Source organism: Contarinia nasturtii, unplaced genomic scaffold, assembly GCF_009176525.2.
Source record: "Contarinia nasturtii isolate CC-2019 unplaced genomic scaffold, AAFC_CNas_1.1 Cnas_scaffold_285, whole genome shotgun sequence".
In the NCBI taxonomy this organism is placed as follows: domain Eukaryota; kingdom Metazoa; phylum Arthropoda; class Insecta; order Diptera; family Cecidomyiidae; genus Contarinia; species Contarinia nasturtii.
The window spans coordinates 6334891-6406979 of NW_022197640.1; the positions used below are offsets into that span (position 1 = coordinate 6334891).

Here is a 72089-nt window from a genome sequence, read left to right on the forward strand (position 1 = left end):
TTTTTTATGCCATTTATCGTAGTATGCTTTACAAATTTCAAATACGGTATGCATGGGATTTTTTCCCTTCTTTTAACAACAGTAGCTTTTCGAAGAATTCCAAACAATCAACGTCAATATGGTATTTGTAATTGTTGTCATCGAATCGTTGTCATTTTCATTTCAACGACGACGACGACGAATAAAAACGAAACAAAAAAACTCCAACAAATCGCTAAAACGGGTAATTTTCACTTGTTGAGATAAATTGACCAGATGATCAATCCATAAGAACACACCGACAGAAGACTAAAATATAGGTACAATACACACGTGTAAAATATCCATATAATCGTATGAACAAGAATAATATAATCGAAATATATGGTATTACATTACACAAATGTAGTTTATATATTATCGCATAATAAATTATCAGCAATTAAATAACCGAACACACGATAGTACGAAAATAAAGAGCACATTTTTATGAAGAGACCACACATTTATAATGGACACTTTGATTTATATCGTTCATTCAATTTGCTTAAATGTACTGTTTTTAGTCTCTGTTCGTTTTTTTTTTTGGACAACAAAACCCATAATGCTTACAGTAATCAAAATCGATAAAGCATGAACGAACAACTTTTTTTCATATATATAGATTGAATTGCCGCTTTGGCTCCAATGCCAATGCTTATGATCTCAATTGAACGCACTTTGGAATGCCTCAAATCAATCTACTTCAGAATTGTTGAGCTTCGCATAGTTTTTCATTGGATTGTGTGTTTGTGTTTGTTTTGCGCGGACGCTTGTTGTTGCATTTTTCTTAGCGCAAAATTGGTATGTTTGGCTGTCTATCTGTAATCAATCGATTGGTCAAAATAGCTTCAAGCATGCCACATGATCATGTTCGAAATGTGTGCGTGGTAGGCATTGCCTACTCAATCAATGTATGTGATTAAAAGCGATATTAGATTTGGGATCATCGTTTTGTATAAACATGAGCATTGATATTGTTTCTGATTAGAATTTTGTACACTTATGAATGAACGATTATCCATCATAACAGAATGTGATTCGCATGTTATTTATTGGCGTTGATGCAGGGTTTTGTATACCTTTTGATCATTAAGCATGTTTCACTAGTGCTGTTGTTGTTTTTTTTTGCTTCGAAACTGTCCGATTTAGTTTTTTCTTCAAACGAAATCAAATGTCATTCAGTACACGGTGCTGTGACTACTAATAATATTAAATAAATCTAAAAATAATGCGTCCGATTTGATACAATCCAAATCATTTAGATTGAGTGCATTTTGCTATGATTAGATTTTATTATTCACTTACTTAAGTCCCGTTTCGAAACTTTTTTTTTTATTCACTGGTCACATGCAAGTTAAAAACAGCTTGTTTTCGTTACATTCGATATATATTTCCATTTGATATTTCCACTGTTTTTTTTTTTGTTTTTGTTCACTGATTTAATTTACTTCCATCACTTGTGATGTAGAGTGTATAATAATCTATTGTGACAAAAAAAAAGTGTTTCGTTCCTTTTTTATTTGATGTTTGAATATACGTCGTTTTTATATTATAATTTAACGTCTCTCAGTTTCGATGTCATTTGCCAAAAACGCTTAAAATCGTTGAACATCGATCATATTTTGTTTGTTTCAATTTCTTTGCGCACACATTACGCGATTTCAATTCGCTTGAATAGAACGATTTTCGTATTTTTACACTGCACATTTACATGAAAAATGTTTATTCGCATGGTATTCAGTCAATGATCAAAAATGAACTGATTTAAATCGCGCTGATTTTGCTGAATTGGAATTTTCATCGCCACACATATTTTCAAACGTGTGCACGCTAATAAAGTTTATAAAATGCTTACATTAGTTGAACAGAAAGACACATACAAACCGGCCGAAGGCGATAGACAACGAAAAGGAAAGAGAAGTAACGAACACAGTTCAGCACAGAGAGAAGATGAAGAAAAATAAAAATTTCAACGACGAAGAAGAGAAACAAAAAAATAACACACACATGGTGACTGTATGTTGGCGTGTTTTTTTTTTTTTTTTTTTTTTGTTAATAAGTTGCACGTTTTGTTGATGATGGAAATGATGATGAGAGTTGTGTAAATTTGAATAAATTTCAAATGCAAAAAGAAATATCGATGGATTTTGGATTTTTGTTTTTTGTAAAAAAAGATATCGCTCTAGCTAGTCGATTTTTCGCGCTTGTGATGTGTTATAGTAGCGTGTTGTTTGTGTGGTTGTGGGTTTGATTCGTATGCGCAGTTAGCCTATCAGTTGAATTACACTGATTAAATTTGTAATTTCACTGTTACTCTCTTAGATAGTGAAAAGTATTTTCATCTGTCTCCTTTGCGTTCTCCAAAGCTGACCCTTTATTCGATTTGCGACAGCGCGCACAAATAAGTACTATTTACCGGCGGATAGCAGAAAAAAACACAACTGTACGATTACACACGCATTATAGAGATAATAGTGCTCTTATTTATTTATTTTTTTTCTCTACCTAGCGCCAAATGCAATTGTGTTAATGAACAGAAGGAGAAAGGGAAAGAGACAGAGCTAGCGCCAGAGAGAGAGAGAGAGGGAAATAGAGAGGGGGAGATAGAAAGAGAACGCGGTTATTTGTTCATGTGAATTCGAATATATATATATTTTTGTATTTGGTGTGTTCATCAGTTTCGGTGTGGAGCACACTTTATTTGTACCTAAGTTATTACCTTAAATGACAGCGATGGCGCAAACGAAAATATTTTATGATATACGCACCCGTTTGTATGCAATTCATATAAAACATTGTTGTAATGCACGAGTTTTTTTTTGTGAGTGTGTGTGTGTGTGTGTCATTGTATTGTTGCTGTTGTTAACAGAAGGTCAATGCATAAATAGATCAAAACCAGCACAGCATGTCATAAATCAAAATCAAATAATACACACCATTTGACTACACCGACTCGAATTTTAAACGTAAGAAATTCAATCAACAATCTCTGTATTATCTAATGACGCATTTTTTTAGCATATTTGATAATACGGGCCCATACGCGTGTTTGCGTTTGTTTTAAAAACCAAAAATCATTTGTTAAAGAGTTGTTGACGTAATCTTTTTTGTCTTTTTATCAATGAATTGATATCAATATGATATTCAAATGTATAGGTATGTACGTAAATTGTGGAACGTTTTTTTGATGGTTATTCTTAGTTTCTATGACATCAAAAGAAAAATCACTAAATCAACACTAATCACATGGTGAAATTGATTCACTCATTGCACATGTAGCTAAATAACATTTTCATCCATCATATCATGAATTTTGTTTTGCTAGAAATAGAGAGCTATAGTTACACTGACGTCAGTTCATTAGATTAGCTACTATAAGATGTCAAGTTATTCTAATTTACCTGAAACCCATATTTCATAACCTGTCGCGACGCAGTTTTGTTGCTGCTTTTTGTATTTCTCTTTGTGCCGTTTATCGATCTTCAATTTATTTACAACTCTGTGCCAATATTGTGTACCTCATACACTTTTATGAGATTGAAAGAGTACAATATTCCAGATTAAACAAACCATTACTCATAGAGCACGGCGAATAAAAGTATCATTTTCAATTAGTATATTTTGATTAGGCGCCAAACACCATTTATTTCATACAATTCGATCGCATTTGTGACACCTGATTTTTGTTGCTTTTATTTTCTATTCATATCTGTTCAATTGAAATTTTTCGTTGAACCATTTATTATTTGTTGAGAAATAGATATAAATTTCATCTGCATTTCTGTTGATTGAAAATAGTTGCGCACTTAAAAAAAAAAAAAAAAAAAAAAAAATATTTAAAAAACGGATGATTTTAAAATAATTTTCAATACATTTTTACCACTGCAAAATTCTAAAAAACTGTTACGTCACCATTTTAAAAAAACACTTGAATTAATATAACTCGTCATCATCACACTTCATATTTTGAAGAGAAAATGAATCTTTATTCAGCCATCGGTGTAATAAGGTGAAAGGATCTCTTATCAATTGTAAATGTTAAAATTCATAACGTCAACGAATTTAAATTAATTCTACTTATCTATTATCTCTCACATCTTTATCATTCTATCCAGTATAAAAAGAAATTAATATCGTATTTTTTCAAAATTTACTCAACATTCACTAAAATATGATTTAAGTAATTTTTTTGTTCATGAACAAAAAAAATTCGGTTGGGAATCACATCAAAAATGTACACTTTGTATCAATAGCGGAACATACAGTCGTTGACACAAAATCATTCTTGATTTGAAATGCTAAGCTTGAATTAAAAAAAAAGCGGTGTTCAAAACAAACATATAAAATGCATGTATGATTTTAGTAGGGAAAAAAAGTTATTTCGGCTAGTTGATAACACACATTCTTTGAATCGCACTGACTCTGGTGTAATGTGCACTGTTTGCTGTGTCAATTTTTTTTTGTAGTCGTTTCGAATTTTGTTTTCATATCACTTTCGTTCTTTCACTGTATCAAGTCTTTGACACTTTGCTATACATCGTAAGCATGTGCGATTAAGACGTGCAAATCAAAGTTCAGCATCGCTTCAATGCAAATCGAATCTTTATGCATGTACCATAACAATGGCAGTTTTGTTTATTTTTAATTTCTCTCTCTTTCTCTTTCGACTAAAAGAGAAGAATAGAGCAATAAATAAAAGCAAGAAGCTAATTATTTTCCCATTTAACATCTAAAATGAGACATTTCAAACACGTTTTATTTCAAATGTATTCATTTTTATTTTTAATATTAATTTGTCATCTAACATTGATAAACTTATTGTTATTATTACTACTAATATTATTAAATGTTCCGTTGTTTTCTTTCACCTTCAGTGATGTCAACAAATATGCTTTTTGTTTTGATAAAATTATTTTTTTTTTATTTTTTTTTTTTTTTTTGAATATCAACAGATTGAAAAAGGTCTCTGTTAATCGTGCTTCATTTATTCGACCAGATAATTTGTAATGCATTTTTTTTATTGAAGTAGATTCCTCATTTTTTTGGGAGAGTTTTTTTTTTCTTTCCAAGAAGAAACGTTCAATCCAATCGATATATTAATAATAATGTTCAATTAACATCGTATAAACATTTGGAAACATTTTGATTTGAATCTATTTGGTATAATTCTTGGATACTGGTGGTCTCAATCATATAGTTTATAATTAACAGATACATTTTACAATTTGTTGAATGAATTAATTTGCACTGTATTTTATATTTTATTTTTATTGGTTTTTTTTGTTGCAATTAATTTTTTTTTCTTTCACTCTTTAGCATCTAGTGTCATTTTTGTCGTTATTGGCTGAAATAGTTTTTTTTTTTTTTTTTTTAAAATTTCAATCAAAAAATGTAGTATTTATTCATCACTAACTCAGCCATATGTGACGAATGTCAAATAAAAAAAAAAATTGTATTAATAATTTATCTTAAACTTCCGAAAAATTCTGAAATTACTTGTGTTGCCCATTTCTCAAACATAACAGACTTTTCGGTTCCTTGACAATTTTATCGTTCGTTTCACAATGTGATTTTGGATTGTATACCATATAGCAACGGCATCACATTCCTTTTCATATATTGATGTCCGTTTCTTTTACATTTCCATTTCAGATGTGTGCTTCAACTATTAAGTAATTCTATTTGATTTGAATTAGATCTTTATTTATAGTACGTATTAATGTGTGTGTTTTTTTAATGTTTAGCCTAAAATGTTGTCTCCACTTTTTATATTTACGTTCTATGTTGCCATCATCAACATTTCATTCATTAATTTTATTTTAGTTTTTCAATTATTTTTCTAACATGCTCATTCTCTCTCTCACTATCTCTCCCTCTTTCGGCTCGCTTCTATCTGCTGGAAAAGTGCAGAATACCTTCAAGTGCAAATGTATAAAATGTTTGCATCACATGTTTGAATTGGAATCCCTGAATTAAATAAGAAAAATAAGGACAACTGATAAACTGTTTTGCAAATTAGAACCGAAGCGAATAATATTTAAACTAAGCACAAAACAGAAGCAATTCGGATTATTCAATTAATAATGGACCACAACAAATAATCACTAAGCACATCATAAAATTATTCAACTAAAACAGTCTTATTTAGGCGTAGTAATAAGAAAACGATTCAAAACAAATTATGATTTTTTATCAGAAATGAAAACGTCCTAGTCCTACTGAAATGCTTATTTTCACACGTCAGAGAAACGCGCGCGTGTGTGTTCGATTCTTCTTCTTTTTTTTACTCGATTATACAAAGCTATTGTAATTTTTATTGGCGGTTGCGGTGGAAAGTGAAGAGAGAAAAAAAATACAAACTCAATTTCTTTTTAGATCATGTAAGTATTTACAAAATAGAGCTACTGAAATTGTTTGTTTTTGTTTCATTGTATTGAAATGATAATTTGAAGATGCTTTGGGTCGCACATTTCATTTTTCTCTAGCATCTTTTTTATTATGTTAGAATTATTGCAATATATATATAGTTTCTCAGCGATGAATCTTCACCATTTTATCTCATTCACTGTCAATTTATGACTCAATCATCCTTCTCTTATTCGTTTACAGATTATTTAATTTGAATAGTGCACAAGATAAATAGATTTCATATATATATATATACATACATAGTGTGTGTGTGTGTGTGTGTCAGTAAATTCATTCTCAAATACAAATACTAAGAAAATGTCTACACTTTTTGCTTAATAAATTCTTTTACTAAATTTTTATTTGTTTAAAATCGGTTTAAAAAAAAAATAGAGACAAAAAGCATTGATTTAATGTTCCAATGAATATAAGAATGATATTTGAATGATTGTATGAAATCATAAAATAATTATGTTTAAAAAAAATCGTAAGAAAAAAAATTACACTATAAACCCGAATGCAAATCTTCTTTGAACTTCCCTGATAGAAAAGCAAAATTAACTACACGGTAAATTCTGATAATGATAAAAATTAAAAAAAAAAAATATGAATAATTTCTGAAACTTGTTTTTGTGTTTCAGAGTTGTCGTGTAGTGAAATCTACTATGATTTGTGATGAATTATGTCTTGATTTAATGTTTTTTTTTTTTGTATTTTTTTTCACGCGAGATCAAAGCAGAATGAAAGAAAAAAAAACATTAATTGATACTAACAATTAAACAAATCTAATTTATACTGTAAGCGTCACTAAACATGCATGACGCGAATCAAACTCAAATGTCACATAGTTCCCTTTCTGTATAGTTTATTTCTGATCCTATTCGATAATATTTGTTTGTTTGTCGAAATGGTTCTAAATCCAAGTATATCCCTATCATGATTGAAATTGTATATTATTGCATACATCTATGTGACTTTTCTTGTTTGTTCAATCCTACAATAAGTGCTATGTTAAGTTTCAAAACTTGTCAATGGTTAATAATTAATTGATCAAATGTCTCTTCCTCTTTGGAGAGCAATCCGTATTATGAACATCATTTTTTTTTTGCTATTTTAATTTTTATTTTGTTTAATTGTATCGGTTATTGATTCAAGACGAGACTAATGGACGTGACACAGTTGGAACAACGCGATTTGATCTGTCTTCGACCATTGGGCTGCTGGCACTTGCACCGCTTGATGTAGTGGTCGGTGTTATTTTGCTCGGTGTACACGGTGGTGATGATGTCGATGGGCTGGCCGATTGTGCATTAACTCGATTCGCAAACAAAACACCTTCATATTGCACACCATTTAATTCCATTGAAACAACTAATTGTTGTTCACCAGATTCCGAACCTGTGTCAATGGTGTGAAAAAGAAATGAATAAAATCAAATGTTGACCAATGTGTGATGAGTATGATTGTAACCGATTTCGATAACAATAACTTACCTCGGCTAAACAATTTGAATTGCATGCCAGATAGAAGTGCCAATGGGCTGCAGGCATTGAGGAGATCATTGCTGCCGTTATTATTTGTACCATTTCGATGATTTGGTGGTGAGGCAGACATGTGCCGGCGAGTTGATGTGTGATTTTGATTATCATGAAAACTCAATAATCCATTTCGATGTTCATGGCCATGGTCACGTTCCATCGAACGATTGCGATGACGATTTGGTGACGACGGTGATACGGAACGGCGACGATGCTCATGATTGTAATGGTTGTGCGGTGAATCGCGTTGCGACTGTAATTGTGTGTGTAATTGATGTAGTGCAGCTTTCTTTGATGGCATTACATAATCCTCACGATCATAATCAGTTCCAGCTTCTCTTTCACGCTTAATCACATGTGTTGGTGATTCGGTTAAATTTAATGCCTCTCTGTAAACACAAAAAAAATATTACAATTTTGATTATAGAACAAAAAGAACATCGGTTGAATCAAATCAGTATTGGTTAAAATGTGATACGTACCTTTGTGGTTCATTAGTGGGTGGACTAGTTGTGTTATTTGACGTTGGTGGGCTTGTATTGTTGTTGTACATTGACCAAAGTGCAACACGAGACATTTCTAATGCACTCAATGTATCGGATCGAATGCATTCCGGACTTTGTGGACCTTTTTGAATGGAAATCATTTTACATAAATAAAAAATTATTTTAACTGATAAAAAAAAAGATAAAAATTAAAAAAGAAAAACACTTACGGGTCACATCTTTTGATTGAATCAATTTTATGTATTCAAGCATACGTTGCTCCATTTCAGTCATTTGATTTGGAATCAAGCCCATTTGTTGATTCTGTAGCAAACGATGATGTGGATTCTGTGATACCAATGATAATGGAGACATTTGCGGTAGACCACCGGGCAATGGTGAACGTTGTACCTGTTGCTGCACCAAAGGTCAAATTAAAATTAATACTTTTCATTCAAAATGTCATTTTTATTTTCGAAAACAATTTATTTACCAATTGCTGAAGCTGTCCTTGCATTTGAGAATCAAATTGTCCATAACTGGAACGTCTTCCTTCACGACGATTTCCATCGATGGCTGCTTGAAGTTCAGCCGGAGTACTTAAATTCTTCTTTTCACATTCATATGGATACAAATATTTCATGTACCTATTAGAAAATGAAAATATGATATACATGGTGATTTATGAAATTATCTATTATTAAATAAAAATAACAAAGACAATATTTCTTTCTCTAAAACAAGCTTCTTGCCACTTCAACTATACCAGCAACGATTCAGTGTTTCATCTTTGGTTAATGTAAGAAATCACCATTTGCGGTTAAATACAAAGTACAGTGAGTATTTTGTTATTTAGTGACATTTAGATCAACAAAACCGATATTTTTCTTCGATATGTTGGCTGATTGGCAAACACATAACAAAGCCACTAATAATCAACATTTATGCTATTTTAAAATGCATTTTAGATGAATTGCGGTAATTTTATGCTAATATTTATGTTGTTTATTTAGAATTATTATTACATTCGAAACGATGGTTGCCGCTCTAATTCTTCCATTAATTTCATTGAAAAGGAACACTTTGCATTTGTCGAAGTTTGCATGACACAATGAACAAAGGCAAAATAGGTGAGACTTTATTTCAAAATATGATGCATTCATACCAATATTTTTAAATATCATCATAGTATTTTGATGCGCCTTCAAAAGTGTCTGCATGAAATTTTTCATATTATCGAATTACGTTTGCTACCATCGATGCTCAGTAATAAAGAATAGTTTACATACGACGTATACATTCAAATGTTTTTAAAAAATACAATGGTGTTTACACGTGAAAATGTCCACAAAAACATAAGAATCTGATGAAAAAAAAAGCCAAAGAAAAAGTTGTGCGCATATAAAAGAATATGCAACAGCAAAAGCGTATAATTTATTCAAAATAAATAATGGAGTACATGGTATATGTTTGCAGGAAACTTTTCTGGATACAATGGTATTCCATGCCGGGTTTTTTCCTTCTTATGTTTGTGTTCATTTTGTTCGATTTTGCTTTGATGGAGCGTCCGAATAAAATGGCTCGCAAAATCGATTTGTGGACTGAAAACAGTAAACCCCGAAAGGATTGTTCGAAAAAGTAAAGCTTAAATTTACAATCGGATCATTTATAGATATGCGCACCTTTTTAAACACTTTATTGCTGCAGCATTTTTATTATTGACATTTATTTGCATCGTAATTCATTAAGAGGTCGGCATATAACATCATACATGCCGTCTCGCGAATAACTCACAATATTGACATTTGTGTTGTGTGTGTATGTGTTTGTGTTTGTGTGCCGTTCACCAATCGATTGAAAGACGTGCATTTGATGGATTTTTACATGAATGCGATACAAATACATAAGCAATGCACAAACAATAAACGATTAGATGCATTTCTCTTCGTACGGATGCACTCATCCATGTCGAACAAATAACATCGCCATGAAAAAAAAAATGGTTATATAGTATGCACATGTGGCCGCGACCATTCTTTCTTTCTCTTTTGCTCATCGTCATTTCAGTGCGCGTTTGGCCAATAATTTTCTTCACTTTTTCCCCCTCTCGCCTCCGTGGCAGTTGCGGTTTTTTCTTTCCTTCATTTAAATGGAGATGATCGGCTTTGTTCCGCTTTTGTTGCACAACATTGATACATGTTTTTTTTTTACTTTAATTGCTTTGTTGTACATACTGTTTATTTGATTTGGATTTTATTTGTACCGTACCTTTCGATTGCTTGAAAACACAACTCAGATACATGCACTCAACGCATTGGAAAACAGTGGAAATCCGCCCCTTCCGAACAAAACACTTATACTTATTTATTACCACCAATAAAATTTCATAGAAATATGCAACAATGTAATGCTTTTAATACGATTTGGGCGGCATTGGGGATGCAAACAAATTCACAGTTTGTGGAATTCTTGAAAGTTTTAAAATGGCAAATTCCGAAAATCAAATTACACATTAAAACGCAACGCGAACATTCAAATTTGATTACGGCCACATTCATATTCACATTCACAACGAATACGAGTTCGGTATTATCTTTTGAAGATATGTGTTGAATTATGACAGGTGTTAAAAAAAAGCAAAATTCATTGAATGTAATATATAATACCGGCACACACATATTTTCCTCAGTCGATATTTAAACGATAATAATAATGAAATTAAAAGCGATAAAACGTCAAATTACGAATTGGGTGAGGTTTTTAATGATGAAAACCATTTGAACAATAGGCAAATGTGCAATCATGACATGTTTTTCATTCTTGAGTAGGCGACCGAAAATGAATTGCTTTCAATTTGCTAAACAACATTGAAATGTTCACCGAAAATAAAGCGCTCTTTCAAATATTGTTGCGATGATATATTTTCATTTTCTCTTGCCCGATTTTATATTTTATTCAATTCGAAAAATTTGCGGCCGATGAGATGATTTGCCCGATGAAGAAACAGAAATTTACGCTCTTAACATGCATAATCACATTAATATTTAATGGGTGCATTTGAGCGTTTGGTGTTTTTTTTTCTCACCTTGTTTGATTTACAATTTTAATTCACTTTGCCGAACAACTTTTCAAGTGAGAGAGACAGAGACAGAGAGGTCACAGAAATGGGATTGTTTATGACAAATACAAAGAGTGGTGACATTGTTTGCTAAACATGGATTGCTCATAAATGATTACGGATGATCCTCATTTGGATGAGGTAAATTAGTATTATGATATTTATGTGAAATGTTTTTGATTGTATAGTTTATCCGGTCGTTTGAAGTGAAAACGAAGAATTCTTTGATTTAAACCGACTTGAAAATTGGCGTGATTGTGAAATTATCATAAATTATGATAATCAGTTCAATTAAATTGATGCGATCATTTTAATATAAAATCGTTGCATATTTCCCATTACAACGCCTTATTTATATCAAAGCCAGCAAATGCAAATGAAATAATACATTTTTTTTTCTTTGCCTTTACACGCAAATGACAAAATAAATTTATAAGAATGAGCAAAAAACAACAACAACAAGTCGAAACAAATTACAAATACTTACTGTGTTCGAAGAGTAAATGCTGCGCTTGTGATGCTTGATGGTAAGTGCAAACCTTTGATAATTTCTTGCCATAATTTCTTGTTGATAACATCAACTAAACCGCCTCGGGCTATCACCAAGTTGTATAGTTCATATAAATCCAGTACAGATTTGGCCATGATTGGCAACCGATTGATGGGAGTACCTAGAACAAAGAGTGGGATAGAAAAAAAAAATACCATCGATATATTAAAACAGTTGTTAAACAGTGTCACGCAATTTGTTCAATTTTTCGATGCACACTGAAATGTGCCAAACGGCTGCAAATGCAATAATAAAATGACAAGTGAAAAAAAAACGCAAATAATGACTTGAAAAAAAAACGCAAGCAATGGATTGAAAAAATAAAAAGTGTGTGAATCATTTAAATGTTGTTAATGTGGATTGTGATGTGTGGTTTTGTTGCCGTGCATATCATATCGCATCAACAACTACTGAGACATACACAAATGCGACAGTTCCTATGAAATGATGTCGATAAATAATAAAAAAGGGAAATGAGAAATGCATTGACAACACACAGCACACACACAGATAGAGAGAGAGGGAGAGAGACACACTCTCGTATATTGTACACGCAAAATGGAATTATTGTGTTGGCTTCGCAAAAACCAAACCGTATGGCATATTGCTTGCTCAATGATGGCAATTTCAGGACTATTTTTAAACCGAGTACTTTTTTATTGGTATGTGTGTTTTAATTGCATTTCGAATGTGCTCTTAAGTTTTCAAGATTTGATGAGATGAGATCGCGTAAGATCGCTATGAATGACGAACAAAACATGGTCGCGGCGACGAGACCAATAATGTTCACGCGGGTTGTGCGGTTTGCACATAACGCGCATAATATTCATTTTTATATATTTTCATCATTGGTTTATATAGGCATTTCTATCCAAATTTAACGATTTTATTAGGTTTATTTATATTATTGAGTCCGTATAACTGTGAAATTTGTTCCCGATGCATTCAACTCCTTCTTTACGCAATGAAATTACCATTTTTATAGAACTATTTTCGAAATATCTCGGGTTAATTGCTTACATAAAAACACGGTGCTTGACTTTTTTTTGTTTTATTTCGTCGGTTTGTTGTGGCATTTTATGGAAGTACACTTGAAACTATTCACTTATTTGACAAAATATGGAGTGCTCAATCGTCAGTTCCAATGACGAATCATCAGTGCGATGATAAATGCATGGATATTTTTCTTTCTTTTTTTTTTTAATAGAAAGGTATTTCGTATTATTGGTATCCATTGTTCGAACAATGAGAGAAATGAGCGAGAGAATGTAGATAGATTGGGCTGCAAATTATTTATATGTGTTTTTATATTTTATGATGTGTGTTTATTTGTTGTCGACATTTAAGCAAAAGAGAAGAGAGAGAGAGAAATCGAAATTAATTTCTCTAATTTCTTGACATAAGAGCTTAATGTAATTTTTTTTTATTCCGGAGGTGGATCGAACACAACACCAATAAATTAAAGTCATTTGAATCTCTCTGTATATCTCTCGGTTTTCGTTTTGGATTTTATTCGATATTTTTAGCGTCAATTTGTTTCCACGTAATAAAGCAAGGGGGCAAAACAACATGATCAAACACCAACAAAAACAATAAAACCGTTTGCGACAACATAGTTTCACTCAGCAAATGATTTACTGTGTCAGCGACAGTCTTTTGCGTTCGATGCGACTTAATTTGATGGCTATATTTCGGAAGCGCTTCACGTTGGGACCATTTTAATAGACTTTGACATTATTTCAGTGCTATCTGGTAAAATATGAGAGAAAAAAAAATATATGTCGATCTTATTTTTTAATTCTTTCTTTATGTCAAAATGATTTTCGCCTCACACATATTTTATTCGATGCTTTATGTGTTAACCTGTTTTTATTTGAATTTTTATATCACACAATTTGTCACTAATGGGGATCAGAAACTTTCATCGTATTTATCATAGGCCAAACGAAGTGGCAACAAATCAAGCAAAACGTTATTTATAATTTTTGAAAATGAGCCTGAATTTATCGCGCAATCATTTAAATCATTCCACGGATGGTTGGCAAACGATGCGTGAGGCACATCAAAATGACAAATAATCGCCGGAACACACACACACACGGAGAGAGAGAAAGTTTGAGAGTAGAAAAGGAGCGAGAAAAAAAATGAAGAGATAAAGGAAAAACCACGACTCGGGAATTTTTCACATGATAAATTCATTGTATTCGCTTTTTTTCTTCAATTTGTTTCGAATTTTATTCGCGACTTTCGTTCTTGATGATTAATTTTGTCTTGGTTTTGGATGTTCGCACAATGTGTTCTTTTTTTCTTTCTTGTCGTTCACTTTCTCACATTTGATTTATATGGCGGATGAAATGTGGAATTATCTGCGTTCCACATTGATTTATTTTTTGTGTATATTTCAAAATGAAAATATTTCGAATGAGTTCGTGATGAATTGAATCGAGATATCAGGCGAACGCATATCATTTTTTCCACCATCATCACTTGTGTGCTCTTCATTTAATTATTTGCTCTCATGTTAAATCTCTCCCGATACAGATTTGTTGCTCCGAATAGCAATGCAGAAAAATCGACACTTATAAGCCGATTTTGAAATATTCAAAGCCACTAAGCTCATCTAACTATGGTTTTCATTGTGTGGTTCTGTGTCTATTTTCATTTTGATATCTATTGAAACTCAGCACGATACAAATGACCGGTGTATCAAATACTGGATTACCCGTTGATTACACAGATATTAAAACAAAACGCAGATGAAAATCTCATGCTGTATTATCTTGCCATTTCAATCGCTTTTTCCGATAGTTAGACAATTTTCTTTCACCATTTTCCGAATATGTTGAACGTATATTTGATCCGACTATAAACATCTAATAAACAAATTGATTATTGTAAGCCGTTAAGTAAGATCCATGTCTAAATAGATATTTTTAATGAAAAAGTGGCGGCGAAAAAAATGTTCACTCCTCTCCACACGCATCGAATGCGGAAGAATATATTCCATATGATCGGGCTAGATTTTCATTTCAATCGAACGGAAGTTGCGGAAATAAATCAGATTTCAAGTTGATGAACATGAAACAGATTTGTTTTTCCCTTTTCAATCAACCGAATTCCACTGTTGTTTTACTTATGCAATTAATTGATTGTTATGTTAATGTCAAAATGTACATAACATGCTCGCAATTGGCATGATTTCATTTTATGTTTGATTCACGAATCTAACTCTTTTTTAATGTGGTTTTAATTTATTGCCAGTGAAGAAACATACGATTCTCGTAATTGAAAAAAAAACTGGCGCGTAATTCAATGGACAATGAGCATCAGCTCATTCTCACCACTAGAATCCGTTTGAATGCTGTTCTTTTTTTTTTCTTCAAAATTTCAACGACGTTTGCAGGTACATATCATTGAAATTAAAACGATAAATCTCAATGAATTTAATGACTGATGCATTCCTTTGAATTAAACAGCCAAATAATTAAACATCTTTGATCAAATCCAAAGAGCCAAAATTCAACAGACAATGTAGTCATGTTTCGTTTGAAGATGATATTAATCGATTTTAGTGTTTGCCAAAAGCAAATATCGTCATAAAAATTCACGGACGAGAACGTCGAGTTCGACGAGGCAAAAAAAAGCGCGATCGCTCACATACAAATATGAATAATAAAAGTGCACGTGCTTAATACATTTTATTTTTGTCTCTAGACTAATCGATTACACTCTCACTTAATAGTTATCATTCATGCCGGAGCATTATTTCATGCAATTATTAGAATTGAATGTTCGAAACAAATGTCGCCGAAAACAAAACGAATAACAACAAGAAAAAAAGAATACTTTCGACGCAAAAACTCAACTGTCAATAATTTGAGATTCATGCATGGCATTAAATGGTGTGCATGTGGTTGATTCACACATTCAATTTGAATTCGGACAATGTACGAATATTTCATATATTTTGTCTAGATTTGTTGTGATTTTGTTGCAGTTGTGGTAATCGAAATGAGCAAATAAACAAGAAATATCTATTAAATCGCGTGCATAAAATCGCATTTTTACTGTTTGTCATCGAGGCAAAAAGAATGAATAACGAAGAGCAAAAAAAAACACACAAAAGCTCGTAAAAAACAAACGGTGAATTCAAATCGAAAATAAAAATGTAGAGAGAGGGAGAGAGAGAGTGACAGAAAAAAACGGTATTGCATTTAATTGACATATTTCCTTGCAACACATCATCGGCTCGACTCGATTTCATTATATGTGTGCATTTGCCAACGAACGGTCATAAAATTGTAATTAAAGACGAAAATCACAAATTTATGTATGAACACTCTCTCAGCCTGTCGGCTGCAATCTTATTTCAAGACACCGGGGTATTTGTTTGCGCGTTTGGTTGGCTGGGTGTGCCCAATCGAAAACAAAGGACACACTAACAATACCGTCACTGAAATAAAAAGCAGCGCATTGAAATTTAATAATTCGTATTATTATTAAATACAAATCGGCTTTGAATGAAACGCAAAATGTTAAATGATTGATATTTCCATGTAATTAATCTCAAAACGTGTAGCCCATTGCTTTGTAAATTGTGTTGTTCAGGGAAAGCGCTTCAATCGCAAAGAAAGACGAGAAAAAAAAACTATAGAAGAACGATGTCATGTGTATGTGATGTATGACATCATGTTTTTCTGCATTTCTACAATTCTGTGTAACATAAATATATGTGTACTAGTTTCATTTTTTTTTCTTCACAGTTAAATTGTTCATTTGGTTTGAAACGTCGAGACAAAAAAAAATGTTCCGATTATTGTATTCCAATGGACGGTTTGAATCAACGGCTCATATTGAAAAACCATAATTATCAAATCTAAATTAAGAAATCAATCGCCAAGATTTTGGGCTGTACACTCAAAAACGACAGCCGATTGGTACATTACCGCAAACGTTCGTCAATTTAAATGGAAAGTATGGTGTCAAAAAAAAGATAAAAGTGAAAAACGAAAAAAAAAATTGAAAATGTGTCGGAAAACATTTTTGGATCAATGCGCTCATGATATTCGACATGAATTGAAACAAAAAAAGGGAAGAAGATGTGTTGATCATTAGAACAAAATCAGAAAGGTGTCGGTTGCGATGTCATGAAATGCGACAAACGAAACAATTCAATCGAACCAAAACGAGAAAGAAAATGAACAAAATCGAATAGAAAATACACATTGGCACTGAATTTTTGTGAAGCCAAATGTGTAATCGAAAAAAAAAAAACAAAAACGATGCCATCAATTCGGGTATGGCTCACCCAAAATAAAGAGGCAAATCACTCAAGTTGCGGCAGCGGCACAGCAATAGGAGACGATTAATTATCGAAATATTATATTTATTTTAAGCACTGTCCAATCGTCGAATAGATGAAGACACATCCATTCGCAAGGAGGAAAACACGCGACATTCCTTTCATACTTGAATAGACACAATAATGAAAACAACCAAACACCAACATCCGACTTAACGGCTGATGACTTTCGATTCCTCCCGACAAACAAAAAATCACACAAAAGAGAACAACACACACACACACGAAAAAAAAAACAAATCAGCTCACTGATTCGGCATTATGGCATATGAAACGTTATCAACTCGCACACAAAATGATTGAGTACTTTTTGAAAAGTCAACCGCATCACACCGTTTTATTCATTGTGGAAATTTTCATAATGTCAAAAACATTGACGGCTACGAGAGAAAAATACTTCATGTTGTAATCATCTCTTTTGTTTTCATTTGCTCATTAACTACCACCAAAAATTCTAATCTAAATTTAACGATAGATTTCTTGTTTGTTAATTTCTCTTCGGTATGTTTTTTGTTCCCTCGCTATTTCAACATTTGATCCATGATTTTTCTCGTATGTCAACTCGACTCCTACTATTTTCGTCGTGCATTTCATTCGACTACGATTTCATTTTCATACATCAACTGAATCGATGTATATTTTCGGTGCGCCGATCGTTTCCGTCGATCGAAAAATAATTACGATGGCGTGTAGGATCAACGCAAATACACACATCGCGCGCACATCGTGCAACTTATGTGGCTGTTAACAGCATTGAAATCATCACACACACACACAAATATATATATGAAAGATTCCTTTGAATGAAAACGGAACAAATCGATCCGAGCTCTATTGAATACAGTAGCAATGAATTTCGTAGCAGGAGAAGTAACACAACAACAACATCAAAATAATGACATGAACGAAAAAACCATGAGTCATTTTTGTTAACATAGATGTCAATCAATTTGAAAGAAATTGAAATAGTTTTGTGTGGCAGCATACAAGTGTAAAGTGTGTACGTAGAAAAAAAATATACGATGAAAAGCCCGTTGAAGATAAAACAAAAAAAAATTGAGAAAGAGAGAGAGAGAGATAAAGAGAAATATCAGTTTTCGTTTTTGAAATTTTAACCAAGCAGCCATCGACAAATGGGGTAAAAAGCAACCGAAACACAATTTGAATTCGAACCCACATACGGATGGCATACAATCACATTGTGACCACTCATTCATATCAATACAACTTGAATATAGACTCTGCGCAGTTTATAATTATCGTAATGTCTATGAGAACAGATTGGTTTCATTTTCGTCACCATTTTACGTTGGTCCACAACGCCGTGCATTTTTTATTCATATTTTTATTCATTGAACTTTCATTTGGTGAACAAAATATCATTGGACCATGGCCATTGTCATTCGCTTTGTCGTGATTGTTCATGATCTTTTTTTTATATAAATCCTTCGACTGTTTTCAACTTTTTTACAATAAATTGAATTGAACATTTGATTGTAAATAAAATTAATGTTTTGAGGGTAGTGTAATCGTATACATGAGAAATTCATTTGCATTGCGATTATTTTGAAAATGCGCAAGTGATAGATATGGTATGAACATGAGAATTTTATCATGTGAAATGACAGCCGCAAACGGAAAATCTTTATACGCCATTTAAGTCTCGTTCGATTGATGTGCTTTGATTTTCTGTGTGCTCCTTGTTTGTTGTAATCGTCATCATGCGACGGGCACGTATATATATATATATCCGAGATAAAGGCGCGAGCATACACATTTTTCGCGTTTGCCATATTTTGTGTCATGAGCAATGTTTGCGTCTGACATTTGTGGTACACGTAAACATTAATTATACACTCATCATTATTTTGTTCATTTTTCCTGATTATTTCCATCTCGCTTACTTTTACCTAGAATTGGCTGGCATCAACTTCGAAACACAACAACATGTGTTAATCATCAAATGTCAAACGGAAATATACTGCATTGAATTAATCATAAAGTGACACAATATCTAATGGCTTTGGCTATTAATAAAAATCCAAAATAGAAAAATCAACCAAATCAACGCCAATATCTGTTCATTTGATTTTCTCTAAATCTATTTTTCTTTCGTTGTTTTCTTGTCGTTGGTTTTTTCCTTTCTTTTCTTCTTCCTCTTCTTTTTCACAGTCTCTTTCAAATGCCGTTTATTTATTCATTTTTCGTTTCATTTCATATTTTTTACATCGAGTACATAGTTGAGACTTTGTGGTGTGTCAGATGGGCTCAATTGTGATTTATGGAAATCAAGAATCATATTCAATTGTATATCGACAGCACGGATCAATCTCATACATTTTTATTGTGTAGGCAGAAGTCAGTTTTCGTTTAACATCTTCACGCTAAAGTGTCTATTGGCTGAACGATCAAGAAATTATGTACAATTCAACGTAAAAAATTATTGAAATGAGTGACGATTGGAAATTTATTCTTTAATCTTCCAATCAATTTGTTATGTAATTTATTCTGCTTTTATTCAATCAATGGGCAATTGAAACATTCGATTAACACTTTTGAGAGTCTTATTTGGAAGTGCGTGCGATCGACCGTGATCTATTTTCTACTATTTTTTTCGAAAATGTAAACCTAATCAATGTAAACGTAATCAAATTTAATGAAAATTATCAATTGGAAGCATTAGGTTAAGATATTCAGCGATCGTATTGATGCATTTTCAAAATGTTCTTCCGAATCTTTGTGCTCATAATCTACAATTCAATAAATAAAAATATCAATTATTCTTTTAAATAGATTCGAGAGGAAGAATGAATGAAAGAGCGAATGATCATTTTGACCAATCTATTCGTATGTTATTTCCTTGATATTGATAAAATCTTACATACATATTTTGATATTTTCGGTCGAGAACAAACGAATAAAATACACATTTTTCACATTTGATCTCTATTGATCCCAGAGACCTTTACATATTCTCTTCACGTCGAACACAACGACGTCGAATGTGAAAAAAAAAATAGACGGCATTTTACTGAATTACTGATTTCAATGCTTACAATAGCACATGAAAAAAATGACATCGAACCAAAATTGGAATGTAATGAATTTGAGCATCGAAAGGGGAAAAAATGCGAATCCGTTTTCAAGCTGTCATATTATTATTATAATTTAGCATAACTTACCTCGTCTTTGCATGAAATGGAACAGATCATCTAAGAACTCCTTGCGCTTTGGTTCATCGCTGATTTCATACAACTGAAAAGAGAAAACGAGAAGAAAAATTGAGTCAAGAATTCATTTTAAAATCAATAAAAACTAAAAAAAAATATATTTTAACAAACAGAAAAAAAACTTCGTTGAAAATGACATATTTTTGGGCTCAATTAACTTTTTCCCAACATACATATTTTTTGACATTATTATTACTTTGCATGCTTTCGATTCCATTCACCGATCGATTCATGCTAATCAACGGCGCTAATGGTATGAAATTGACTGAACCAATTTTTAGGCCAAATATGAACAATCAATTTATGTTGGTTGAACTTTTCCATTGATTTCCATTTGAAAAACTCAACCTCAGCACAATTTTTTGGACAAACATCTATTTTACCAAATACATGAAGCATTAACACTTCATTGATAAAATATTGAAGTGGTTTCCATGAAAAGTGTCCGCTACCCAACAACAACAACAACAAAAGAAGAAATATTCGGTTATTAAAATTGATGCGCTGGAGCAAATTGATCGCAGATAAATTGTTGGCGTCGCAATGATAAAAAAAACTGTTGATAATTGATAAATATTGACTTGACGACGTTGAATACAGATGCAGATAAATAATCATAGCGTCAACAAATCGAATCGAATATGTTTGTATCGTTTTCATTGCGTGAAAATTCCGGCCAACGGTTATTTTTTTTTTCTTCTTTACTCTCACACATCGATTTTGATATGTAATTCTTTGTTTCTGAATGATGTGTTGTTATATGTGGATTGAAAATTTAAATATTGAAACGTAACATGAACTGAAAAACTCGTTTACACGATAATGTGATTGCGTTTCGGACCAAGAAATTGGTGTGAAAAAGCGAATAAGTTTGGAAAAAGAAACCAATTTATTTACGGAGTGAACATAAATGAATGCAATGCATATGCAGAGCCTGTTTGCTCAAAACTTATTTTATTTTCTATTTTTCACAACAACAAAACAGTGCCCAAGTGAATGATCATCATTATTTGATGTAATCCATTTCATTTTCGATTCATCGTTTGAAAATTGTGTTAAATAAAAACTTCCTTGTACACATTCAACTTTGTAAGAAAAAATTCAAATGTAAAATGGGAATTTTGTATGAAAAAAAGAAATGATATTGATTATGTTGTCTGAAAAACTTGATTTAACGAACTTGCTTCGAATGCACACATCAAAAACAAAGCCATCCGTTCCGCATATGATACATTTCAAGATTCATCCCCATCTGAAAAAGAAAGAATGTAACAAGCATGCATTCACATTCCACAACGATTATGGAAATGCGGATATGCACGAGGCAGTTACACTGGTCCAAATCACAAGAAGACGAAGACAAAAAAAAGATACGTTTTCAGTTCAATTATCGACACTGATAATTGCGACAATTTTTTTTTTCTTACGTAATAACAGGAATTTCGACGTTGTATGTATGCAAACTGGAAAATGAAGCTGCGACAAAACAAGAAAATGTCGAAGATTCAAATCGTCCTGCGCATTCGAAACGAGTCAAACCAGCTATGTGTGATGTGAGAAAATCAAGGACTGTTTATAAATTCCGACATATTTTTACTTTAACATCTCATTTTATATTATGCATAAATATTGATGAGTGCAAGCAAATAGGCAATGAATACCAAGAGCTGGTCGATAACATTTTTGTAACTCATTTAGATGTGTAGCTCAGAATAACCATATTGATTTGAAGAAAAACAACAAATCAACGATGAAATGAGCCCGATTTCAGTTGAATCTATCAAAATTGAATTTTTATTTTAAAATGTCAGTCAACACGTACGATGGTGTTAGTTTGTACTAGGCACAACAAATTATAATGAATAGTATCATAATATCACGCTTTTTCATCTTGTCATCGGAACAATAGAAATTATTCATTTTTCGGACAATCCACATCAAACACCATATAAATGATCGTCATAAATCATATAATTCTTGTCTCGACAGTATCGAAATATTTGTCGTTTTATCGCTTTTTTTTATTAATATGAATCAATCGCATATAAAAAGACAAGCTATTTTTCCAAAATTTACTCAACTTATTAATTCTCAATTAGCAACAATTATCAATTTAAATGTGGTTTGTAAATGGCAAAAATCTTAAGGCCGCAAGCGAATGAACACAACGAAAGAGAATAAGAAGTATACCAGTTTCTTTTGAATACGTGGTTATTTGTTTGTTGATCGGTTTTAATACTGCTAAAAAAATTATTACTCAAATCTGATATTTTGATTTGGTAACGGTTTGACACAATTTTATCTCGTTTCTTTTCATATCCGCAACATTATGAAAAAAAAGCGAGAAAAAAAATAAATTAATGAAATTACACATGCCAATGACTTGGATTAAAATAAAACATAAATCCAATAAAAATCATGGACGAAAAGTTCAAAATCAATTTCATTTGAAAGTCGCTTGATTGAAAAAACAAAATCGATTCCAATAATTGCATCATTTATATTTTATAACTTTGGAATTATTTTATCAGGTACTGAATTGAAGTGCCACGGGGGGAGAGAGAGAGAGAGAGATAAGTTCTGAATATATTCAGTCATATAAAATCATAGGGCGATCAAAGAGGTGTCAAAGTTGAAAATAATACCCCTCTTTTCGAACAAATAACGATACACAAGTAGGAGATAACCACATTGAAATGTATTATTTTGCTGATTGACTTCGACCATAAATATAAATGCAGACAAGATGCTTTGTGAAAATGGGGAATTAAAAGACCGGCAAAACGGTATGAACACGCAACGGTCGTGAACAATAACTAGAATTGAATAGGGATATCAAAACATATAGAAAAATAAAGGTCCAGAAGAAGGCAACGATGAAAAAAAGAGGCGCACACACAGCAATAAAACGAACTGCAAAAAAAAAGAGAGTGCCGAACCATCAAACGACAATTTAATAATAGCACACGTGCTATGCAACACAGATCATTGATGTTGACGTATAAAAATGTTGCGTAGAAGTGAAACGGAACAAAGGTGAACAGGGGTTGCAGGCATATACAAATAAAGCATATACACTAGAAAATATCACAGTCACATTATGGTGGCAATCAAATAAACAGCTGAAATGTTTGTTTGTATTAAAACAGGGAGATTTCATGACTCGTTACAAACAATAGATTGAATAAAAGCTCAGGTAAAGAAGAGATACCTTTCTTTTCTCTCTTTATAAAATCGACAATGATGATAATTGAGTGAGTTGGTTTTACTTTTGGATTATGAATTGTTATCATCTTCCCGTTATGATTTTCATCGGCTAATCTGGATATTGTTATAGCATTGAACTCATGTTGTCGATTGTTTATCGATTTGTATTTATATATATTTTTTTTCGTTCGTTTTTTTTCTGTTACTTCCGTATTGCGAATGCATAACGCACCAAATGAAGATGTCAACCAAACTAAGCGATCATTTTTGCATGAAGAACATTAACAATCCTTATTCCCCCAATATTCTTATTATTAGGTCATTATTATTGAATAATAATGATGGTATTTGTTATTTTTACGCATTCAATGGCATTTGTTAATGCTATTGCGATTATTAACACCGTTCATTTGTTCAATCGAAAACTGGTCCATACCATTCATTTGAAAATCTTTCTATTTTAAGTCTCATCTTTGTTGCTATCATCATTGCTCCCTATCTCGCTATGTCGTTCTGTTCACTCGTGAAAATATCTTCATACAAAAATCCGACAAATGCAATATGGATACATAGAAAATTATATGCTCATTAACCACCGAATAATAAAACGATATTTGTTCTATTTTTATTGTTCGGTTCTCACGGTATGACCAAACGTCTCGTAAACAAATTATACTGTTAAATATTTTGTGTTGTTGTTCATAATAATTCTTTCTTTTCAAACGGTTTCAAACAACTCATTTTTCCATTGGGATTGTTTTCCATTTAATCTTCACCGATTTTCTTCGTTCATATATCTATTTTGTGGCGATTTTTTTTTCTCTCTCTCTCTCTCTCTCACGCACACACATTTCATCTTGTTTCGTGTTCGGGTTACGAACTGAATAGGCAACTATTTCGATATTAAATATATTGTAATCAAAATAATGTGGTTAGAACTCTTTTCCGCCTTTTTTACACCATTCCATTACGACAAGCATTAATTTCTCATTGCGTTGATCACCGCCAACAAATTCTTTTCTTCGATTATATCACACATGCGCACCACAGAATACAATCGTTTAGCACATTACAATTAAAATTTAATCGTTTTTGTCTTCTACTCTGTCTTTCTTCTTCGCATTCATGCGTTTCTTTGCTTCAAAGAAAGAAAAAAACGGTGACAAAATTGATGGATTTCCTGGGAAATAATAATGGATACGGTATAACGGATCGCTTGGTTAAGCTGATCAGTTTACAAAACCACAATTTTCGCATTTTTCCACTGAAACGCACCGTGAATTAGACGGATTAATATCGTCGGTTAACTAGCAAATATACCAATAGATATTTAACAAAGCCAAACAATAGAATTTGTTCATTGTTTGCGGTAAACGCGAATCATTATTCATCCAAAATTGTATTGGATGGCCAATCATTTTAAATATTTCTTTTTTGAATTAAATGCTATATTTTCCATTAAAGGCCATTCATTTAGCCATATATAACATTGAATTAATTTATCTGTTGTTGATGATGCGTTGTTGGTCATTCTTCATAAATTAAAAAAAAAAACATTTTTTTTCCATCGTTGTGATGTAAATGACGAACACAAACACAATCGATTATAATTAAATGATTACATTATTCATGTTGTACACGAATCTCAAATGGAATCGAATCAATACTGTTCTATGTGTGTGTATCACATTTTATTAATCGAGCATTTATTTTGATTGATGAAACTATAACTTTATTTCTGATAAATTTTATTCTTAAACCAAATCTTCTTAAGGGTTATCATGGAGCAAAACAGCTGGAGGCACATGGGTTTTTCGAACATTTTTACGAGCAAACGTCATTTTAAGTGAATACAGAATTCATATTTTTGTTGCTTATTTGATTTGATCAATTTCAAAAACATTTCGAAAGGTAATTTAATCTCGAAATTTTCTCACACTCAGCTGTTGCCAATACGGATTATTTTTCATATAAAAAAAAATGTGAAAAGGACATTTTCGCGAAAAACGAAATTGATGCGATAAAATTGAAATCGAAGAGTTTCGAGTTAATCATTCAATTTGTTCATGTTTTGTATGGTACGGCAAATCAAGTAATGACTTCAAAGTGCAATGATTTTGTTCGTACAATTGCCTATGAATTGATAAACAAATTGAAAACGAAAAATTCCATTTGTTTGCGGTAACAATTTCTCGCTGTGTCAAATCAAAGACGACCAATCTCGTTGTATTTCCATCAATCTTGTACCTTTCAACTCATCAAAAGCACTAAACTAGAACTATTCAAAACATAGCAGCAAAAACTCCGCTCATATTTTGATCCGCCACAAATCATAATAAACATAATAATAAGACGAAAAAGAGTCAAGAGCCGAGTGTAAGAAAAAAAAGAGATCCAAATGAATGGAATCATTTGAAAGGTAGTGTACACATCGAATAGTAAATATTTTATCTTTCATAATCGACGGTATCGTGGCTGAAAATACGGATCACATTCAATCTCTATATGCGTATGTATAAATATGCAATGAGTTAAATGATTGAAATAAAATCGAGACTGAAGTGGGAGCGTTGGTAAATAAATCAAAGCAGAGAAAACATATTAAATATATATATATAGTTTTGATTAATTATCCGATTGTGAAGGTGGTCGAGTTTAACGGATGAAAATCATGTGCACTGATTTTGTTATTACTGTTCGGGCAGGCATTTATTGTGAATAATTCACATTGTATAATGAAGTTTATTAGCAGCAACTGAAAACAGCGAATGGAATACAGGCCTGGGTCGTCGGTGTGTTTTTAATTTTCTTCTCTTTGTCTGTCGTAAAACAAGAGAAATAACAAAAAAATCGTGAAATATCCGTGAAAAGAATACAGCACACGAACCCAAATCAAAACTGAAGAATTATTTTCTTCTTCTTTATTTGTGGATCGTGTAAAAAAAGAAGCAACAACATTTATATGAGAGAAAAAAATCACAAACAATTACAAAGAGAGATACATATTTGTGCAGACAATGTAATCATGTTTAAGTAATTAATTTCTTCAAATTAACCTACTCAAATTCAAAAATGGAAAAAAAACGATGCGAACGAATGTACACTATGGCTCAGTTTGTGGCCATTGGCTTGTATGTACGCACATTTAATCGAAATGAATCGATTTTTGTTTTCACAGGCAATAAGGTGGAAAACTCATGTTGGTTTTTATGTTAATGGTTTTGATTTCTTTCATGTATGTGAACACTTCTAACGTATATATTTTTTTAAGTTAGGAGTTTGAAGTTGCTTTCTCTCTCTAACTCTTTTGCTCTCACTCTGCGCCATTCAGTCACTCTACAAATATTCAAATACACAACAAGAAGAAAAACAGAAAACTCCAAAGCATCGCGTGTGCTAATTGCTTGCATTTTCATGTTTGTTAAACTATTTATAGAGTGCGGTGGTTATGTGTACGCGTCTTATTCGTCTGCTTCTTCTGGTCTTCAAATAACTTTGATTGCCTTTTTTACACCAATCTTGTTGGCCATCGAGCAAATTCATTTGAAATTTGAATAGTTAAGTACATTAATTCATGAATATCGACAGCATACAGTTAGAATAATAATTGGAGAACATCAGCATAATGAATTCAGTGGTTTATTTAGTATATGTGGATCGCTTTGGTGAGGTTGAAATTTTTCCATTAATTTCGTTTGTTTTGTAAATTTGTTAGGTTGTTCGAGTTAAATCTACTCTCTTTTCGTTTTTCTCTTTCTCTTTCATGCCGTGGCGACGTGTCGGTGTTATGCGTTTCATTGTTTCGGGTATTGCACATAGAAAAAATAGCATACAATAGCCCTTGATCAATAGCAACAAAGATTAATTAGAAAATAAAAACCACAACCAATTTTCGCCATTTGAACCTAATAAATTGAACAAATATATACAACATAATCCATCTAATCGAATCGCACACACCGTTACAAATGTTAACGACGTTCAAATTGGTAGAATGGACGGTAATCGTGTCGCGCGCGCTATACAAGATGATGTGTTGAAGAGAACTTGAACGCATCATTACAAGCACCACACACACACACACAGAGAGAGAGAAATAAATAATTGTGGGTAATTTTCACTTGATGAGATCGTGAATGGGCGGAATTGATTCCGATGAAGGAACAAAAATAAAAACAATTCAATTAATCGATTGTCATGACCCTCGTCGATGCGATATGTATTTGAGCTAGCAATAAGAGTCATTAGCAATAAAATGAACAATGTATTTTGCTCTTTTCGTTACGGACACCACATCCAATCTAGTTCTAAGTACGTTTTGGTGATTTTGAATGTGCGGTACGGTGCGGAATGTGTGTGCAAGAGTGTCGGTGGTCCAGTTCGATTTCATTTAAACCATTACACATGCTTCGGCTTAATTGCCATCATTTAAACTAATATATTTTTCAATCAGCAATTTATTCTGTCGTTTCGCTCTTTTGATATACTATGGTGATTCATTTCGGTTGATTACTTGCTTATTTTAATGGAACTTAAAATAATAATAATAATCGCTCGAATAATGTGAAAAATTGCTCGAATTATTCTTTCCATGTTCGATTGACTGAGAATACAGAAGCTTAAACAAATATCGTACTGAAAAGAAAAACAGTGATTGAGCGAAATTTCAATTGAAACGAAATCGCACATTGCTTTAGATTATACAAATAAAATTTGAATAAATTAACTTGACGATTTCGTTTTATTTTTCGTTTTGGTTTCTCCATTGTTGACATAGAGTGCACTTTGGTTGAGCACATAATGGAATAATATTGGAAAAGACGAATGAAGTTTACATAACTTTTGATCGATGAGGTACAAACGAATTCAGTCGTTTTCAATTCAAGTACCTTCCGATCAAAACCACGGCGAGTTTTTTTTTTCTTACAATTCAAATTGGAAATGTTAAACAATGATCTGTGTCACCATCATCATCAGAATCATCATCATCAAGAATCAGTACATCGAGAACAATGTTTTCTTAACTGAATCGGTAAAAAAAAAACATTTCGATTTGTTTGTTTATTTGATTCTATTTTCTATACTTGTGTTCTATTTGTGAATTTGATCGCACTTTATATTGTTCAATCGAATTTACTTTGAGTTGTAATATAATTGAATAAATGGTAATAATGGAAGCAATGAATAGCCAAAATTGAATACTCATTGTCATTGACATAATAAAAAAGAAACAGAAGAAGCGAATATAGCGGAGCCACCGTTATAGCAAAGAATGCACACAGGTTGCCGAGCCGATTCAGTCATTCTTGTACTACACATATGGAATGATGATGCAGCAATTTGTGTCAAGAAGGTAGTCATCGCCATCATCACCATCATCAGGAGATCCAATTGATATTGAGTGCATACCGAATTTTTTTTTTTTTTTTTTGGTTGTTGTTGAACATTGTTGAAAGAATTGTGTATTTTTTTCATATCACACATTTGTATGCCTTTTTTCCACTGTTTCTGTCGATTATTGTGTTGCTACTGTATTAAATAGCAAGAACATGGTACATTACATGTAATATAGTCAATGTTATTGGTGGTAAATAAATGGTTGCTATTGAACGAAACGACCGAATACGGGCTGAACGGCGATTGAGGATTGGATTTGATTGGATCAGACGGAACAATGGTGTGCGGCATAATTATTACGTTACTAACCAAAGAAAATATCATCGTGGGCCGATCTGGGATACAGAATATACTACTTAATATTCTCTTTGCGTATGTTTTATTCGGTTTTTGCTATTAAATGAATGTGCCTATTTAGTTGAATATATTGACCGAAAACATTTCGGTTTCCGTCTTAAATTCTCCCACCAATATTTCGTTTTCTTCTCTGTCGGATCGATTAACATATGCCCATTTCCTCATTTTCGGTCTTATTTAATTAATTCTTTCTTTTATATTTAGATATATGCAATTCTCTTTCGCAAGCTTATACATGTATGATTTCTCAGTACTAATCAGTTTTAACACCTTTAATTATAGCCTTTCAAGTATATCAGACACAACAATTGTCTGTTTAACTTGTATAAATTGTGCTGTTACACAGCGAAAACAGTGCGCAAAATAGAATAACCCGTGGGAAATTCGAATCATATTCCGAAAAAAAAAATATCTACCGTTCATATGAGCTCAAACATCCACATTTTCTTGTTTTTATTTTAGTTTTTCTATTTGTAAACGGCACGTTTTCTCTCATTGAACAACAACAAAAACAATATTTAAAAAAATGAAAAAATACCTCGCTTATTTGATTTCCTTCGGACAACATTTTTGTTTTGTTTTTTTTTTTAAATTTAAATCACCACAGTAAAATCGTTGGCCACAGCAAAATAAAGAGAAAAATCACTTTATATTCAACCTTCTTGATTTGTTTGCTCTTTGGCCACTGGGTCAGAACAGTTCAAATTTCGATTAATATTTCTTTAAAATAATCGATAAAATTGCCAACGCACACATACAAAGAAAATAATCTAAATCACAATCACTTTTCAATCTGATCACATGTCAACAAGTTTTAGCGACGAAAAATATAAAAAACCGAATTAAATTTACGGGAAATGAATGCAAACCAATTGATCGTTATTAATGTCATACATAGACTGATCGAAAACTATCAGACGAATATCTATCAACACTTCAAAAAGTTGAAACTAATGACAAAAATATTAAAAATGTGTATTCACAAAACAAGGTTTATGATTATATTGCAAAGAAATGAAAGAATAAATGATCGCATACATCTGCATGTGCTTACAACTACATCCATTCGCATGTGCTCACTCATACATAAACAAACGCTCGGGCTCTATCTCACCGTACACATACGAGGGAGAGAGAGGGAGAGAAACGGCAAGAAGAAAATTGCTTGTGTACGTATTATGTGGTGGTAAAAATTGTCAGAATAGTGAAGAATCATAAAATAATAAAACAAAAACAAAAATCTACCTAGAAGAATAACCGGGTTCGACCATGCATATTGATGTATCTGTGTATCTCATTTACACTTATGCAGCCCAAATGAATGTATGGCAGTGAAGCAACCCTAATCTGCACATATTCATGATATGGTGAGATCGTACATGCATACATGCACAACTGAGCACGAAGGAACCGAAGAAAGCAAATGGCAACAGCATCGAAGGCATGTAATTCAAAGAAGGGGCAAAATGAAGAAGAAGATTTCTTCGTTTTTTTTTTACATAATTACATTAAAATGCATAGAAGCTCACATGTACGGACAGGCACACAAACATATACAAAGAAACAATGAGCATCGAATGTATGATAAGAATGACTCAGAGATCAGAATAGAAACAAAAAACAAACCAACACAAATTTGCAGCAACAGGGGTCTATTCAGACGATTCTATATCACATCTCTCTTTTTTTGTAATGCTTATTTAAAGTTTTGGATTTTTTTTCTAAGATCTTCGCATTTTGTACATTTACTACTTATCAACATTGCTTATTCTTTTCAATTCACAAATTATGTGAAAATCAATCGAAGTCAGTTCTTTGTGTCTATCAATACATGACAAAATTCTTGTAATTGTTTTTGCTTTACGAATTTATCTCCTTTCTAGAAAGCACATGTTTGAATGGCTTAGTTAAACGTGATTGAAAAATCAAAATAATCTCATTTTACTGAGGAATATTATAAATGAATACTTTTCATTAATTTCATTGGCCGAAAAAAGAAGTTCTATTGCTCTTGTGTACCCTCATAAAAAAAAAAAATAAACAGAGAACAATATCGAGCGAATTTATAACTTTTGGTCAAAGTACATGCATTTTTTTAGTTCATTTAAAGTGAATTTATTTCAGCAAAAGGGTCGAACAATCAACGAAATAAATAAACGAGCTATTTTAAATTTGCCTAAAATTCAAAAGTTGTTTAATATAAACAAAAAATGCTTCATTACTTTGACTGGTTCACTTTCATGGCATGCATTTTATAAATAGAACAACTTTAGAAGATTGTATTGATAAATGGCTGCAATGAAGACTAGGTCAATGTTAAACACATCATCCAAAAATGCAGTGTCAACACGCACACTCACACACACACACAGCATACGAGCGATGTGTGTTTATACAAATGAGACAAGAGAGCGAGAGTGAGACATAGACAAAATTAATTTATATTGAATTGAGAGTTATCCTTATATAGATTGAGCAACGGAAATGAATGAAAATGAATAAATGAAAACTAAAGCCATAATCGGCGTCAGTAAATTTACTTAAATTTGATCTCCTTTGGATTTGTGTCGTAAACGGGCCAAAGAAGAGCAATGAATGCCGACAGCTTGCATCTAATTGCATATTAAAATGAACATACCAATACACACTGGCACACATTTTCCAGCAAACCATATTTTAGTCAATTTACAATACCAATACCATTTGAAGCGAAAATGAGACAAACTCTGTGAACGTTTCCCAGTGCACATCATTTTGAAACGGTCATAGATAAATACAACATATAATTTCGATTTTAAAAATCTTGCATTAATCTATTTATCTACGTCCGTCTCTTCTATGCACGTATACGATCTCTGCATTGACTGTTTGCGTAGATAGTCCAAAATCAAAAAATTTACTGTACATGGGGGTGACATATTCGCTGTAATAAATAAAACTTAATATGAAACACATGTTCTGTATGTGATCGTATGAAAGTCGAGAGGAAAATCTCTTTCAAATCAAAAGAATCGAACTTCGTGCTGATATTTCTTCCTACTTGTTTTTTTGTTCATTTTCTTTTCACTCGACGAAGAAGAAAAAAAAAATTTGAAAAATATACTCGAAAATTTTGTGTTTGTATCTGTGGCAATATGTGCATATGAACCTTGATGTTTTTAATGTTCGAATTCATTGAGACTATAACCGTATGTGCATAAAAGTAAAGGCCACCACTACACAGTTGAATCAAAGTCGATAAAAGACGAACGATATATGCCAGCCCAAACTGGATTCATATTTCATCAAATGTTTCTATTTCGTCGAATTATATATACTGAAATCATTTTGTCGTCATGTTTTTTTCTTTAAAATTTTCTCGTTTTTCTCGTTGTCGTCTTCGAGACTGGCTCCTTTTATTTCGAATGTGCTGCCGTTTGCATTCGATATGATACGGGCAGCCATATTTATTTTGAATTTATAAAAACAAAACAAAAAATGTGCTTTAAGTGGTTGAAACCAAAGTGGAAACGGCAATACTTGCATTGACATTTAATTTTGTAGAGCATATGTGCAAATTTCTAATTCAATTATGAACATTTTACAAATGAGAATCAAAGTTCTCAAGTCGCGCTTCGATAGTTCCATGGCATTTCTTCGCACATTAAATTGCATTTTTGTTGTTTGTGCTGTTGTTCATTCATTCATTCATTCATTTTGTGCAATTATTATTATGAACAACATGGATGATTTTTATGCAAACCAAACCCATTCAATGTGATTCTGATACGCGGAATTTTCTGTTCTACTTAATGTCGATTAGCATATGCGTCTGGAATGTTATACCAATTTCCATTGGAAATGATGTTCTAATTGTTTGAATGATTTTAAGGAACGTATTCGCTTCAATATTCGCAGCATATTTGGGCATTTTTCTATATCAATTTTACACTTGCTATATCGTGTTTTACACAAACGAACTGCTTGAATGTATTTTCTAGATTAATTTCTTTCTTTTTACCTTCTTTCATGCTCATTCATTTATTGCGTTCAGGTACATAGTCATTAGAAGTTTAACACAACAACAATATAATTTTTTTAGATTTTACCGATTTACTACAACTGCATTTAGATTATCCTTATCGAAGATAGTTATTGTTGCTTTCATTTGTACATTTCAATGGCAATAATAACAGCAACATCGACAACCTAAAAAAGCAGAAGTTGACTACAAATACAAGCGGGTAAGAAATATCTTTTATATTTCGGCTTCTTCGTTTTTATTATGCATGCTCGAAAAAATGAAACAATAGAAAAGTTCTCTCTTTTTCTCGGTAAATGCATATGAGGTCTTAATTATTTGTTTGTTTGTTCTTTTTTTCCCATCTTTGCTCATTTTCTTCTTGCTGTGTGTACATGCCATTGTGCAGAATGTGCAATGTGTACCGGTATGCATTGAATTTATGACTAAATGGCCATGATAGCATGAGATATGACAAGGGATTAACCATTAACAATATATATATATATTTTTTTGTTTGTTTGAATATATTTGAATCGAACCTTATAATGTTGAACATAGAATTAACATATTCTCGCACTACCAAACAATGAACAGACACAAAAAAATAAGTTATAAACAATGCATTGCACATGTAGCATGTCAGCATATACTAAGAAACGTATTGATAAATCCATAATAATTCTCCAAATTGATTTTTTATATATATATATCTCTCTCTCCAATTAATCGCAATTGTTTCAGACGTTGTGACCAAAGCGCAGAAACGATGATCAGACGGACAATGATACAACATGATAAGAATTTTGGGTTAAACAAAATGAATCATTAACCCAAGCAAATATACAGAGGATCAAATATTTTTATTGTAAATACTTTTTTTTTTTGTTTCAGTGTTAAATGTTCGATTTAACAACAAAAAGTTGAGATTCTCATCGAATGAAAAAAAAAATGTTTTGGGAAAATGTAAAAAAATGCCGGTCAAACGAAGAGAAATGTGAATAATAAATATGACAAAAATACATTGAAAATTGACAGAGAAAAATTCTCAAACTACACATAGCTCAATATTATGTATGATTCCAAATTTCGAAGACCATAAAACGATATACATATTTTTTTGTTTCATTTCATATATTTTTTTCACATTTTCTTCAAAGGTTCTTCTTCTATTTATTTCAATTTCGATCCCAATTTTATTTTTCTCTTCTTCGGTTTTTGTCTGTTTTCATTTTTCTCTTCATTTCCTTCATTTTCAAATACTGCATTCGAATATGCTGTTTTCTTCGTATGCACACGTTGTGAATGTATGAATGAGAGCTCTCTTATACCTAAAATAAGCTTGTGTTTTTGCTACCCAAGCCGATTTCGATGAAACCAACATAGAAAAAAAAACATTTCCACAATGTGATGCATCGTTTTCGTATGTAATGTTGTGCATGGCCTTCATCCTTTATATGGAATTGTTCGATATGGTATGGCCAAAATCGAATACATCGAATATTCATAATAATCGATGTTTGAGTCTTCATATGTTTTTATTTTTCGTTTTCTCTGGTAAAAGTCACAAGAGACATTGTATAACAAGAAGACATTCCGAGAGATTCGGTTTCTTTATGTTATATGTGCCATTGATGGTGCCGAGTGTGACAAATTAAATGAATATGAACCGATCAGAAAATACGAAACGATCAGAGATCACATCAAACCGATTTCGAATTGAAATTAAAATGATTGTTTGACCTCTAGTTAAAAGTCAACAATCGATAATCACACATTGAAATATGCTGTTTTTGTGCACAAAAATGCACAACTCATTCGATTTTTGTTTGTGCATAATGATTAGCTCAATGATTTCATTTATTATTATTATTTTTTCGTCTCTTTCGTTTCAACATTTAATTTTATTATATACTTATAGAATAGTTGAGCGATTGCATGTCTTCATCGGTTTTACATTGCTTCGTAATCCAATATAAGGAAAATTCATGATTGGACCTTAAAAATCATGTCATTGCTACATGGAATCATCGAATGGAAAGAAATATGAGAAGAAGAAAATACATTGTGGAAATGTCTCATTCGTTTGCTCGACTATTTTTAGATAACCTTGAAATGAAAAGTCAACTCCGTCAACAGAACGCAACACATATAAATATTATCATGTAAAATTCATAGGGCGAACATTTTCATTCAGTAAGTCACATGCTCGTCTCTTGAATGTGTGTGTGTGTGTGTGTGTGTGAGTTTTTTCAAGCGTTAGACACATTAGACAGAAGGTAGATTCTTTAGTGTGGCACTTGATTTAATCTGTATCTATCCTGGGATGTTTTACAAAAAAATATATCTACCGATTATGCATTCAAATTTTATGTTTTGGATAAAATTGACTTAACCACTATTTTTTTTACTATGATTTTTAAATTCACTAATAAAATGCCGTTGAATCTCTTCAATAACATACACTATATGTTGTTGTCTCGAATAAAAAAGCGTCAAATCATGCTTCAAGAAGAGAATACCAAACGATTGTTTTTTTTTATAGCAAATGGAACAAATGAAAAACACAATGAAAATTACTAACCTGTCGAACTTGCTTGAACTGCTCTTCAAAGCTCCAACCGTTATTCTGCTGTGATGAGTTGGATGCATCACTCGAGGTGGATGAGTTTGATTCTAGATTGCCTTAATGAAAAATTCACCAGCAACATTCAATGACACAAAATAAATAAGAAAATATGAAATCGAAATTAATCAATTGTTTTGAACAAGGCTAAAAACAACAACAACAACAACAACAATTCATTTACAATGTGTTAATGCTATTTTCGTTTTCAAACTGTTCGACGACAACACGTTCGTCAATCATAACAAAATGCGAATGATAACTCAATTTAAATAATTACCGCCGACGGCTATTAACTGTTTAAATCAATATCCTAATCACAATATTGCCAAATAAAATGCATATTTTGCGCAATTTCATTCACAATCATTTGAATCGTTCAATCGGTATGATTGCAACATTTTTAGCTAAATAAAATGTCGAAAAATGAAATAAAAATTTTTGTAATTACCATCTTTAGTATTTGGTGCATTTGGTGCGTTTGGTGTTGTGAATGAGAAATTTTTCTGTGATGTTTGCAATGCGGATAAATTATGTGGCTGGTTTGCAGATGTCGTTGACGTGGCGTCAGTACCTTGTGGCATGGTAAATGACGAATTTGGCGGTGTATTTAGATTGCGCAGCGATTGCATTGCAAATTCGGGATCCATTAGACCAACTTGCATTTTCAATTTTTCCAATACATCGCTATGTGGCAAATTTTGCAGATTTTGTAAGTTTGGTACGCCCATGAAGTTGCTCAACATACTTAGAGCGTGGCTTGGCCCAAACACCGAATGATGACTGCTGTCGATGTGAAACAATGTCACATAAGAAATATGTGATAAAATTATGATTAATATTGAATAAAAAAAATTCGATGCTTCGATACGGAACCGTTTCATTTGAATAAAATTCGAACAAAATGTATTCACCTTATGTTTGTTGTATTCGATGGAGAACGCTTTGGGCTGGTTGCAAAGTCTAATGCTGTTTCAGTTTCATTTGTATGTGCATTCAAATTAACACCTTCGTCGCTTGATTCACATTCTTCGCGCATCATCTCGTCTTCTTCTCTGTCTGAATGCTCATCTGCATGTGAATTACTCTACAAAAAAAAAAAAAATGAAGAACACACACAAAAAAAAGTTCGGAAATTTTAGTAAAAATGCAAAAATGTAATATGTTTCGGTAACAAATGGATTGAAATAAACATTCAAAATGAAATGATCTCCGCTATATATTTTGTAATTTACAATTTCGCAATAAAAAAAATGCCAAATTTTTTGAATTGTTATTTGTTTGAACAATGATGAAATGTATGTTTAAATATGCGATGTACATTGTTTTTAATTTCTCTCGCGCGCTTGGAATTCGTGAGACAAAAATGAAATTCAAATCGAAGTGACAGCACACATACACGATGCGCGCTCGCGCGCTTGCATTTTATTTTATTGAAATTGAATGGTTTGAAAGATGCTCAATCGAATACCAATTCATAAATAAACACACAACATAAGAGATGAAGTGTGAAAATAAAGTGGCTTTCAACGCATTATTTGATATAGGCACGATGGATGGCTACCGGTTTTATATTCACATACATGCTACTATTGACTGACGAACAATCATGCCGATTTAAAATTCATAGATTTATTAGGTTGATTTGAGGCTTCATTGAGAGTCTCTTCATCAAATCTTGTGAGAAAATTGAATTGCTATGACAAATATTGCGCCCAAATTCAAATCCAATTCACATGTTCGCTTTGAGCAGACACAGATATGAAATGTGCCGCACTCTATGTTTTTCTTTACATTTCAAGATTATTGCTGATTAAGCGTAAAAATGGCCAACCAATTCATTCGATTCCATGTTGAATTTACAGTGACTTTGGATCCAATACGAAACCAATAAATGTTTCTTAAAATTGAAAAAAAAAAAAAAAAAAAAAATATCGAAGAAACATGTAGGAAAACAATCACACATTGATGAGATGTATGCGCAGCAATCAAGCAAAACACTACTCAAATTAATTCAATTAACACCTTGCCATAAATAGATTTTTAAGTAACGGTTTTCAATTCTTTTTTATAAGATTGTTTCTTTCGTCATTTTTTATACATGTATATTCACCAAATATCGTGATACGTCGTCGATGTTTCGATAGCAAGTTATCGATGAAAGAAGCGAACGATGTTCGGTTGTGTAAAAAAAAAGTGCAAAATCTGGCAAATACAAATGGTATGTAACAAGATAGTTCTGCGATTGAAAGTTCCGAAAACAACAAAATGCATCGTTACACAAGTGTTAATATTGCCGATGTGTGTGTGTGCGCGCGTACTTTTTTTTTGCCATTTGCCGGCATACAAAGTGGCACATAACAGGCGTAGGCTGTGGTATTTGCTAACGACATATGCAAGTCCGGATACAATGTGCATTTCTATCGAAATTCACCAATAACTCATTTTTTGCACCTAGTGCATCGGTACACTTATTTAATGATTTAATTTGAACGTCTGGTGTATACTGAAATGTGTTCCCGGTAGATTTGATGTGTAAATATGCTGAAAGCGATTTTCTCTACCAAATCAAATATAAAAATTTAATACATACATATTTATATCAATATCTATGTTTATATACATATATGTATTAAGACAAATAATGCATCTGTGGGGTGGTCTGGCTCTCATTTGGTGTACAACATTGGGATTCGTATACTATTTTGTCTCGAGACTTGAATAAATCCAGACACACTTTTTTTTCCTTCTCCTCATTCATTTTATTTCACACATTGATTCATCACATTATAATGCACGTCGTCTTTATGCATGATTTAACCGTGCATACTGCTTTGCACTTCATTTCTTTACTTGTTTTGGGTCATCGTCGTCATCACTTTTATTGTTTTGTTTTCTTTCCACATGCACGCATATACGCACCCGCTCGCGCACACCCAACAAAATCCATAAGAAGGAGATTGAACAAAAAAAAAATCAACACTCACAACATATATGTGTATTTAATAAAAATTAATATTTGAGTGTTTTTTATCGTAATGGAAATAGTGTTGGATAGATTGAATAAAGAATAAATGATCAGGTCAAAAATTAAATAAGTAAACAAAATGCAGTTTTTGGAATTGACGCATTGTGACCAATACCGCTTATGGAAAAAATCTATTTACAAACATCAAATAATAGTCACACATTTAACTCGGACCGTGTGCTTTGCTGTATAGTTTTTTTTGTGTCGAACTATGAGATTTGGTAATTTTATTTATTGAAATGTTTTTTTTTTGATCGTATACTTGATTTACATTTGAAAGAATAGCATACCATACGCATTTTTAATAAAATGAGCGTTTTTATCTGCGTTTTATTATAAGTATTTTGTATTTTATGACAGATATCAGAGAGATAATGTACAGAGTTTTAATTTTGTCACTTTATCATGAACAATTAAATTATGAATATTGAGTGTAAGAGGGTCACAGTAGCTTTCAATAAATGTCACAAATTCGCGATCCATTCATTTATTGTGTGAAATGATTTGTAGTTCAATTCGAGAACGATTCGGGAATTTGTGTGACCATCAAGAAATGTAAATATGTTGAATATTTTGGACATGAATCGCATCCGAATCCCATGAACAGCACACTTGTGATTTGCGGTAATTCCATTTTTTTCCTCTCCCTCTCTAGTTCGATTCATTCTTTTCTGAGCAGTTTTTTGTTAGCTTATTTATTCATTTTAAAATGACACATATATGTAAATAAATGAATAAATGAGCTCAGAAAAATCATAATCATAATAACAACACCAATAAGTGTACACATCCGTTATGGTTTCAATGTATTTTTAATTGTATATTGTATATAAATGGCAGATATCATTGAATAATGTGTTGGGCCGCGCTCGATGAACCTTTCTGTGTGCATTGTGCGCACGTCTTTTTAGTGCCTGCGGTTTTTTTTCTTCGACTCGAATTGATTGTATTTACTTAAATTTACCAATATTTATTTTTATTTTTTTTTCAACTTTTTCTTATTTATATGTTTTAACCTTTTCTTATTTATTGAAACAGAAAATGTGTCTCTTTCTCACTTTTGCTATGGTTACATGCTTTATCTCCCTCACGCCATTTGTTTGCATCGGTCAAACTTTAGTTTTTGTCATATCTTTTTTTATATTTAATGGATTTAATTCGATTTCGTTGAAAAGGCACTTGTCAAAAATTGACCAATTGGACATACCATATTCGATTATGATTTCGTAATGTGAAAGTAATTGACACAATGGCGGGAATTTCCGCGTGAGATTTCTTCGGTTTTTATTTTTGACCAAATAAATATATATACTTATATTGATTTATTTTCAATTAACAGCAAGTTCGTAAATCACTTTTATCTGTCTGCTTTTCTCTCTCTCTCACTCACTCCAAGTAGGTATTTTCGAAAATTCAATTTTCATTAGAATCACTTCAAAAGAACACACATTTCAAATTGAATTGACAAAAAAAAAGTGAGTATTATCGCTCCGAAAGAAATGTCATGAAAGTGCACTTCGGATTATCGGCATTACATTATTTTGATTCCATTTTTCGGGGAAACATAGTGGACAGAAATGAAAATCACTTCAAACACATCCAAAATGGGCATGTATGTGTGTGTATCCAATTGTTTGATGTTTAGATCCGATATTATCGTCTTATGGTTTTTGTCTTTATTGTTTTTATTTTGGTTGGCTGTATTAAAGAATACCCGGTAATGCGGTTATGTGTATATGTGCAAGATTTTGACTTTGTATGTCTTAATCTTTTTTCTGTGCCTTATCAAACATAGTTGCAACTTTTCAATTTTTCAAAAAGGAAGCTAAACTAAAAAAAAAATCATAATGATTAAAATCACTACTTTTTTATTGCATTTATGGTCTTATTGAACATGAACAATTATTGAAAAGTTTTATCAATTTAATAGTCATATGCCGCTTTCATTGTGATAAGATTTTTTTGCTTTTCAATTCGTTCAGCTCAACTATTTTTTTGTGAGTAATGCAGTGTTTTTGATCCTTTTAAAAAGTAGCCAGTTTTGTTATCTCTTTTTTCTTATATATATAACCGAATTTTTACTACAGATAATATTTTGTATTATATTCGATGGTTGTTGCTTATAAATTATTTGGAAAAATTTCAATTAACAAGTGTACGTGTGTTTGTTATTAAGAATTGTTCATTTGAACATGAGAAATGATGTGATAATAAGGTTTTTTGTTCTTCATGTCTCATACCTTTTGAAATTGATTCCGATGTATTCGAGAAAAAAAAATTGAATTATATTTTGTTGTTGTGTTTAAAAACAAATATGTACAATTTTAGAAAATTCCCAGTACGTACACCATTATTGTCCAATTACTTAGAGTTGTATTTCGAAATTCATTGCAAAGTTGGAAATATTTGTTTTATTGTCTTATTAAATGAAAAAAAAAAAATATTTTTTTTTCGGCAATTTATTCAAGTCTTTTGGCTAATATGAACGTAAACGAATAAAAATGTTGATGGTTCGAATTTAATGGGGATCGGTGTGGTTTCTATGAGTGAGAAATCACATAAGAATAAACAAAAAACTCGATAAATTCATATTTGTTCTGGCTTTTGAATTATGTAAATAATTCTACAAATAAACAATGTTTGTATGATATTTCGTCTTATTGAAATGCTTTCCAACAATAATTGTCGAATGGTATTTCTCTTCATTGTCTTTAATTTCGATCGAAGAAGAAAAAAAAAACCAAAATGAATGGAACAAAATTCAAAAGAGAAAAATTGTGTGTGCATTTTCAGGCATATATAACGTCATCGTCTAAGTTTTGTATTTCGTTTTTGTTTAAACTCTTTCAGTGAACAACTGAATTGACATATTTATTTAATTAAAGTCAATGAAAAAGATCATTAATTAGCTTCTCAACATTGGAAACCATCGCCATCATTATATACTTCATTATGCCTCACGATTCTCTGCGATACCATATATAACATATTTCTGGTACTCTTCCATGGAACACATTGGGCAATGATTCGAATGGCGTTGGCATGATCAACACCAAAAATAATAATAATAATGATGATGATGATGAAAAAAACCAACCAAATGAACAAATATCATATTCATTTGTATTCCACACTTCAAACAATCAAACATGTACAGATCGCGATGAACAGAGAAGATAAATAGTGTTTTCATTTACTTGCTTAGCCTTTATTTATTGGGACAAACCGAGAATATATAATTTTCTCCAAAACCGTTTATTTTTCGCTCGTTTAATTATGAGCAATATATTCATCTCATTGTTATCATTTTGTATGAGTTTAACGCATTTGCCACGCCTCTTTTAGTTCGATTTTCAGTTTTGTCACATTCTTTATTGAGAAACGACACTAATGCTATTAATAAATTAGAATTTCAAATTGGCATTCATCATGATGAATTGATAGAAATGATAAACGATTCCACGGCTGTTCATGTTTGTTTGCAAAATTTTGAAGTGGATGCATCTCTTTTTGTTCAATTTCAACTTTGGAATTCAGCAAAAAAAAAAATTATACGTAATTTTCAAAAAGACAAAGTGTTTACGGTTTAAATAGCAATTAATTCCATTGAATTGATACGCATACGTTTCATTATTACCTTTTTTATGAAACTAAAGATAAAACAAAGCGGCAAAAAAACATCAAATCGATGCCAGATATCAAGTTATACTCCGTATTAGTACGATACGGCATATGACTTTTATGCCATTCAACATCCATGTTCTCTCAATTAAATAATTGGGATACAATTATTCCGTAAGACGGTAACAAATAATAACGCGAATATAAAACGGAATGACAATATTATGGCCGTAATTTTTCTTTTCCTTTTCATGTGGAATACTTCGTATAGGTCGTTGTGATAAAATTTGAACGGAACAAAACTGAAGAAATTATGTGAGCATTTTCAATTTGCTCGAGAACAAGAGACAGAGTGAAAAAAAAGAGCAAGCAACATCGTCCAAATAAACAAATATTTGTTTACTTATTATTATTATTATTGTAACACCTTATTTTTTGGTTCAATATTCTCTCGCCGACTCGAATATAAGTGTGTATTTGTGATACGTGAGAAAAACTTTCTGCTACATTTTAATCTTTCCATGGGATAAAGGTACTGTAATTAGAGAGAAAATAAAACTATGTGCTATGGCTTTCTCCAATTGTGTGACAATCGTAAAAACAACACCATACAACACAACAGCATAGCTCGCGAATACTAATAACATATTGAATGCCGTTGCTTTTCTTTTATGGTAACGTGCCATTTCCACTTCCTATTTTATTGTCAAATTCATGGAATTAATGGTATACAAAGCGGCATTTCATCATCATTGTGCACAGTGTTTCCGTTTCAGTTTTCTCCACAGATTATTCTTACATTATTTGCTTTAATTTATTTGTCATTTGCTGACACATGAATTTCATACTAAATTTATCATTTATTTTATTTTACACATTTTACTAACTGTGAATTTGGGAGGGAAAAAACAAAATGCTTCAAATATTCGCCAAATGGTTGAACACCTTTCGGTCGCCCATGATAGTTCGATTCATTATTAAACATTTTAAAAAGGAGGTAAACAAAATATATTCGATAAAAACATTTTCGATCGATAATCGATTAGGCTTATCTTAATAATTTTTGTAAAATATGTTCGAATAATAACCACACACCAATGAGGCAAAATCATATAGACTTTATGATGATTCATAAACATTCGTTAAATGCCAAACGATTGAAAATTCACAATGGAAATCGTTTATTTTCTATGCAATTTACATTTTCGTTGAAACAATCTCTATCGGTTATACATAGCTAAATTGGTTTTGTTCGTGATTTAACAATAAATATAAATTCGCTTTGTATTAAATGATTGACTCCTACATAAGAATTAAGGATTAACATCAATTTATGATGTAATCGATGTTTTAAAAATTTACTTAAATCAAACTTCAAAGCCATTATTTTTATTGCGCAAAATGTGATTGAAAAAAACTCTTTTTTTTTGCAGAAATTGTACTCAATTTAGAGTCTATCTCAATAAAAATCAAATTGATGACAATTAAATAGCTAGGAATGTACGCTTTTTGAAGATGTTGCCATTAAAATATGCATTCATCTTTGCAAATGCAATTGACATGATGTGTTTTTTTACACATAAATTTTATTTCATATCATGGCTTCGCAAAAAAAAAAATTTAATTCCAATAATTGAAAATAAATTTCCTTTCAATACATAATACGTAAGTTACAACACATAAACCGCCATTTGATCGCGATTACTTACTTATGCGATTCTTTGGAATTCAATTTGTGCTAATGTTGAATTCATATTTACGAAGCGAACTCCAATCAAATGGCAAGTGGCACCGTTCACAAATAACTAACTATTCAAACGGACGCGGCATGTTTAATTGAATTTCTGCTTTTTTAGCCTCTCCTTTGTCGATAATCACGTCCCAAGCCGTTTTGTTCAATTTTTGTTTCTTTTCACTCTCTTTGTGAAGCAAATGGATGAATACATACGCGGTGCCATTTCAATTATTTGTCCAGTATTTCTAATTTGGTTTTTATTTCGTGCTTTAAATAGCAGCACACCTTTCTAAATTGATGAACACTAATCAAACAATCGGCATACATAACACGTTGTTCATTTAATGAACAAGAAAACTGTTTGTTATTCAAACGTGTGTGTTGTCCAAAAATTAACCACAACAACAACAACACACTTTTGCCAAAGCATTAAATGATGAAAAAAGCATCACAATCTTCATACTTTGTTGTTCAAGGGGAAAAAAAAGAAACAACTATTATAATAAAAAAGCGAACGAGTTCACTATTTACCAAATTTATTTGAGATAATGCCCACGATCGTATTTTTGATGGCGGTTTTTTTTCCATGCCGCCCTTTCTACTTCTCTCTTTTTTGACAGTAATAAATTGTGAACTCGAAACCTTTGGAAAAGAAACAAAACGCATTAAAAATAAAAAAAAAAAAAGCAAGAAAGAAAGAAGTAATCACGGGTGACGGGAGATGCTCCGCCCAATCAACAGTGCCCATTTTAATAAGCATTTAACCGGGTGAATGTGCCATGCAAATTGAATAGAATTGAATTGTGTGACGGCGACGACAACGACTACGTAGACTTGTATCATGTCGCAAAAGTTGCAATTGAGTCAGGAAAAAGAAACAATAAATTATGACACAAAACGGGACAAAAACAAAACCAATAATATTTCATTTATAAAATGGTGTTTTTATTTTTCTTCAATCATATAATGAGGGCGATCATATTGACCCATTGATTGTCATGATCAATTCAAGTGGAAAATATACGGCTTTTTTTTGCTATATCAATCAAGTCAATCAATTAAATTGAAGCTGTCCCTTGGGATTGAGTCAACTTTTACAATTGGTTACATTGAATACTGGTTTGGACACACTCGATTGGCTACATAAACCACTATGTATGCTGTGACTAGTATCAATTTTATTGCTTTTGTTCATTCGTATATAACTTGTGATTAAGATCTTTGTAGAAAAATCGACGCTCGGCATCGGTCTGTGATTGGAACAGAAAGCAAGTATTCTGCCTTCTTTCACTGTTCATTTTCATACACATACAACTGATTTCATTGCGATCGTGACATTCGTTGTGAAGATTCGAAATATGAATGGAATGGAAAAGGTACTTGGTATGAATGAAGGACAGAATCGACACGATGAAAGTAAAAGAATTTCAGAATTCTCTGCAGGAACTATACCGATAAATTTTCATCACTATGACTTTTAACGCGTGCTCAGTGTCAAAATAGAAATCTTTGCGTCTTTTTTTTATATTCTCTTTTGGGTTTTTTTCTCTGTTTTTCGGTTCTTTTGTACGTTTTTGTTTGGCAAATTTCGGACCCTTCTTTGTGCGAAAACAAATTGCTATAATGTTCATACATGACTGGAAGCAGCTCATACAACAACAACAACAAAAATTATTCGCACACGTGCTATTATTTTCTGGCATTTCAATCTTGAATTTAAGGTATTACCAAAGAAATAGAAGTTACATTTGTAACATTCCATTTAGTTGTGATTCTTTTTTTTTACATCAATTTCGAGCGAATAGAAGTTGTTAAAGGTCAGCGCATCCTCACTTTATTTCGAAATGTGTGTGATTTTCCAACTTGTTTTTGGAAGATGGTTTTTTAGATGGTAATGAATCGACCAATGTGAAGTCAATTGACCACACCATTTACACTAATGTGAACAATTATTTGGCATCTATGAAGAAATTGAAATTTCCCAATCTTGACTAGTGGTAGAAGTGAGAGTATTGACTGCATCGAAATGCATCCCATAAAATTGTGGCCATAAAAATTAATGAAAAAAATACCAAGAAGTTGAAATGTTGGCAAATGAAATGTTCAATGAAAGTACAAAAATCAAAAGTGCCCTCTTATTTCCGACAAAAACATTTCAGTTCGATATATATTCGGCATTTTTAAATATTGCTATACCTGGCCCAAGGCATCTTATCTATTCTATGCACATTTCTAGCGATTACCATATCTTCATAAACTTCATATTCAATATCGCTTTTGTTATATTGCCTTTTCTATTCGATTTACGAATTATGCATTTGTTTTTCCCCGAAATTGGGAGATAGAGAGAGAGGAATTTATTTTTTCGTCGAACCGTAATCAATATAAAAGGTCTTTTCTCTTCTTTTTTTTTTGGCAACAACATTTGACTAATAGAAAGTATAAAAAAACAATAAATATATTTGAAAACAAATACGAAAAGGACATGCTAAAGTACAATTCGAAGACAATTCATTCCTGATCCGAAGTAACAATCGTTCGACTAATTGTGAGCAGCAATAAAATTACCTTTTTTTTTCTGCTTTACACTTTTTCACATGAATAATAATATTATATGTGTTAGTAACGAGGACTGCAAATATTTCATTACTTCAGCTGATACCGAACAAATTCCTTTTCCAACACCCAAATGAACCATAAGAGGAATTAGAAAGATTCATTCTTAGTTGGGAGAGAGAGAACAAAAAAAAATTTTCTCTTCTTCATCTTACTCTCTATCTTTCTATCTTCCACTGTCGCTCTCACAAAGACACACACAAACACACAAAAATGACAATATAAACAACTAAAAGTTAACTTAATTGCACGTTTTTTCATTGTCATTTATTTATTTACAGCATGCGTTAAAAACTAACATTTTCGCAACGATACATTGTTATAATAATGAAGTAAAATTGATTTCAGGTACCGAAAAACAACAACAATAGCAATATTCATAAGCAGTATGGCCAAACAGAACCCTCATGCCCAAGAACTTCGACATAAAAATGACTGACATCTCGATGCATGCCATTATGGCAATTGCAAATAATAGCAGTTGTTTTCGTGCAAATAAAATTGAAATTTTGCTGTTTGGTGGTCTCTCTTTCGTTTTTGTGTAAATATATTTGTGTGTGTGTGTGATTAGACGCGCGGGTGCGCGTCAAGTTTATCGTGTGCCAACACCACAATCCAAAACCACTTTGCATACATAATTTCAGTTGAAAATCCATAATGCATGCATGCTATCGTCTATATGATCAAAAGCATTTTCCAAATAATAGTGAAATCGAGAAAGAGAGAATTAAAAACAAAAACCAACCAAACACATCACATACACACAATCTGCTAAGTTTTCTCTTACAAAACACTTAATAAAGTAGTAAACACTATAAATAAATAGCAATTATGATCTTTCATTTTGAACGCGCGCGTCTTCATGTGGGTTATGCCAGAAATGCCATGGTATCTCGATCATATGAATGCAATTTTATTGCTATTAACGTATTGTGCGAATGCATTTTGCCAGTATGAATCGCCCAAAAACATGCAACGAACAATGGCTTCACGCAAGAAAGAGAGAGAGAGAGCTAGATGCATCTGTTTTTGTTTCCAATCGAAATGCGTTTCACAGATATGCGATATACTTTATTGATGTGGGAAATTCGATTTGAATTTCCATTAAATGTTCCAACGAATGCCATTTTTTCGGATTAACCAATTCATTGTAATCCACATCAAGTTAATACCATGAAAATTGAAACTGAAATTCAATTGAATTATCACCTCTTTAATGTAGATCGATGTTAGCATACGTTTCGATACGATTACAACAACAAAAAAATTCATTGTTTGACCGGTCCATCATAATAACATGAAGTAAACGATACCGCAAAAGTATAAAAGTCAATTGTCTACTCCGATTGTTATGAAATTAAATATGAGAGAGTCGATTTATCGTGAAAATGTCTAAACACAGTGCATCTATTCGATGCTGCCATAAGTGTAAAATAAGACTGAAGAGCCGCTGTTTGCACTGGCATTTTGCATACACAGAAGATTAACAAGCATGCGGCGAAGGAAGAAAAAAAAAATTCGCTAAATATCGAAAAGAAGATTGAACTGCGAATGTGAATGGTTTTTTTTTGAAGAGAAATCATGTGTGACGACGATGTGTACTTTAGTAAAATGTAATCAAAGTTTGTAAATGTCTACGAGATTTGTTCACACTTGATTTAAATTGTTTGGGCGGCCAATGGTGTTTCACTCACGCGCACCATTCGAGTAAACGCAAGGAAGAGAGAGAGAGAGAAGGAAACAACAACCGAGAAATCTATCGTTCAATAATAATCGTGTAATAACGTGTTGCGATTGCGTACGAATGACCACTAGCTAACTGAGCAAACGCTTTCGAGAGATTTGACTGTCTGGTCAAACAATGTGCATACCGTTTGGTTTGCGGGATGCATCGCAGTTTAGACGATTTCATGAGTAATTTGGAAAATTAATCGAAAGTATCGATGCATCTTTGGATGAAATCGACAATTTCAGGTGCAATGCTATTTGTTCAAATTATTAAATATTTTTTGTGATTGCCACATTTAGACATGCATACAATTGGCATTTGCTTAACAAATACATCAAATGTTTCGTTCAAACTATTTTCAAACGCATCTGGTTGTTATCTATTCAATGCGACCGTATCGTGTGAAGGTTCTCATTGTAATATGTTCACATTTTTTTCCATCATAAAAACCATCGAACGGTATCTGCGTAAAAGAGAGAGATGGCTGTGATCTTGGACATCTCTGATCTTTGGATATTCAACTGTGAGAATAAAATTATCCATCGTCTGTAAAATAAACTGCCCTTTCCCAAACAATGCCAATCAAAAATGATTGATTTATCAATGGGTCAAATAACAATACGATCAGTTTATCAGTTGTGTGATACCGTTTTGGCTGGCATTTTTGCTCACAAAATGCTTCAAATGAAAATAACTTAATCGAAACGTGAACATATCAGTTTCACAAATCGAATGATATTCAAACATCGTCATGCCCAATTTAAAGTGTCAAATGTGTAATGACAATGCTAATAATATCGTCGATATATCCATTTAGAATATGTCTCGTCCCCTAAATTTTTATTATTATTTTTTTTTTTCATTTGATGTTCGTTATTCCGATGATCAATAACCAAATTGAAATTGAAACGCCGCAATTGCTTGTTGCTTGATAAATAGAAAAATAGAAACTCTTCTCTATCTCCCTTCCTCTTTCATTTCTCTAAATTTGAATTGAACGGTGTGACAAAATGTATGTAAACTATAACGAAATGTTAACCAGCAACTAAAAACACCCGCATTCGATTGGTACGATTGAAAATGCAAAAACAAAAACAACAACAACAAACACCATATCAAACCACAAGCTATAATTGAACAATGAATACGCATCAGATAATCGGTTTTGTTTTAGACCGACTCGATTGGGCTTTGCGTTTCGATGTATGAAATAAATTGTTAAAAGGGCTATACAATACAGTACGTTGCACACAGAAGCAAATATAAAATATAGACAAAAATTCGATTGTGGTGAATATTATGCGAAATGGTAAAATAGTAAAATTTGAAAGTCAATGATGATCTCTGATATTATCGCAACATGGAAATTGTTTCTAAACATTTTCAATTGATTAGAAACATTGGTCGGGATAAAAACGTGTTGGTTTTCTCGTTTGGCATACAATGTGAGACTGTGTAATGGTGTGATCATCATGCGCTGGTGGACATATGTCAATTGATGTCATAAGGGTTTTCACATCATGATTGAAATGGAATTCACATTATAAATATCGGATTAGTGGTAGGTCGTTTGTCGCAAGAACGCTCAATTTTTCTCTGATTCAGCAGAAAATTAAGCATTCTCAAAAGTGTTAAATGAGTTGATTTTGTAGTTAACCAGTATGAGAAATAAGCGAGAAAATTGACTGAATGACATACTTGAGATGAAAAATGAAATAGATTTTATTTTGTTTTGTTTTTTTTTCCCGTAAATTGACTTATCGACTTTGACTATTTTTATATTTTCTCTTGAAAAATGTGATTCAAATAGTAAATAAACGGAATAAAATTGATTGTGCGTTGTGTATAACGCACATTATACGGGTTAATCAACAGTCTTCGCAGCAATGCTTGAGGTTTTTCTTGAATCATGACGCGATGTTTTGTGTCATGACAGCTATTCATCCAATGTGCTATGGTGTACATGCGTCTAAATACAGGTACATCATGCACTGTGGCACGGACGATGACGTTTTCTAGATCACTTGAAGACCTACATAAATGGCATTGTGTATATAAATCAATCATTCGATGTTGATATCGATGCTGTCGAGCGCATTTAAATTCACTTATTCGCTGTAAGTGTACTTACTAAACGTTCAATCAATTTATGAAAATTAAATGCTTTTATTTTCTAGGAAACTTTAATTAGCGCTACGATCCCGATCAGACGATTTCATTTTCTTGTTTGTTTTTTTTTTTCTATCTTTCCTGTTACTGACTACTTGTTTTTCTTTCTCTTTTTAATAAATTTCATTTATTCGCGTTTCGACTTTATTGAATTCGAATGATTGAATGTTTAAATAAATTTGGCATTAAGTTGAGAGTTGTGTGGATGGAATTGGGGTAAAACTTACCATTGGTGAATCGTCGCCTAAATCGGAATCTCTGTCGATTCGCCTTTCGTCCATTTCACTGAAGATCGGAATTGGTTCACGATTTTTTACGCGAATTTTGGCGACTATTGATTACTTCTCGTTAGAAAAATGTATCAAGAATTTGACCGCGATGGAGGTATATCAGTGATATAGCAATTCAATCGAAAAATGCAATGAACAATTACAAACAATGACAAACACCAGAGTGTATATACAAAAACAAAAACAAATATATTAACTTTTCAGTCAGTTTGTTGTTTCGATTTTTCTTCAATTCGTTTGAATCACACCTGTTTTTTTATATTTTTTATTTTCTTTGTGATTTCAATGTTGATCACTGTTCGATTTATGCGATTGCTTTTTCAAATTCGATTTTTCAACAATTTATGTTTAAACAAAAAAAAAATTTTTTTTTGTGAGAGTTTCGTTTTGAAATGATCTGAAAGAATGAAAAATTTTGATATTTAGACGTTTTTGAATCGACGCTCAAAACTCAGCGACCTAAATTTATGACAAAAAAAAATAGGCAACAATTTTGTGATCAAAGTAACGGTTCATTTATCGCTGCATCGCATTAAAATCGAATAAGTGCTCGGACGACAATGAAAAAGAAAAGATTCTTATAAAAAAATATGACGTGCATGGAATAGTTTTTTTTTTCTTTGCGTCTTTTTTTTTTGCTTGCAATAATGAAATGATTGTAGCCTATTAAATAGAAAATGAACACAGCTATTGTCTGCAATTGATTGACTGTGTTTCATCAAATGATGAGATATAACAGTTACCTTGCAAATGATTAGCTATTGTAGTTGCCGCTCGATTTTTTGGACACTTTTCATATCTACGCGTATCTTATATCTCTTTCTCAATTGCTCTATCTCGCTCGATATCTTCGTTTTTTTAAGCAATATCAATCACAAAATTGTCTCCCTTTTTTTAAGATTATGTTCACTCTTTCATATGTCGTTCGAAATTTCTTTATCGAAAAATGAATTTTATAATTATTTTGCACTTTACTTTTGTTTTGAGTTTGTTTTTTTCCCCTTCTCTGTGTATGTATAAGTGAACTTTTATTCAAAAATGTATAATGATAACAAACTGTGAACGACAAATGTTCGTGTTTTGACACTTTTTAGTTTCTTTGAATACAAAGATCATATAGTTCACACCAGAATCGTTTAGTCATTCAGTTCAATACAAATACAAGTCTGGCTCTCTCTCTGTGTTTTTTTTTTTATTATTATTGAATGTGTGTCTTTAGCGCTAACTCGTTAGAAAATCCATTTACATATGTCTTTTGCAGTGATGTAAAATATTTTGAAATTCACCGTAATAACTTGAGTTTAATTGCTGTGATGCGATTCGTCATGTCACCTATGAAATGTTCATTGTACCGTTACTGCCTTCGTTGTTTCTGTATTTTTTTTTTATTTTCTTCGATAAACGTCGATTATGATTTCGAATGATAATCGCTTTATTAGTGTTTTGTTACGGAAACTTTGCACTGAATAAGATACTCTATTTTTTTTTGTTTTCAATTTTCTTTAGATCAGTTCATTTAGTTTATTAAATCGCTTTACTTTCTTTTTTTTCTTAGTATTTTATAATCGATTCACTCAATGCACACTTTTACTATTGAAATAATATTTATTCGTATTGAATCAAGAGAAGAAAAAAAATGCCGCACAAATTAAAACAACACTAAAACGCTGAATGGATATCGCTACAGCACGTTCGGACTGCGAATGGTGTCGGTTTGCGTGAAGAATCTTTTCCAAACCAAAGAATTGTGATTGCTTGGTTTTTTTGTTGTTGTTTCGTCTTTCTCTCTCTTTCTCAATCGGCTCGTGCACATACAAATACATAAACACGCACACACATCCAGCCAAGTGATTCGCTTGTACATGCGCCTCAATGTGAGCATATCCTCTTTTATGATCGGTGTGCTGTTGGTGCTAGTGTCTGTAACACGTTCGTACAGACCCTTTTCGGTAGTAGCCGAAATAAACAATTTTTGATGTTCGTCAAACTTCGTTCATAAGTATTTGTTCGGACGAATGCTGCTTGCTGTGTATCACAGTTCGCACGCATACACAAACAATCAGCCACGCACGTACAATGCAAACACCAATCATACACTTGCACAGTTTAACCATCTCTTTCTGTATTTGTTCGAACATCAAATACTACCTAAAACTGTGACTATTTTCATTTCGAACGTTTCAATCTATTTCGTATGCATGCCAGTACAGTGCGATTATCTCGGTATGTGTATGCGTTTATATACATACATATTTGGTGCTAGCCTGGATGTGTTGATTTTTAATGCAAATAGCATTCGGAGAGCATCAGAGAGTGTGAAACAAACATCGAAACATGGCACTCAATACACAAGCAAAAATCATTGCGAAAAATGCCGAGCCAAAGCACTTTGGATCAAATTAATTGCGATTACGTATTGATTGAAAGTTTGTTGCTTTGGTTGTAATGAAATCGGTTTTCGGCTTCGAAACGGCTACACTATCTCGATGGTCTTGCAATTAGACGATCGACGGGCGAAGACGGTGTCGATGTTGTCAGTGTCGGTGTCGGCGTCATCGTTGTTATGTTTTCACATTGACGATGTGCGCTTGTTCGAACATTTATTATTATGATGATTATTATTGTTTTCAGTTTGTTGCGATTTGGTTCACAACTTAGTTTGGCTAGTGAACAAACGCGTAAATTTTATTTCTCTCATTCGTTTCACATATATACATACAATACATATGTTTGCTTTTTGTATATGTTCAACTCATCATTGCCCATTGCACGTGTAGTTGAATCGACTGCGTGCGACTACACGAATTGTACACGAAGAATTGAAACGCGTTCCAAGCGCTTTTATACATTCCAATTTTATATACAAAGTAAATAAAATCATAAAACGATATTATAAACGGGGATAAAAATGATAAGGTTGCTTTTATAGAAGGTGACGCCTCTAAAAGAGGTGGAGCTTTGTCGCAATTTATGTGTTTTTGTTGTTGCCGTTGATTGTTTTGTTTTATTTTTGTTATTTTGCTCATTCATTGTTGCTCACTCGACACTCGATTTTCATATTATTATTATTATTGATGTGCGCGGTTGTTGTTGTTTTTATTGCAATAATTCGCTTATTGTAGGTATAACTAATAACATTAAATGTAATAGCAATAATTTGAAGACGAACGAAGAAACAAAGCAAACGGTACAATACCGCACAATAAATTCGTATACATATCGTTTATATCGACGATGTATTGGATATAGGTGCTGTACATAGCGCAATGTGTTATTAAAATATTAAACAATTTTAATATGTAAGGCATTTGCTTATTTCATCATTTAATTGCATTTAATTTTTCTATTGTTTTCCTAAAGCGTAACTTTGAATTAGTTCCTTTGATGACCTTCATGTTGTTGTTTTTTTTTTTTGCATTCGCATGTGGCGATGTAATCGGCGAAAATTCAACGCAAAATTTTCAATGTTTAAAAATGAAAAACAGCACAATATCAAATGCAAAAAATCAATTTTATAATGTACAGAGCGAGAATGTGAGAGAGAGAAAGAGAAAATGGTTCAATTTAAATGTTAATGGAAGGATGTGTCAGTTCTTGTTTTTTTCATTAATTACGCCAAATGAATGAGCACATGAGTAAATATTGCCATTGGTCTTAAAATAATAAAATGAATGCAATGCATTTTCGATCGATTTTCAAGCTGAAGCGTGTGAAATGTTGACGAAATGACGAAAAAAAAAGTATCGGCCGATTAAGTTAGACAGCTGACGGAAAGGCCTAAAATCTGTAGAAATGATCTCTGTTCAGTTAATTCTTCTTCTTCAATATTTTTTTTCACGACTTTTTTTCTTCTTCTTTTTACAATATGACTTTTAATTCTTGTTTCGTTTTAATGTGAATTTCCGTTCGCATTTTATGTTTGTGTGCATTTTGCTTCACGAAAACTTATTCGCTTAGCAAAGAACGGCAAAGAAAATAATAAGAAGAAAAACGCATATACGAAAGAAAAATATTGTGCTAGCAATAACAATCACACATGCATAATATATCCGATGTGCAGGCCCTAGGAAATACCAACTTAAGATGCTCAAATTAAGTCACTCATGACCATTTTTCTTAACAAATATTGAAAAATCGTCCGAAATTTGTCAACATATTGAATGAAATTTCTTATTATCAATTTCTCATTGTAAGCATCACGGTGTGGAGTCCATGTAAAAGTGTCGTCAATTGTTCAATTCATTTAAAATTCATGTTTCCTAGAATTTTTTTAAAATCGCACCAAGTATTTTTGAATTGCATTCCAGCATCACTGTCATAAATGTCAATGCACCTTGGAATTATTTTCCATATTTTTTTTTAAATCACAATAACAACAATATTGCTTCTGTTGTTAACGTGATATCCACTTGTCACTGGAATTAGATATTATAATAAATGTGGTATGAAGATCATCCATCAGAACGGTGCGCAAGTGAATTGAGTCGAGAGGATGGATATAAACTTAAAATAAAAAACAGAGTTACACGACAAAGCTGAAACAGCATATGGAAAGAGCAAAAGTGGTGATGATCGACCAATTACTTGGTACATCGTCTGATGTTCCATTGACCGCATCGTATTGCATTTAACGAGCAAATGACTTTGATTCCCTCTTTATTTTGTTTTTCTCTTTATTTTTTTTATTTTTCATCATATTTTCTCTTGTTCAATGGAAGACATTGCAGCCGCTTTTTATTTCAGATTTATTAAAACATCTACTAAAGAAGCGCGTGTTTCCATATGGGACTATTAAAAACGTCCGTGCGACTAAAAGCAACAAAACAGTTGTGACAAAGTGGTAAAATCATTTTGCTTTTCCCATTCAAACTGTTCCTATTATTTCTCACTCGATGTGTGTGTGTATGTGTGTGTTTTTTTTGTCTCGTGGCTTTTTTCAGTGTTTCTTTTGTCGCGCACATAAATACCGGGCGACAAATCACCTTTTATTTACTAAGTAGGTTTACATTTATTCTAGATTTAATAGATTTTGTTCTTCTTCTTCTTCTTCTCCGTATCGCACTCTCAGAATCAATTATTGCTATTTATTTCTCTATGAAAAGAGCTTGTGAAGAATGAGACTTGTGAATCTGTGATAAATGCAATGAATACGGACTCATTTGATATTCAGATCTATGTTCGTATACGAAGAAAATCAGGCAGTCCATTCGAAACGATTTATTTGTATTTGAACGTGGATGTTATTTTGCGTCGTTCGCGGTAATCCTTTGTTATTATTGTGTCTTTTGATTATCTAATATGCGTACAATGCGAACAAAAGACTAAAATCGTTTAATTACTTAATGTAGATGTGTCACATTCAATTCACATCACATCGCAACGCACATCGACCGTCATTGTCCACAACATTTTACTGAATAAATAAATATGAAAATGGTTATGAAATTCAATACAAATTCAAATGATTTACATTTTAAACAAATATTTCGGTATTTATTGAGAGATGAAAAGACAAGTCAATTCTTCAAATACACGCACACACACACACACGATAGATTATTATATGTACATATATGGTCCATTTGTCTATTGTAATGGAAACCATCTAGTGTGTAGCACGCATTTCCGTGTATTAGACGAGAAAATCCCGAGGTTCAATAGTTTGGCCATTTGTGGTTCGTCGAATTTGAGGTGCGTGATATAATTAACACGTTACTTAGACAAATAAAAAGTCAATTAATCAGGTCTCGTTTTAGGTATGGTACAAGAGAAAAAGAAAAGGTCAATGCCTTTGATTTTCTCATTACTAATTGCCGCCACCTGGAATGAAGCTGCTATTCCGAGAGAAAAATGATGTTTTAAGTAAGTTCATTTTTGACTTTTTGGTTTACTTCTTTTCTTGTGTGTGTGTGTTATTCTCTATCTCTGTACTGCAGAAACACCTCACACAAAAGACATCGGTTCATTCAAACCGAAACCGAAATACTTATTGGCGCACTACACTATGTATGAAGAAGCGAACAAGCGTTCACATTCAAAATCCAATGAAATGAAGAAATTAATTTATTTTGTCATAAATACGTGCCTGAGATTCTGCAAAACATGCCAAATGAATGAATGGTAAGAATGAAGCGAGAGAAAAAAAAATACAGTGGCCACAATGCCCGTGATTCTCTTGTAAAATTGGTAACGCGCTGAAACGGATCAAAGAGACGGAAAAGAATGAGGTGTTAATGCGCCCACCGGCCATATATGATTAAGAAAAAGATATAACCATTAGGTGGTCAATGTGTTAAGCAGTAAGTATATCGCCTTACCATCAAAGCCATATACAATGTACAATGTCTCGAACGGAGTGTGGCGTAAAACGGAAATCTTCGGGTGCCAATACACACACACACACATAGGGCGAGAGATATACGCACTCATACTCAACGATGATAGCAGTACATTGTCTGTATGCGCGCTGGATTCTGGCTTCGGGAATGTTCAATGATATCAAATAAATAAAGTACGATTTAAAAATTACCAAAAAGCTGAACGCGTTTCACGTAAACTGGCAAAGCCAACAAAAATCAGCCGTTTCGAATGTTATATTGATTTTCTCATGGCTTTATATTTGCGGTAACCACATCAACCAATCGATTTTATTACATCAAAACACCTTTTGAGAATGTAGCGATACCAGATTGAATTGATCGTGATCAAAAATTATTTCAGTCAGTGAGCTAAGTTATGGTTTTATCTTTGTGCATTTGTTTTTTTTTTCTCTCTTCTTCTTTTTCAGTTCGGATGATTTTAACTTTTCAAGCTTTTAATTTATTTTTTGCTTCATTCGGTCTTGAATCATATTCAAGAAATCATCGCGTTTTGGCGTGCGAGCGCGCAAGAGAGATTTCATTCCATTGAATAGTGTTCGATTCGTTTCTTGTTCGTTCGTTATTCTCTCGACAAACAATTATCTTCAATTTCTCATTCATCTCTGTCTCTCGCACTCATTCAACCATTTAAACCGAATATGAACGATTCATTCACTCCCCTCGGTCATTGTGTATGGCATGCACACTGCTGAGCACTGTTGTTGTAGTATATAAATCCACAAATCGATTAGTGGAACGCGAATAAATTTTATATAAATGTCCGATAAGAAGTAGAAAATAAATTGCTAAATCGAACATTTAGCGCACATTCTTAATAAAATTATTCGAGATTTCAAAATCGCTTGTGATCATCTTCAGCAACTGGAAATGAATTGCCCGAATCCATGCTTTTTATATTATTGGCACTTTTTTTCTTATTTTCTCGCTCCCTCTCTCGGTCTCTCTTTCTCTCTCTCAATTTCTTTTTATTCACAACGAGATTCGGCCGGATTCTGTTGCATTTCCCGTGCGTAGAATACGTTCTTGTTTTCTGATCAATTCCATATACCGGTTCTCACATCAAACGTCCTGCGGAACATATACCAATTGCAAATTTATTACTAATTGAAATTATGTGCGAGAAATATATACAACAATACGAAGAAACGGCAAGACAGAATAGAAGGTATAGAAAAAATAGAATAAAGAGAATAAAAAAACACTCCGATTCAGTTCAGGTTCACAACAAATGTGCAAAAATACATGGCGAACGGTTTCAAATATCCATTCAATGCATTCCAATATGTTACGAATATTCGATGTACTTATCAAATTAATGCTTAACAGTCGAGTTGTTACCATTTAGTTCAGATACGAGACATTCTTCACTTATATTTTATAGTTTTTCTAAAATAGTTTTTATAGTTTTTCTGTTTCGGCAGCATTGCATACATCACTCGGTGATGGTGAACAATCAACGGCGATGTGGTGGAATTTCTTCAAATCATTTTTTTTTTAAATTCCGAATTACTCCCCTGTACATTCAAAATTTTAATGACACTAATTAATGAAATGTATGTGCACATGAAGGGCTTGAGGCTGACATAGGTGCGTGCTCATCGCTTCATTTTGGCACAAATTGTTTTTGTTTCAGTGGAATCAAATTAAGAAAACAAATTAAATGTATGGAGAAATGTTATTATTCGAATTTTCCTAACATCCGTAATAAAATCCATGGAAAATGTACGAATTTGATAAAATTCGACGAAATTTACGGCACACTTTCACTCGATAAACCAGCATTATTCGAAAAAATAATAGTTATCAAAGCATTCATATCCTTATTAATTTTTGAATTTTTGTCAATTGAAATGTAGATATTATATTGAATTTTAAAAAACATGTTGCCAACCATTATGAACACATTCTAAATAGTTCGAACGAAAATTAAAACTCACGCAAAGAGATTTAATTATAATTTCTTAAATAAATACAATGTATCTTGTACAAATTACGAAGTCAAACAAATCCACATTTTTTGGCATTGCCCCTCCAATTGTTGACTTAAGATAAAATCATATTCCTGCTATCTTTGTCTATGAACATTGTGTCAGTTACATGATGTCGAAAATTCAATTTGGCCTTTTTATTTGTCCAACTTTGAATCGCACATAATTAAAAAAAAATAAACAAATTTAATAATAGTCGATAATCTAATGTCAATTTCAAGTACTAGCGTTCAAAACTTCGAAAATGATGAGATCATTATTTGTCTATGGGAGAGACATGGGTATTGTTAGTTTTTTCTAGTTTGTGTCTAGGTTTTAACCCCTAGTTATGTGTCGTTTGCATTTTTTTTGAAGGAAAGAAAACAGATTGAACAGAAGAGATACTCTCTTATCCGAATTTCTGATATTTGTAATCGAATAACCAAAAATGTCACTATAGATTTTTCTTTTTACTAATCTCTTCCAAATGGTAGATTACCAATGCGAAAATGTGAAAATTTATGTAAATTTCGGGCACCTTTGTATGGAACTTTTGCTTTTCGATCAATTTTATCGTATTAAATCTAATAAATCAATTCAAGTTGAATTATTGAATTCAAAAAATTTTGAATAAGAAAGTGGAACAATGTGCAAAAAAAAAACTTTCCGAAGTGGTAATTATAAAAAGTAGTCTTTTCATTTAATGTCAGGGTTATATTAAGCATACAAACATTCCACACTGAAAATGTGGATAAGAAAAAGTGTAAACGTCTTGCAGAAAATCGAATTATAAAGTAAATGCATACATTAATTACAGTGGTTTTTTTTCTTCTTCAACAAATACTGTGTCGCTAAAAATATGTGACATCGACGAATAAACGCAACAAAAGCACCCGTATTATAAATGACGACTGTTGTGTTGGTATGTCATGTTGGCGTATTTAAATTCCATGCTAAATTTGTTTGTTTTTTTTGTGCTTCATTTTAATTGGATCGATTAAAATCAATTTTATTATGGCTTCATCGAAGACGTCGTGTTCCTTTTGGTTTTATTTTTTTTTCTTGTTTTGTTTCCTCATTTTCTTATCTGAAGACGGAATAATTTTGTATTTGTGTCGTACAATCGTTTGTTTTGAAGCATATTCCATTTATTCGAATTAAAAAGTTTCTTCGTTTATTCAATGTTCCCAGTTCGAAATGCGGAACAAACTGTGTAACTCATGCGGTGTGCATGACCATGTTATGACATGTCGTATTGATTCAACAGTCAACACACAAATTTAAAACAAAATAACCGTTCATCCATCATCCGATAAATTATAGTGACTTTTCATTCGCGGCTAGATGTTCATTGACACTGAAATGTCCAGAAATTAATGCTGGCTTTTCAATCGTGTTAATTTCAGTAGATTATTTTCTTTCTTATTGATTCAGTCTTGAGCTCATTTGAAGGGTTGCAATGTTTACCATTTCTATTCTTACCGCGAGCACGGAATTGAAATTCAAACCGCACATTATAAATTGCGACCGAATTCATTTCAAATAAAAAAGAAGAAGAAGAACAAAAAAGAGAGAGACCTAATCCATTTGGTATATATCAACACTCTACTTCCTACTCTAGTGGACAAGTATTGTTGGTTTTTTTTTGTTGTTCAATGCATGCTCTTTCTTGCTTTTTGGTCTGGTCGTGGCTGTTGCTTTCCAATTTTTATACGTACGGGATTATATTTCAATTTCATATGTATGCTCAGTTGTCATCGTTTGCTTGGGCCGTTTTGCATCATCATATGAACAGGGCACAATATTTATATATGCATACAAATATCCATGCCGAGATATGAGTGAGCACAGGGAATACATAAAAATGTTCGCCGAGTAACGTGATTTATTAAAATGAAATTTTAATATTGTTTAGAAAATTTTAATGCTCTAGCATTTTACTTCTACAATAACATCGTTTCCACGGTCTTATGTTCGTCTGTACACTTTTTTCCCCATTTTATTCATTGTATTCGTCCATGTGCGCGCGCGTTTTTTTTTTCTTCTCTCGTTCAATACCGGTCGATCCGTGCATGTTTTTTTTTGTCGCCGTAAGATATGTTTACTGCACTCTCGCATAGTTTCTACAATGTACTTGTGTATTTGCCACAGCTCAATAGCCAATTTGGCATAAAAGTCTACATTTTATTAGCGTTTACAAATTGTTTGTTCTGTTTTTTTTTCTGTGTTACGTTGAAGAACCTTAATTACCGATTGATGATTGCATTTTTTGATCAATTTCACTTAATGGATTTACGTTAAATGCCATGCAACGCGTGCCATCATTTTGTTCTTTCCGTCTGATTTTCTAATACAACAACGACGAACGACAGAAGAAAGAAACTTTTTCCGCTTAAAAACTGACGCCACAGAAACATCAAATTGGTCAAATGGTTAAATGCAGACATCTTCAAAATTCACCAACTTTAATACAATGTTGTTAAATTTCGACTAATGACACGGAAATATATGTATATAATGTCTGTTTCCTTATATTTTTTTTTTCGTGTCCATTTCTTCTTAACATCAACTCGATATATTCCATTCGTTCTCAGACACACACGATTACCATTTTCTTTCGATGGATTTGTCGATGATTGCAACATTTGTAATCATTTCGACAGACTTGGTTGCAATTTTATTGCAGCAGTCACAACACACCACACATTTTGCGATTTGAAAGCCCATTAATGACTTGATTTAATATTATAACTATGAGTAAAACTTCTATATCATTTTTTTGATGAACATTTTCTGTTTAAATCACAATATCTAAAGCGTGATGCAAACATACCTTTTTTTTCGTTCTGAAACCAAGTTATTTGAATTCTCATTTGCAAAAAAGAAATTGTATACATATAATTCTGATAATAATCAACGAAATGATCCCAGCAGATCTGATATGCGAGCAAAAAGTACCGAACGAGAGAGAGAGAGAGAGAACAGGAGATAAAAAAAACTAATGAATGCAAAAAAAGAAGTATTTTGTCGAACACGCAAATTTTTATAAATAATAAAAATATATGCTTTTTTTCTCTCCCTTTGCACGACTGTGAACAAAGTGAAAATCGACAGGACGATATACGGTTCGAAGGCTGAAGAGGTTCGTTGCTCACGATGACTAAATAAAAACATTCTAATTATTTAAAATTTGCATTGTGTAACGATTGATTGGGCTGAAATGATAAGACTACTGTGGTGCATGATTTGATTTCAAAGTTCCGAAAATGCTTGTATGAGAAAAATGTACTGGAAATATTGTTATGTGTGTGTGTGTGTGTGTGTGTGTGTGTGTATGTGTTTAATTTTTCGCTTTCTGCTATACATTGCTTGACTGCATTCAGAATTTTCCAATGCAACGCGTGCGATCAAACCGCTTTGAGCAAGTCGCTTCACTTTTCTTCAATGCTCCGTTTTCATTTATTTCTCATCTCACTTTTTCAAACGTACACACATACACACTTGACCAAGAATGAATTAAAGGGCAAAAGTGTGAATACTTTTATCTTTCATGCGAATAACATCAAACAACTCAACTCAAAATTGATGATAAAATGGGGCAGTAAAAAAAATGTGTATCGTTTACGCAGATATAACTAGATGGCCGATCATGCAAACTTGATTCTTATTTTGCGTTTTTATTCGCTACTGGTTTTTATTATTGATGATGCTCGACACGACTCAAAGGAGCACATAAGTTTTTCGTTTTCTCTTTTAAATCCGAGTAACAACAACAACGAAAAAACAAACCTGAAACGACTCAACGAATCCAAATAATGGTTTGCATGCCGAAGTTTTGCAAAAATTAAGTGGTCTAAACTGCTGATTGTTGTTGTTGCTGTTGTTGTTGGTGGTATTGTTGCCATTGTTGTTGTTGTTGCAATTAATTTGTGCATGGCACGAATTTTGGGCGAAAATCATCGAAAGTTGGAATTCGTTATAAAGTCGAGAGTGTATTGAAGAAAAGGATTTTTCTAATAATTGGTGCATTGGTTTATTTGGTTCGCTTGTTCGATGCGGTTGCGTGCATATCATTAAATATCACACATTGAAATATTGACGGGAACAAGCGGTCCAAACGCATCTGGATGAATGATGCGAATCATTATTTCACTCTCTCGTCTCGATTCTGAGTATTTTATTTGTATATAAGCTCATCGGCTTGTTGTTTTTTTTTTCTCGTGACGAAATTTGATTGAAATAATTTATTCGTTATACGGAATACATAGCATTTCTTTTTTTGTTGTTAAATGCGGTTGAAATGCATTTGTTCCATGCATACTTTATTTAGTATGGTGTATTTGGCCAAAGAATTCAACAAAAAAAAGAGAAACGATTACCTTTTATACCATATATAAAAAAATCGACCAACTTTTTTTCTGCTCGATTATTTTCACTTCGATACAAGATTGTCTAGTAGATAGACAAATTAATATAAAGATGTCAGATTTGCAAAATAATATGTAGAAATGGTGTTTCACATATGAGATCAATAATTACTGACTTTTTACCGAACGAGAGGAGCAATGGACGTTTTGCTTTATTATTCTCTCTGTCTGCTTGCCGAGCGTATCAGCGATAGTCTTTTGATTGGCCACAAATATTTAAAGGTTCCTTGTTAAATTGAATTATCGATCCGTACATATACACATGATCCGTTTATTTGCAGCATTGTAAATGATCTAGTTTTTATCCATTCACAAATGGCATAAATTCAACGATGGCAAAATCATCACTTAAATTGAAATGTTGCGTCTATTATAAAAATAATTGTGAAATTTTCCAAGCAGATTATTTTCCATAAATTGTGAAACAATGTGAGATTTCATTTGTAATAATAAAATGTCTATTTCGTTGTTATATGTTAATTAAATGTATGAATGACTGAAGCGACAGCTTTCATTGTCCCGCATAAAAATGGGAATTATTCGTTTTTTGATTAGTATTTTATGGCCATCATTTATTCCAACTTATCGCATTTCATTAATACTCGGAACTAGAGAAAAGCCCGCAAAAAGTTCAATCACACATATATTCGGGTTTTTTTTGTGTCCACAGAAAAACCAATGATAATAATAAAACAGCAAAGACCTGATATAAAGAGTTTTTTTTGTTGCAATTCTACGGTCTGCTATGAAGCAAATACTTAATTTAGGGCAACGAAACATTGAAGGAGATATCTTTTAAATTTACAATTCACCGTTCCATTAATGAATGCATAAAAATAAATAAAATTATTTTCATACGAAACACATAAAAAACGAACAAAATTATTGAAACCATAATTTACAAAAGAGTGATTAACAATCTGGAATTGGTAAGACAAGCAATGAAAATCGTCAGCAGTCACCGTGTAAAGTATTTTAGTATCGAAATTTATATGGTTCAATACATATTTGTCATATACGATTTGTTGGTACGTATATTTTCCGTGCTACAGTTGAATTTTTCTTTTTTTTCTGTTCTTTTTTTGTTTTCGTTTAAATGTAATTTAATATAAAAAAAATGTAAAGTGCACACGGCGACTATATGAACCCGTATAAATGAAAATCCATAAATAATATGCCGATATGAATAAGCAAAATGTATAAAAAATAATAGCAAAATGTACGTACAGAGAAACCAAGCACCCGTTATCTATTGTGCTGTATAGGCAATCGAAATATGCTCAAGAATGGGATTTCTAGTTTTCAATCAAAGAAAACACATAGAAGTGAAACCATAAGACAATAAGTCATACGAATTTACGATTGAAAATGCAATTTTTTGTCGCTTGTCTTTGTTTCACCTCGTTTGATTTTTTTTTTCGTTTCGTTTCATTTGGCTTTGTTTTTTTATGTGTGTGAAGTAAACCTAAAATCATTGAAAATTGTAATTCCATATCAAATTATTGATTCATTCGCTTAATTACAAAAAATGGCACAGCTATACTGATAGCGGTACGTGGTCAAGGTGTGTGTGTGTGTGAATGTGTGCACTCGACAAATTACGGAAATGAGATAAAGTATTTTCAGTTATCGTAAAATACCAAATTAAAATAAAGATGATATTTAGCATTTATTCTGAGGTCTTATCTCATGCTATTGTGCATGGTGTGTATGTGTGTGTGCTTTTTTCTTGCTTCTTCTTTATTTATTTTTAACATTATTCGGCTAAGCGTACGTATATACTTTGTGCCTTTGGGATAAAATACACGAATGTTGTCATGTTTTTATTTCTACGGATGTTGTCTTTAGCCAATTAAATGATCTTTTCAGTTGGCCTAATTATTGTTGCTTCTGCACGCAATTCAATTTCAATTGACTGTCGCCCAGTGCATACATGCTTTCCGGAACACGTTTGGGCCGTGTCCACAATATTCAAGATGCCAGAGGAAAAATTATTGATCCCCTCAACAAGAAGTGCGACAAATATCAACGATATATATAAAAATTGTGTGACCATGTCGCAATTTGTGATCAAACCGACAAACCCGTATTCGTAATCGGCTACACATACATGTATGCGTAGTGAAATCGCTTTTAATTCCGATGATTACAGCTCGACTCATCTTAATGTTCCTTGATCGTTCTGTGTGTAATTGTCATTGGAATTCAAGAATTGGTCACACATACGGCAATTGTCATTACATTCCGCTACCATTGGCCACGGCTACGAAACAAAAGAAATGACTGTTACGCATTTGTATTCACTGAGAGAGAGAGAAAAAACACTGATAAATTAGTTGTTTTCACCAAAGTCAAATAATAATCGATTTGGAGAAGAAAAAAAAAGCAAAGAAAATGATAGCGAAAGAAAAAGGCATGTGCAACACAAACATTAAGTATCATTGAATTTTTTATTTGATTTCACTGCTTGAAATGGATTGTGCTTCGGATTTTGCATATTGTAGCAACTGAAAATAATTATCGGCTCACCTTCAGAAACACAAACAAAACAAATATAATAATTATCGATGCGAAACAATAGTAGCAGTGAGCAATTATTTATAGAAATTATCCAACGATTTTAATTGATAATTGCAAATTTAATTAATTTTGTGGTAAAAAAATGAATTACAATTTATGTGCATTTTTAATTATTTCAAACAATTAGTTTATATGCGTTCTGTATTTAGCGATATTGTCTATGCTGGCCCATTGTTCGACCAATTTACACAATTTTTTTTTTTTCGTTCGTTGTTATTGGCTTCTTTTATGCTGTTGCTGCTGCTGTATTTTTATTTCCACTTGTGGTTCTCCTTACATTTCGGCTTTGGCTCTAAGTTTAACAAAAAAAAATAAAATATATATATATAATTCAAACAAAGAACAGAAAACGACTTCGAAAAATAATACGCACACACCAACAACCTACATGCTCGCACGTTACGATAGAAGCACATTTGAGTTTGAAATAAATTCATGTGCGTGTCATGTGATTGATAGGAACATGTTTTTTGCTTGTTTTCAGCCTTTTCGCACGTTGGAAACTGAAAATTTCACAATGCGCGGAATATTTGACTGGCCTACGCCGGTTATTCAGTGCGAGTTGCTTTTTTTACTTTACTTTATATTATTATTATATATATACTTTTTTTTTCTTAATTTCGTTAATAACGCCGTAATTCGTATTCGTTGATTTTATCGCTTGGTTTGATATGAAACGATGAGGTTTCTCCTTCCATTTGAGCGTTGCCATGTTTATCGGTTACAATAGAAAAACAAAATTACGAGAATTTTCGTGTTCGCGTCCTATTGTTCTTACGTTTTTGCTACTGCAATATAGTTGGGCTTTTTTCTTAATGTTTCATCTGCCCTTGATACATTTGCTTTTGCTCACTTTTTGAGTATTCATCGTTTTGCTAGTTTATTGCAGTCATGATGATGAATGTGCAAGAATAAACCACAAGAAAAATGAGAAATTGCATTCTAATCGCAACAAATAACAAAAGGATGCTGTTTGCCTTTCGGTGATGAAAAATGAATGATTATTTGATAGTATTAATCGAGTAATTTAACCTTAAATATCACTGGAAATGAGGGAATCATGTAACACAATAAATCTAAGTGGGTCGTACGAAACGTGGGGATTAATACAAAATTAATTTTCCTACAAAAAGTGTCACTTTGGTACTCGTTCATTTTGTTTAATTGATATTTTTACCTTAAACATTTGAATGTCATCATTGCAATCAATTGCAATGGTCGTTGGATGCTCGACTGATATTATAATGACTTTGTTTTGGAATCAATACATAAAAATGTAAATCTTTCACTCAATAAATGCTTACTTAGACAAAGGAGAAATCAAACTTGACGGTTTCGGTACATTGTATCACTTGACGCTTTGGAACAGAGAGATAAAAAACAAAACAATCAGTGTAAAATAGCGAATATGTAAGATTAAGTTAGTTTCCATCCCCATGGACGAGGCATGAATTCAGGAACCGATGAAAAATGCGCCTAAGGACATTGCATTTTAAATGATGAGCTTTACATAATGCGCATATATATATGCATTTTAGTTAGTTTCTCATCACGGCATAGATTTTCGTTGATGGGAACTTTGTGGCTGTCCTTTATCATAATTGTGCGGTAGCGTGGAATCTTAAATTGATGTTGGATTTCATCTAAACTGAAGTTTGTGATGATTTGGTTTGTGGTGCAACGTATGTATTCCCCCCCTCTCTCATCTTCGTCATAATTCGAAAATAGATTACATTCGCCAAATTCGGAATATACCATGTGCAAAGTGTGTCTAAGCAAAATGATTTCCTTATTGAGTTGAGTATCGGTTTATTTTTATCTTCATTCGTCAAAAAAAAAATTAATAAATTAAAATGCGAAAAAGAAGAAGAAAAGTGTATAAAATCTCGTTGAATGCGAATTCATATTTAATGGCCGAGAAAATGATTGAGTTTTAGTGGATTTCTCCATAATAAATTTGATATGCGCACAAAACTCATTTGTGAAGAAATCCCGAAAACTAAACGAATACAAATACGGTGCAAATTAATTATTTTCCATTAATAACATTCACATGAATTCACATGACCAATAAATATTATTTTTGATGTGGTATGAACACGACGACGCTGGCTTTTCGCTTGTGTGGTTGCAAATAAAATATGATAGCACATTTTATATCCGTTACCAAGTTGTCGAGATTCGCATTTACCGCAAACCAATGGCACACAGTTGATCCCAGTCTCGGCCAACCAGCCACAATCAACTAAGCATCCAAATCAAGCAGTCGGCCAAACGAGCAATGGCATTGGCAACAGCATGAGGAAAGTGATTTAATATTTGAATGTGAATTATCAGATGAGCGAATAAATGAAGGTTTGAGCTGCAAATCGCTTCAAAACAATTTATAAGGAAATGATGCCCCCAAGAATACCTTTTGTGTGCACAATTAACCACACACTCAATCTAAATTCTTTTCTTCTTATTTTTTTTCAAAACGAAACGATGCAAAGTGTAAAATTTTATTTGTAATGAATCAAAATCAAGAAATCAAAAGTAAGAAAAGGTGACTGCAGTGTTATGCCTTTTGTGAAAAATGGCCGTAAAAACTCTTTAATAATGGAAAAATAAAATGAAATAAAAACAACAACAACAACAACGAACAGAAACATTGTAGTAATGCATTCAAATATTTAAATCAAATTTTCGATTCGAATGCGCCTGCTCCAGCACAGATCAACCATAGTTCATATCATTTAGTTGCCGTACAACGCAAAAGCCACATCTAAAAAAAACACATATGCAACGCAACAGTAATATAAGCACCGTTAAAGAGATTAATTACCATTTTGATTGATTACATTTTATATTATTAATATTCTCTGTGAAATGATTATCTGCGCTCAAACTGTGGCTGTAGAGACTGTACTATAACTTGAAATGATGAGCATCGAACATATATATCAGCGAATAGTTGCATTAAACGAAAATTCAAGAATCCGAATTGATGTTATTAATCGTTTCAATTGGGCGATTAAGAGTGAGCACCGGCTATATTTCAAATAGACGCTACATTCCCAATCAATTTCTTGTGCAAAAGATAAAAAGTAAACATTTTTTTAAAATGATGTGATTGTTAATTTTGTTCTTCTGCTATGTACTAAAAATGAGCTACAATATAATCTGTGTCATTTTCTAATTTCAATCAAGTGTATCAAAATGTCCTTAGTTTTTCCCAATGGACATTTGAATTGCTTAAAAAATCAATAAAATTATGTAAATTACGGCAAAAAATTGAATCGAATAAAATTAAAAAGAATTTGTTACACATTGTTGACAGATCGATTAAATGAACAAACACGTTCATTCATATTAACAAGTTGCATTTAATCAATAATATTACGATTTTGATCACAATGTAGTCACAAGCGCCTTAATATTTCAAAATAATATATATATATGTATATAATGGGTGAATTGTGATTCCAAGAGCACTGCGTTTTCTGAAAATAAGAGACATCATTAAAAATAAAATCGTGGTCATTTTAATTACACAAAGTCCACTAACTACGCACAGATGAATGCATGACCGCGAAATTGAAATCAACAAACTCTCAAATTATATCGTATTCATTGATGATGTTTATATTCGTTTGAGTGTGTTATACAGTGTATTCAAATAAAATGGTTAATATTTGCGCCGGTTTGCTGTTGTTGTTGCTGCTGCTTTTTTCGAAATCGATTTTATGTTATAAGTTTGCACACATTCATGAAATAAATTATTATTATTTCTGCAACAATGGAAACATTTTAATCATTATTGTACGTGTTTTGCGAGGTTTTTTCCTCTATAAATGACTGGCAAACGAAAGACTCGCGATCGTATCGCAATATTGACGCATTCATCACATTGTATTGTGTCGGTAAACGGTGCACACAAATCCGCAAATGAAAACACACACACACACAGTCACCGCCACAACAATCAAAACAGTAAGAGCAACTACGTACATAGTAAAATAAAATTTTATTCATAAACACAAAAATTGTGGAAGAAAAGAGGCGCAAGAGGAAAAAAAGTGTATATAAATATATATGAAATTATGAAAAGTTTTGTCGATTGGTTGCAGCATGCAAAAATGCGAATGAAAAGGGATATGGCCAAGAGAATGCAAGACGATGACGGCGCATGCATAATTCCATTTTATTTAATAATCCATAAACTTTGATTGAAATAACGCAACATTTACCACACTAAAACACCGAACAAACGGTAACGCTACGAAACCTTTGTCGCAACAGAATTTAGTGGCCACTTTCAATATGAAAGTAAAATTAAGAAAAAAAGAAAACAAATGCAAAGAATAAAATAAACGATAAAAAGTTGAGACGGGCGGATGCATGACGAATAACCAAACCTTTCAAGTGGTTACTTTGCATTGATCATATTTGGAAAATACTAAACTGTTGCTCATCACAATGTTTTTTTTTTCGACAAAATTATCGCATTTACAAGATTTCATATCGATCATCTATATAGAAACATTTGTTGTGGCAAATTCATCCATTATCGGGCATATGTTGACGGTCAATATTGGGGTCGGATTTGAGTGTAGTTTCAGTCATTTTCAACGTCGCAATGGAAAGAAAAAAGAGAAAAAATAAACTCAGTTACTAAGTATGAATCAACATCAATATACTATCGGTTCAGTTCAATAAATGATACTCACCTACGGGTTATTTTATATACCGAACTGCCCGTACTTCGGTCAAGGCCACAAAACTCAAGCCCAGCATAGTAACAAAACGTTACAATAATATTATTTAAAAAGAAATCTTAATGCTACATGTAATTAAAACTGGTCGTCATCGGAAACATCGAGAACATAAACGTAGTCCTCATCGTCACTGGAATCCTCATCGTCAGCTGCTTGATTTTGTACGGCAGCATTTTGATTCTGTGGTCTCAATAGTTGCGGATGAATGTCCAATCCCAATACCGTACAAAGACCTAAAAACAAAATCGTAAACAACAAATTGTTAGCCAAAACATTCTTAAACATTTTTGATTTCAGTGATATTTTTTCACCTTTGTACATGATGTTCTTGGCTGCAACGATATCCCGGTGCCAAACAGTTTTCAATTGAAATGGAGCTCGATCATCTTTCCAAATGCCAGTGTTTAGTTGCCAGTTTTTGAAACATACTTGAAGTTTTGACACTAAACCATCTGAATCCATTGGAATATGATCTGGGTTGGCTGCATTCA

At 32.3% G+C, this 72089-nt stretch overlaps 3 protein-coding genes across 7 annotated transcripts in view; all 3 read right to left on the bottom strand.

Moving 5' to 3' along the window:
* The window catches only part of LOC116337517 (high affinity cAMP-specific and IBMX-insensitive 3',5'-cyclic phosphodiesterase 8), an 8006-nt gene extending 6173 nt beyond the window's left edge, over positions 1 to 1833 (bottom strand). Inside the window, exons 1-2 of one of the 3 annotated variants that reach the window (XM_031762144.1) lie at positions 1327 to 1833; positions 1101 to 1221 (exon numbers count right to left, since the gene is read on the bottom strand). The gene's annotated coding sequence lies outside the window, so the exon portion shown is untranslated. Of the gene's footprint in view, positions 161 to 1100; positions 1222 to 1326 lie in introns of those variants that run through there. The other 2 variants (XM_031762143.1, XM_031762145.1) reach the window with 2 other exon arrangements.
* A 3042-nt stretch (positions 1834 to 4875) lies between these two features.
* Positions 4876 to 53183, bottom strand: LOC116337518 (protein dead ringer). Of its 2 annotated transcripts, none has more exons than XM_031762149.1 (13): positions 52231 to 53183; positions 51425 to 51884; positions 45215 to 45325; positions 37214 to 37386; positions 36751 to 37085; positions 36258 to 36358; positions 20665 to 20737; positions 12058 to 12241; positions 8946 to 9099; positions 8683 to 8863; positions 8450 to 8594; positions 7923 to 8356; positions 4876 to 7827 (listed from the first exon to the last, which is right to left on the bottom strand). In XM_031762149.1, the coding sequence occupies exons 2-13, from the start codon at positions 51476 to 51478 to the stop codon at positions 7580 to 7582; spliced, it is 2193 nt and encodes a 730-aa protein (XP_031618009.1). In that variant the 5' UTR covers positions 51479 to 51884; positions 52231 to 53183; the 3' UTR covers positions 4876 to 7579. The 2 variants fall into 2 exon arrangements, with proteins under 2 accessions (XP_031618009.1, XP_031618008.1); XM_031762148.1 differs by having other exon boundaries at positions 8683 to 8869.
* An 18194-nt stretch (positions 53184 to 71377) lies between these two features.
* The window catches only part of LOC116337535, a 1844-nt gene continuing 1132 nt past the window's right edge, over positions 71378 to 72089 (bottom strand). The window contains exons 2-3 of one of the 2 annotated variants that reach the window (XM_031762180.1): positions 71910 to 72089; positions 71378 to 71747 (exon numbers count right to left, since the gene is read on the bottom strand). The exon at positions 71910 to 72089 is cut by the window's right edge and continues 652 nt beyond it. In XM_031762180.1, the coding sequence (XP_031618040.1) occupies positions 71674 to 71747; positions 71910 to 72089 (254 nt within the window). In that variant the 3' untranslated portion in view covers positions 71378 to 71673. Of the gene's footprint in view, positions 71832 to 71909 lie in introns of both variants that reach the window. The other variant, XM_031762179.1, reaches the window with a different exon arrangement.

Coding starts and splice junctions, on each gene's coding strand:
- LOC116337518 (XM_031762148.1), bottom strand. CDS start 51,478: ATGGACGAAAGGCGAATCGACAGAGATTCCGATTTAGGCGACGATTCA. Junction 37,387..45,214: donor CATTATCTCAAATAAATTTG/GTAAATAGTGAA, acceptor TTTTTTTTGTAG/AGTAATTCACATGCAGATGA. Junction 20,738..36,257: donor AGTTCAAGCAAGTTCGACAG/GTTAGTAATTTT, acceptor TTCTCTTTTCAG/TTGTATGAAATCAGCGATGA.